Consider the following 57,316-nt stretch of genomic DNA (forward strand, 5'->3'; position numbering starts at 1 on the left):
TAAAAAAGTACTAATTAGTAGTTGATAGATGGTCACAAGGATGGGGAGCGCAGCATAGGGATTGTAGTTAGCATTAATATATTGGCAAGGTGGAGTGCCAGGGGAGGGAGGGAGCAATTTGGGGGATCATTTTATGAACTATATAGATGTCTAACCAATGTACTGTATACTTGAAACTAATTAAAATAAATAAATTAATTTAAAAAAATAAAAATAAACCGCTAAAATTTGGGGTGATTTGTTAAGCAGCAATAAACAATGCACAGATTAAGTAACCAGTTGAATTAAAATATAGAAGTATAATTTTTTCAGCACTTAGATAGCTAGACCTTTTCTTTGAATGAGTGTAATTTCCAATGTGAAAACCCACAATTTGACTTCAAGAGATACAGGACAAATTTTTAAACAGTATATTGTTATAATTAATTTATTTTATTATCAGTTATTGTCGTTAATCCCTTACTGTTCCTGACATAGGACAGTTTTTAAATCCATATTAATAATTATGCATTGCTACCAACTTGAGCGGCAGTAGAAATGTAAAGTCACTCTTTTCAGCATATAGCTAACAAAAATTAGATGTGAAATACGCTGCTTGCATTTTGAAGACTGGTTATCACATTCTAGAGGAGATGGAAAAGACATTAGTGGTGACTAACGTTAGGTATATAAATTTTCCCAGAAGGGTTTTATGTACATACATGACATAGAAAGAAAACTGGGTCACTAATGTTATTTACTTCATTCATTCAGCAAATATTTGAATTGGCCGTTGTGTGCCCAGTACTGTTCTGGGTTCTGAGAATTGAGGAAAGAGTCAAGACTTCTGTTCTCCAAGAGCTCACATTTTAGTTGGGTGATGGTGAAGCTGACAATAAACTTGAAAAAGTAAATACAAATTTCAAATACAGGCAGATCTCAGAGATATTGCAGGTTAAGTTCCAGACCACCTCAATAAAGCAAGTATTTAAAAAAAGTGAGTCGTAATCTTTTTGCTGGTGGAGACTCTTGCCTTCCATTTGTGAAAACACAACATCGGTGAAAAGCAATAAAGTGAACCCAGTAAAATGAGGTATGCCTATAGTGGTAAGTGCCAAGGAGAGAGAAAGAAGATGGACGTGTAAAGAGTAACATCGTCAGTGGGTGGCTACTTTAGATTGAACAGTGAGTGAATACTTTTCTGCAAAGCCGGTGATATCTGAGCTGAAATACAAGGGACGAGAAGGAACTTATCACAAGATCTAGGAAGAGAGTGTACTGAGTAGAGGAGCAGCAAGTGCAAAGTCTGTGAGGTAGGGCATGCGCTTGGGGTGTTTAAGCAAAAAAGGGAACACCGACGTGATGGAACATAGTGATAAGGTGAATAATAACGGGACATAAGGTCAGAGACTTTGGCAGTTTATATGGAGACCAGATCATCTAATGCTTTGTAGACAGTGGCAAGGAGTTTGAATTTTATTCTAGATGCAGTGAGAAACTATTGGCATATATTTAAGCAAAGAAAGGATAAAGTGTGATTTGTATCATAGAAGGAGCACTCTGGCTGCTATGTGAATTGACCTTAGAGGACGAAAATGAAAACAGGTCGACTGGTTAGGAAGCTATTGCAGCGTTATAGGCAAGAGCATATGATGGCCTTAACTAGAGTCAGATCTGTGGAAAAGATAAAAGAGTGAATTCAGAATATATTTTGTAAGCAAAAGGTTAACATGATACTAATGATATATATGGGCATGAGAGAAGAAATTTATGGATGTTTGGACTAAATAACTTGGTGGCTTTGATGCCCGTATTTGAAATGGAGAAATTAGGTGGAGTGGGGATATTGGTAATTGAGAGTTTTACTTTAATTAAATTTTTTTTATTGTGGTAAAATACACATAACAGAAGCTTTATCATCTTAATCATTTTTAAGTGCGCAGTTCAGTGGCATTAAGTATATTCTCATTGTTGTGTAACTGTTACCACATCCATCTCCAGAATTCTTTTCATCTTGCAAAACTGAAACCCTGTACTCACTGTACAATAACTCTGCACTTTCCACTCCCCACCCCAGCCCCTAGCAATCACCCTCCTACTTTCTGTCTCTATGAATTTAACCACTCTAGGTACCTTATATAAATGGGATCAGTGAGTATTTGTCCTTCTGTGACTGGCTTATTTCACTTAGCATAACGTCCTCAAGGTTCATCTGTGTTGTAGCATGTGTCAGAATTTTCCTCCTTTTTAAGGCTGAATAATATTTCACTGTATCTTTCATGTCACAGTTTGTTTTCCCATTTATCTGTCAATGGACAGTTAGGTTGCTTTCACCTTTTGGCTATTGTGAATAATGTTGCTATGAACATGGATGTATAATATCTTTTCAAGTCCCTGCTTTCAATTCTTTTGAGTTTTTCCCAGAAGTGGAATGATTAGATGATATGGTAATTCTATTTTTAATTTTTTGAGGGTTTGCCATATTGTTTTCCAGAAGGACTATACCATTTTACATTTCCAACGACAGTGCTCAAAGATTCCAATTTCTCCACATCCTCACCAACACTTGTTATTTTCTATTTCTTATAGTCGCCATTTTAATGAGTGTGAAGTGATATGCCATTGTAGTTTTGATTTGCATTTTCCTAATGATGCTGATGTTGAAGATCATTTCATGTGCTTATTGGCCATTAGTATATTTTCTTTGGAGAAATGTCTATTCAAGTCCTTTACCCATTTTAAAATCAGATTATTTTGTTGTTGTTGAGTTGTAGGAGTCTTTTATTCTGGATATTAACCTTTATCAGATATACGAATTGCAAATATTTCTCCCGTTCTACAGGTTGCCTTTACACTGTTGATCGTGTCTCTTTATGCACAGAAGTTTTAAATTTCGACATAGTTCGATTTATTTATTTTTTCCTTTATTGTCCGTGCAAGTTTTAAAGCATAAAAACAAACTTGTATTTAAATATATTAATATTTTAAATTTATTTTTCAATATAAGTTTGGAGACAGCTGGATGTATGAGACTGAAGGTCATAGGAAAGTTAAGTATGAAATTTCAGTTAAGGAGTTACCCACATATAGATAGCATTTAAAGCCATGGGTCTGGGCAAAATCACCCAAGAGAGAAGATACATGGGAACACATGGGTCTCCCTGTGGGATACAGTCATCTTAGAGTAAGATTCCATAGAAAGATACCAATAAGCTTTGACTGAGTTAAATTTGGGTAATATAAGTTGGATAATGTAAGTTTTTTTTCTATAAAAATGTTTCAAAGAGGTTATTATTTCTGATTAAAATAATATTTTAAAGAAATTATACAAAATAGTAACAAGAAAGTAAACATCTCTCTATCTAGCGTAAGAGCATACACTCTTTACCAGCATCTTATTTTAAATACAGCGAAGAGTCTTATGTGCTCAATACAGCATGATCTTAATGTGCTCTTCTGAGTTAGATGCCAAGTTGGGGTGGAAATTAGAAAATCCTGGGCAAGTATCAATCTTTTCTGCTATTGTATGATTACAATAATATACTAACAATAGCCCATGACATTGCCGAGTCCTCACAGCAGCTCTATGAGATAGATATTCTTATTGTTCTCACTTTACAGACAGAGAAACCAAAGAGATGTTAAATAATTTACTTAGTTGCTATAATTAGTATGTGGCAGGCCCAAATTAGAATTCTAGTCAGCCTGCCTCCAAGCCTATACTCTTAATTATTAATGCTACATCTCATTATCCTGAGAAATGAAGTCCAGCCCTCAGCCCTCGTTAACTGACTGCATGTGGTCTCCCGAGGTTTCACATCACCACAGTCCCATTTTTGTGTTGGTGAGTGGCCCAGGAGGGACGACGCTAATCCTGTCACCTTATTTAGGCTGACCTGCAGTCTCTTCTTTTGAACACTCTAGATTTTAACACTGTGCCAAGTTTTCATACACCCCCAAATAAAAAAAAGAAGGTAGATGACCACAGCATACTAGGACCAACAGAAGTCGTCATGTTTTTATTTCCTTTTCTCTTCAATCTAGACACTACAGTCTTTTGCTTCAATCTCAGTTCCTCCATTGTCTTGTCATTCTACTCGCCTGTACTGCAAAGCTCCAAATCCAACCATTTGTGCATACCAGTCCTACCCTGGGACACAGGAGAAAATCACACAACCATGTGAATTGGTGTCTCTCCAGATTTACATTTGCAATCAGAGCTGCTATTGACTCTCTCCCAACTCACATGTTCTGCCAACCCGTCAGTGATCCCCTTTCTCACCTTAATTCAGCAGCTTCCATTGAGAGTGAAAAGTAAAATGGTTTGGCTTATCTTAGATTTTGCAAGATGAGTAAACAAAAGGACCAGAGTAGTGGTGTGAGTGAATTGAGGGGATCACGAGGTATGAACTGGAAAGGAAGGGGAAGGACCTCAAGGTCAGAGCTGAAGGGTCGGCAGGAAAACAAAATGGCCAAGAATGAGGTTGTTATTGTGACTGAAGAGCCCTCCAGGGTGGCAGGGAAAGACTGAAGTAAAGGTAAAGGTCAAGTACCGTGAGGCTGAGGTGTATGATTACTCAGCTTCCTGAGCACAAAAGGCATCAATACCTCGGGCTGTGTTCCAGATAGCTCATAGAATGCGGACAAGCAACTGGGCACCTTTGGTAATAGCAACTGGAAGGCACAGCACAAACCTCGAAGGAGGCATTTTATAGGTGTGCAAGTGAAGGAGTCATGGTTTGGAAACATCAGCGGGAAACAAGGAAAATGCTGAGACTTTCCTGACTCCGACACTGTGCCAAGTTTTCATACACCCCCAAATAAAAAAAAGAAGGTAGATGACCACAGCATACTAGGACCAACAGAAGTCGTCATGTTTTTATTTCCTTTTCTCTTCAATCTAGGCACTACAGTCTTTTGCTTCAATCTCAGTTCCTCCATTGTCTTGTCATTCTACTCGCCTGTACTGCAAAGCTCCAAATCCAACCATTTGTGCATACCAGTCCTACCCTGGGACACAGGAGAAAATCACACAACCATGTGAACAGACCCCATCTGAGAGAAAGAAGTGGAGTGCTCAGGAAGCCAAGTCCCTGTCCAGGTGCGGGTGTGGGGACAGCAACCAGGGATAGGCTTGCAGGATGGAAAGTCATCGGTCCACAATAGAGTGGGGGTTTCAGAAGACACAGTAGCAGGGAAGGCAACAGTGGGAGGGTGCCTATGCAGGGACCAGGAGCCTAGAGGGGACTTAGATGGAGAGTATTTGACAAGAAGGAAGGTATTTGCCATGTTGGAGAAAGATCATCTCAAGGTTCTCAAAATCAGTTTTAAGACTTTTCTGTGGCAACACAGAGGCATTAGGTGACAGTTCAAATCCTTATAATATTTTACTATCCATTCAGTGGTCTGTTAAATATAACCTCAGCAGAGTTAGTTTGGCTTGGTCTAAATCAGGGTAGAGGTGACTGTGGCTCAAGTTGAGAGAAGGAGAGGTATAAAAATGCCCGGGTCTGGATGGGAGAAAATGACTTTGACCTGGGTTTCAGCGCCACAGAGCTCAGCCCCGCATGGGGCACTGGTTCAGTTGGCGCGGTCACAAAAGTAAACGTTTGTCACCTGTCTAGACAGAGCCCACTGAGAGCGAGAAGAAGTTTGCATTTTTCATGATCTTCGTATTTGCTTCCAAGACCTCGCACACTTAGGTGACACTAAATAAAAGTTTTTATTTTTAAACTTCTTATGGTTATAAAAGTAATTTATGTTATTTGTGAAACATTTGTAATGTACAAAAAACTACAGAAAAAATAAAACTAAAGTAGAAGTCATCTACAACCCCTATCCAAACATATATACTGTTAATACTTTGAGATACTTCCTTCTGGTTTTTCTTTTAAAGATAGTTTATCCATGTATGCATTCATTATTTGATTAATACTATCATATGCTGTTTGTTAATACTTGCATTATATCGCAAGCATTTTATCATGTTATTAAATATAATCCTTGAATACTGTTTTTAAAGGCTGAATAATATTCTTTCGTAAGGATACACCATTATTTATTTCACTATTTTCATACTTGTATTTTTATTGTGGTAAAAAAACACATAACTTTAAATTTTACCATCTTAACCATTTTTAAGTGTACAGTTCAGTAGTATTAAGTATATTTACATTGTTGTACACAGATCTCCAGAACTTTTTCATTTTGCAAAACTGAAATCCACTAAACACTAGTTCCCCCTCTAACTTCCCCCTGCTCCACCCTTGCTAATCATCTACTTCCTGTTTCCATAATTTCTGACTATGTTAGATACTTCAAATGAGTGAAATCATACAGTATTTGTCCTTTCATGACTGGCTTATTTTGCTTAGCATAATGTCCTTGAGGTTCATCCATGCTATGGCAAGGGACAGGATTTATTTCCTTTTTTAAGGCAGCATAATATTTCACTTCATGTATATACTACATTTTCTTTATCCATTTCTCTGTCAATAGATATCGTGGCTATCGTGACTAATGCTGTAATGAACATGGCGGGTGAAAATAGCTTTCTGAGATCCTGCTTTGAGTTATTTTTGATATATACCCAGAAGTGGGCTTGCTAGATCATATAGTAATTCTATTTTCACTTTTGTGAGGAACCTCCATACTGTTTTCCACAGTAGCTGCACACCATTTTACATTCCCACCAACAGTGCACAAAGATTCCAGTTTCTCCACATCCTTGCCAACATTTCATTTTCTGTTCTTTCGATAGCAGGCATTCTTATTAATGTGAGGTGATATCTCACTGTGGTTTTGATTTATATTTCCCTGATGATTAGTGATGTTGAGCATTGTTTCATATGTTTGCTAGCCATTTGTACATCTCCTTTGGAGAATTGTCTGTTCAAACCATTTGCCTGTTTTTAAATCAAGTTATTTGTTTTTGTTGTTGTGTTGTAGAAGTTCCTTTTACATTCTGGATATTAACCCTATGTCAGATACATAATTTGCAAATATTATCTCTCATTCCATAGGTTGGCTTTTTATTTCTTTGACACTCAAAATTTTTAAGTTTAATATCGTCTCATTCATCTATTTTTGCCTTCATTGCCAGTGCCTTTGACGTCACATCCAGGAATCATTGTTATACTCAATGTCCTTCTTCTCAAATGTTTTATAGTTTAGGCCTTACATTTAGGTCTTTAATTTTTTAGTTAATTTTTGTATATGGTGTAAGATATGGGTCTAAATTCATTCTTTTGCTTGTGAATGTCCGGTTTTTAAAAATTCATTTTGTTGAACAGACTGTATTTTCCCCATTGTGTAGTCTTGCTGAAAATCATGTAGGCCTTATATGCAAGGGTTTATTTCTGGGCTCTTTATTCTATTTCATTGGTTTCTATATCTATCTTTATGCCTGTACCACACTGTCTTGATTACTGTTACTTTGTAGCATGTTTTGAAATTGGGAAGAGTGAGGCTTCCAACTTGGTCCTTTTCTTTCGAGATTATTTTGGCTATTTGGGGTCTCCTGCAATTCCATATGAGTTTTAGGATGTTTTCTTCCTACTTCTGAAAAAATGCCATTGGGATTTTGATAGAGACTGCATTAAATCTGTAGATTAATTTGATTAGTATGAACATTTTAATGATATTCCAGTCTTCCAATCCATGAGCCTGGGAGGTCTTTCTATTTATTTGTATCTTCTTTGATTTCTTTTAGCAATGTTTTGTATTTTCAGCGTACAAGTCTTTTACCTCCTTTTTAAAGCCATACTTAGCCTTTTAAGATTGCAAATAGTTCTATAATAAACATCTATGTGCAAAAATATTTCCTATAGCTCTGATTATTTTCTAATTATAGAGTTAATAAATAAAATTTAAAAATCCAGACATTTTAAGGCTCTGGAAACACTTTGTCAGTTTGTTTTCCAGAAAAAGTAAAACAATTTACATTCCCACCAGATGAATATGAGAGTGCATTTCATCATAATCTCATCATTGAATACTGTCATTTTGCAATCTTTGCTAATGGGTTAGTTGAAAAATGACATCATGTTGTCACTTCAGTTAGTAGTCTTTTGATTACCTGTGAAGCAGAACACTCATTTTGTATGTTTATTGACTAATGTTTTCTTGTTTGAAAACTAATAATTACTTTTGCCCCTTTTACTATAATAATGATAATAATACATTTATTCATTTTTTACACAGATATTTATTTGGCATCTACTAGTGCCAGGCATTATTCTAACTGCTGTAGGGATACAGAAGTGCCTCTTACTGAATGTAAGCTCCATAAGAAAAGAGAAGGACAGTAAACAAAATGAAGAAGTAAAGTAGGATGGCAGAGGGTGATAGGAACTATGGAGAAAAATGAAGCAGGGATGGGTAATGTTAGGACAGAGAGAGAACAGGACATAATTTAAAACAGGGGTCAGGTAAGGATTTATCAAGCAGGTGATATTTGAGCAAAGACATAAAGGAAGTAAGGGAGGGAAGAGCATTCCCACGAAGAGGAAACGTGCAGAAGTATGGCTAGTGTGTTCAAAGAAGACTAAAGTTTGGGTAGCTCAAATGAGGAAAGCAATGGAGACGGTAATAAGAGGTGAAGTCAGAGAGCTACTGGTGGGGGCACTTAGAGCAGGGCTGTGGAAGTGAGGGGAGCATTCCACCCATTCAGGATCATTTCATGTCTCTATGCAAGCCTTGATAAAATGGAGTAATTTCTTCACTTAGGTTTTATACATTTCTTATGATGATTATTTCTAGGTATTTCACGTTTTTATGACTATTATGAATGGAAACTGATTTTTTTTTTCCAGTATATTTTCTAGCTGGTTACTTCTAGTACATAAAAAGTGGCTGATTTATGGACACTTCTTAAATGTCTCCACTTAAACTGAACTTCTCGAGTGTAAGAATCTTTGGTTAACTCTCTTGGATTTTAAAAATAGAGTACCATTATATGCTCCTCATAATATTGATAATTTTTTATATTTTCTAACAATTTAACTTATCTATATTTTATACTGTGATTTATAGTCACTAAAACCCACCCTAAATGCTGAAAAGGTACTGAAACATGTATCCATAAAATTCCTGTTAATGGAGGCCTCTAGTGTGTCACACTAACGTGCACTGTAATATTGGTTGTAAGTCTGAAGTTGTTATTCATCAGCAATTTCATGAACTTACTTTGTAGATTTAATTTTTAAAAGTATTTTTTAAAAATCAGGAATATATCTTAAATTTAACCAAATATTATTTTGGCACGTATCAATCGAGCTGGTCTTTGAACTACCAAAGAGATAATTGTTCGGGTACTTGTTGCCTTTTTCTAAACAGATTTTAAAAAGTCATCTCTTACTATCATAAACTATAAAGCACCCATACAAACGGTAATGAAAGGTAATTATTACATCCTTACTTTTTTTATATTTAGGAAAAGCTTTAAGAGCATTTTATATTTATGTGTTTAAAATTCAAACGTCTTTGTATCAAACATAACATTTTCACCAAGCTAAAGTTACAAAGTATCTGAAGTAAAATGAATATTTATTAAATGCCTGTTACATGCAAGAAAGCACTATGCTAAGCAGCACTACTGAGGATGAATGCTAAGCAAGCAGTACTACTGAGGGTTAGGTGCCTGGTAGGTACTAGACCTATGGGTTGGAGAGAGAATCACTTGGTAAGTTACATAAATGTCTAACTACTATGCTGTACACCTGAAACTAATATAATATTGAATGTCAACTGTAATTGGCGTTGGTTATTTTGAGGAGATGATGCCACCAAGCAATATATTAAAAACCAGCAGCTACCTGTTTCTGTGAGCACTCCATAGCACGCTCGCTGCCCCAAGTTTCCACGAGTATCTTCTTGCTATGTTATCACATCAGCCTGCCTAAAACATGGTGAGACGTAGAGCTGGCATTTATTTTCTGAGCTTATGGTAATACGTTATCTCGTTAGTGGTTTTTATCTTTTAAGCTCATTCATGGAACTGAGGTTCCGCTATTGCCGACCATATGCATCCTTGGTAGGAGAGGATACAGCTGCATACTGTGCTTGGGAAGGTGAGTATTAATGGAAAGAATTGTTTTAAAAGTCTCTCTAGATCGTTGGCTTAGACAGCCTTCTTCCTGGGTGCTGACACCTCTTGGATGTCGGGCACACAAACCATTTCTAGCAATCTAGCTGCTTTGTGGTTTTCCTGATTCTCTGTTTACCAGCAAAATATCTCTCAAGCTAGTCTCAGGAAACAGAAGACTTAGTCATGTGTTCCAGAAGAGCACAACAAAGGTGAACCATTCAATTGGCTAGCTGTGAGCTGTAGCTGTTGACATCATAGCTAGGAATGGCCCTTGGTTCCCTTCTTAAAGGCCAACAGGCCATTTGAACCAGGCTACTTGATAACTTGCAAAATGCTAGCATCTCCCATTGATTCCTTTCAAAGGAGTGTATAAGATTTTCTGGCTAGGAATGCTGCATATAATCATTTGGTTACAGCAGTATGTGAGTTCACTTCAAAAATGACTAGAATTTTGAATGTGCTGGTTCATTTATATACACATACACACACATGCACTGTTGTCACCTAATAGTTGTGTTAATACAATGCCTTTCTTTTTATTTGGATAGCAATTGTATGTTTGGAAAATGAGTGTTAATCTTGATGTGGATTTACCAGTCCTTAACCAACACATTTTCAAAAAATCTCACAAACCCATTCCAAAGACTTAATTAGTAAGAAGGACTCTCTAGAAATGCTTTATTTTCAAAAATAAGGAGATTATCTGGAAGAATGCTCCAGAATTTGCTATATGACAAACATTTCTCAACAGCAAGGTCCATTAATTGTTACAGTCGGTCCATTTCCTCAGGAAAGGCTTTGGTTTCTTCAGTCCTATGTATCTGTTTTTCAGTTCACCAAATGGGGTGGAAATTTGATCAGAATGAAGTTATTAGAACTTTGGGATTTTCTTCATTGTCCATTGAATCTCTTGTTTTTCTCCCAAATCTGAACCTGAAAGTAAGATAGGTGCTAAAGAGAATTAAATATTCAAGATTCTCTTCCTCAAAATGCCAAACTGACACTGAAAAACATTTTTCCAGTCAATGAATAAGTAATTATTTTACCTTTAACAAGAACTTCGGAAATCTAGAATTGGTGTTTAATGTTTTAGAATATTTGGAGCCACTTTCTTAATTAAACGTGAACAAAACCCAGAATTTACACTCTTTTATAGTTTCCCTGAGGAAAAGATAGAGTGGAAAGAATGAAGTTCTTAGCAAATTAAAGTTGATACTGGAGTAGTTATATGATTAGAAGAAAACAGTTTATCAAAAATGGGCACTTTGTATTTCTCTTAAGGATCAGAATCCATTCATGTGCAGACTTATTTTTATTATGGCCGGGCACTAAAATCACATTACCTTACATAACCTTACAATGGCCATAGGAACTATCCCCATATGACGGATAGGAATACTGAAGTTTAGTGAAAATTAAGTTTTGCCCGGAAAATTAAATTAGCCCAGGTTTATGCAGATTTGGGATTTGAAGCTAGGCAGTTTCCTTCTAGAATCTAAACTTCTCCTATCCTACCGCTTATCTTTTAAATGTTTGCCAATCTGTGAAATCATAGAAAGATATTCAGTTTTTGTACCCGTTCCCAAAAGAGAGCTCTTAAATTCTTTATAATTTCCTGAATGATATGGGTAAAGGAACATTTTGTCTTTTGTTCTGATGAAGCAAATTTCGGCTGTCCCCCACCCCCACCCCAAGATAACAGGATGGGGGCTGGTTGTCAAGCCTTGAATTGAAGCCTGGAACTTTCACCCCACCCCTCAACTTCCGTGGAGGGAGAGAAGGTGGAGATTAAATTAATGATCGACCACACCTATGTGACGAAACCTCCAAAAAACCCCCTAAACGGTGGGGTTTGGAGAGCTTCTGAATCAGCAAACACATCCATGTGCTGGGATGGTGGCACTTCCCATCTCCACAGGGATAGAAGCTCCTGCACTCTGGACCCTTCTGGACTTCACTCCATGTGACTCTTTATCTGTCTGTTCATTTACATCTTTTATGATAAACTAGTAAGCAAAGTGTTTTCTTGAGTTTCGTGAGTCGTTCTAAAATTACCAAACTTCATGCAGGAGGAGGGTTTTAGAAACACCTGACTTCATAGCCAAGTTGGACAGAAGAGTGGATCACCTAGGGACCTGATATTTGCGATTGGCACCTGAAGTGAGGGCGGTCTTGGGAGACTGAGCCTTAAACCTGTGGAATCTGATGCAGACAAACTCCAGGTAGTCAGTGTTAGAACTGATTATATTATAAGACACCCAGTTGGTGTCAGAAGTGATTGATTGATACCACAAGGAAAAACCCCCGCACAATCTCATAGGCCAAAAGAATATTACCGAATTGTTTATTTTATATATTTCTATTAATGTGAATGAGCATTTTTCTTTCATATATAATCTGCCACTGAATTTTTTTCTGTAAACTGCTTGTTTATGACCTTTGCCAGTTTTCCTACTAAGTCGTTCGTCTTTTTTCCGCTGATAACTAAGAGCTTTTTGTGTATTGGGTGTGACAGCCCTTTGTCAGTATGGTGTGTTGCAAATATTTTTCCCCTGCTTGTTGACCTTTGTCTTTGCTTACGGTGCTTTTTCTTGCTGTGCCAATAATTTCTAAGATTACATAATCAGATATACCAATCTTTTCCTTTATGGCCCTTTGTTTTTTATATCGTGCTTCTCTAAAGTTGTAAAAATATTTATATTTTTTTCTGATACGTTTTTGATTTTACATTTTAAGGCTTCAATTTTTAATCTTTCGGGAATTTATCTGGATGTATTTTGAAGCAGGATTCGAGTTTTTATTTATCCAAAATAGCTAGCTGAATGTTCTAACATCTTTTACTGAGTAATCTAACGTTTCCCTACTGATTTTGAATTGCTACTTTTTTATCATATACTGAATCCTCACCATTTTCTTGAGTTTAATTCTGAACTCTCTTCCAGTGATGTCTAGTCCTGTGACATCAGCACACTGTTAGTAACCATTGCTTACTTTATTACCTATATTAATGACTCTATGGAGAAACTTCCTGGCCATCCTTGCAAATTTATTCTTTCTGAGGAATTTTAGTATTATTTTTTAAAGTTCCACTTACCATTTCACTTTTTGCATCTGCTCTAAGGTCTCTGGTAGGGTCATTCCAAAACTTTCAGGGAAAAACAGGGTGACGATTCCGATCAGGACTGTCAGGCTGCCCATGAGGATGTAAGGCAGGACTCTGTTGTAAGCACCTGCAGGGCACAGGACATATGACATCATTTAGATACAGGGATTCCCCGGCTGCTCTCAAGAATCACTGTGTAAAGGTGGCAAACAGAATTTGAGAGCAGTTTTGAATCTGAACATTTTCAGAAGTTAAAAAGTATGCAAAACACAGTTTCTTTCTGGCAGACGCCACTGCCTCTGCATTCCCTTAATCATTTACCTACTTGATTTTGCATTATCAGGAGGTCCTTCATGTCAACTAGCATTCTCCAAGCTACTGCTTAATTACATGTGACAGATGTTCCTTTGATAGAAACCTTTGCCTAGCAAAGTTCTCCCCTGAAGGGGGAGGTAATTAGAGATGAGAGTAAGGGGACACCAAGAAGAGAGAGGCTGACCAGGATGTTGCAGTGACATTATGGCTGGTTTGACCTTTGTTTTTGCCCAAACCAACAGGCCGCAGTGAAAGGAGGCTAGTTCCACAGAGTCGCGAGACTCTAAAAAAGTCTAAATAATATGTTCGATCTAATTTAAATCAATAAATGTCAGGCACTGTGAAAACACAGTGCTTTGGTTTCTCTTTGCAGCATTTATAAATCTTGGTTTTATATGTAATTGGAAGAACCACCCCACCTCTCCTTTATATAGCATCACTCAGGAGAATAATGGATCCTCACTTTGCTTCTCTTCTGCATATGACAGGAACAACACATCCAAGAATTTTATTCGACAAAAAACACATTAATCCTGAAGCTTCTCTGAGGCCTCTGTGTCACTAACAGGAGTAGCAAGTGTGAAATATAAAGCTCTGTCTTGGACTCTTCCTTTTTTTTTTTTTTATGTACCAGTGGACCCCCACTAAACCATATGAGCATGGTTTGAAAGTATAGGGAAGAAAAGAGGGGAAACAACACCATTCTGTACAATAATGTGCTTTCTCAGGCTTTGTTCAGGGCAGCTGTGAAGAGCAGGTTTAAGATAGGATCATGTTTCTCTTCTCTGTAAGAGATGAATGTACCTTTTCTGAGAATTCATATGTGTGTGTGTGTGTGTGTGTGTGTGCATGTGTGTGTTTGGACCACTAGGTAACCAGTGGATGACCAGGAAGAATGAGGCGGTATGTCTACATCACTCATCAGTAGAGTCCGTAATGAAGATCAGGCTTGAAGCACCAGATCCTGCATCCAGTGAACATCCCACTAACGCCCCTCTGGAGTGTTAGTCCAGACTGGTAAATTTGATTTAAAAACTAAAATTTCCTGCATTACAAAAAAATCTCATAAAGTCAAAATGTAAATGATAAACTAGGAAAAATGTTTACAACACGTACAGAAAGCTAATTTCTTTAGATTATAAAGACCTCTCATGAAGTAAAAATAAAAAATTGAATAAACCATCAGAAAGATGGGAACAAGACATGAAAAGTCAGGTCACTGAAAAATAAAGAGTGTCAATAAATACATGAAAAATGCTCAACCTCATTCATAATTAAAGAAATGGAGATGAAAGCAACAATTATATCCATTTTTCACATAACAGATTATCAATGATTAAAAAATTGAAAAATCCTCATAGTTGGTATTGAATCGTAAATTGGTACAAGATTTAGAGGTCAGTTTAGCAATATCTATGAAATTTTTTGGTTGCCCCTTCAATCCATGAATTCAAATATATATAATCAAACAAATGAAGGGTGTAAGGGCATAGAGAAAATGTTCACTGTAGTATTATTTGTAATAACAAAAATCTGAACATGTCTAAATGTCCATCCATTGAGCCTAGTTAAATAAATTAAGTATATACATACATTGGAAGACTAGATATTGACTAAAAAGGAGGTAAAAGAGCTATGTATACACCAATAAAGATATTCTAATTCAATGTTAAGTTTAAAAAGTTGTGAAACAATATATATAATTTTGTTTGTGTATTTTTAAAATATATATACACATATATATGTTGTGCAAAACAAAATATCTGAAGGGCTACTCACCAAAATGTTAATATTAGTTACTATTAGGGCCATGATTTGAGGAGCTGAGGGGGAAGAGGTGAACTTGTACTTTTTCTAGTACTTTCTATGCTGTTTGAGTTTTTCACCATGAAAACCCATTACTTTTATATTTAAATTGATAAGATGCTTCTCACCGAGGTACACAAAGTAGGGAGCGATGATGCTGCCCACTCTGGAGGCCATGGATGTGATCCCCACGGCCATGTTCCTGACCAGGGTTGGGTAGAGCTCTGCAGTGAAGACATACAGCATGGAGAAAGCAGAAGTGACTCCAAATTTTCCTAACATCACCAGACCAATGGACAAGAAGTTGTAATCTGGAAAAGAGACACAGTGTAAACAGAAGTGTGATATATTTTAGGAGTGATATATTCTTAACTCAGTTGCTTTTATTGTCTTTGCTTATGTGAAAATGTTTTTATAATGTAAAGTTATTCCCCAAATAACACTCTCCCTTCGAATGTCTTAATAATCAACCTGGACAAGATAAGAGTTCATCTAGATCATCATGCATTCAGTGACCTTTGTTATTTGTTACAACAGTTTTATGGTAAGTTGTTGGCTTGTTACTATAGTTAAGCTTAATCTTCAAAGAGAAGGACCCATCCTTTCTATCCTGTTTCTTATTATTAAGAAATTTATATTTCTATATATAATACTAGGTATCTATAACCTATTACCTTAACATTTTAATAATATGAGAAAGTTAGACATAAGGGAAGAAGGGAGGCATGTGTTCCTTTGTGTGCCCATTAATTACTGAAACATTACAGACCATAAAAAGTCACCGAATTTGTACTGGAACTGGCATGTACTACCAATTCTAACACTTGAGTATACACCTCAGACTAAAGGTTTGGAAGTATCAAGAAAGTACCAAGAAATTTGGAAGCAGGGTTGTGACTTAAAGAAAGAGGTTCTAGGGTTTAGGTGAATGTTTCCATGAAGGAAACCACTGGACTCTTCCTCTTTGGGTGATGATTTCCGATTCTCCCAAGCTGACTCATCTGCTTGAGGGGTGTTGTTTTGAACACAGAAAATTACATAGTGAGCTATCATTTGTCTAATTGACTAATGAATAGATTATGATGTAATCTATTAAACTACATAAACATGGAGCAATGACCAATAATTAGATTAAATCAAGGTGTAGATCTTTTCCCTTAAGCTGTCAGTATTGGTTAACTTCTTACCTGCAGGTACCCATTGAATTAAGAGAAGCACACCTCCTCCGAAGAACAGTACTCCAGCTATGATATAACGCCTGGGCAGGGTTCGCAGGAGCAGCCAGGCTGTAATGTAAGCTGGAACTTCAATCAAGGCAGAAAGGAAACAGTTCAGATAGGCATCTCCATGTAAATTAGGAGCGTTGAGAGACAGAGCGAAGTAACCCACCGAGGTGAGCATCCTGAAAGACAAAATTAAAAACACAAAAATGACAAAAGGATAGCATGAATCACTCAAAAAGTTCATAATGGTCAAGAAATTGTCTAGATTTGTTTTCCTATCAGTAGCCACTAACCACACATGGTTATTTAAAAGTAAATAAACGTAAATATAATCAAAGAGTCAGTCCTATAGTTGCACTAGCCACATTTCAATTGTTTAATAGCCACGTGTGGCTAATGGCCACTATGACAACACAGATGTCCATCATAAAACATTTTCATCACTGCAGAAAGTTCTTTTGGACAGCACAAGTCTAAGAACACCAGTATGCAACAATACTAATCCTGGTCTAGTTAACTTTACATTTCAGTATTACCTGAACAGTTAGTACATCCTCATTCCCTTATTTAAAGAAAGAATGTCAGTCACATCAGTGGACATAAAATCCACTTAATTCTTACCAAAAAGAAAAAAAAAAGTAGAAAGAGAAAGAAAGAAGAAAGGAAAGAAGGAAGGAAGGAAAAAGATATATAGGTAATACAGTGGGATCCAACTGATTTTAGTAAAATCAATTAAATTTTACAGTAAATCTCAATTGATTTTACAGTAAATTCCAATTGAGTTTAGTAAAACTCACTTTAGGGAAAAGAATAAAAGTCACATAATGCTTCAAAGTATCACAAAGTACACACTGCATGTCCTGTCATCATAGTTAACTTCCACATAACCTTCTCTGTGGAAAATAAGTACGTCATTGCAGACTCCCTTGAGCAGAAATTAGTTTATCATTTATTAAAAATTTTCAGTTACAGATGACATTCAATATTATTTTATGTTAATGTCATTCTCATTATTAACATGAATGAAAAGTAGAGGATATCTGAAAAATCTTTTCGGGAACACTGTTGGGTATTTTTATACAAAACTCTATGTTGGGTAGCACAAGGGCTAATCCAAAACAAAACAAAAACATTAAACTTTCTTGCTCTAGGAATCTTAGTGATTTTGACCTGTGGTAATAAGAGCAGTTTAGGCAAAACAGGATGGCCCTAAAAAAAGACTAGCTGCAGTCCGAACCGAGTAGTTATGATAATCATCTTTTTTGTGTGTGCTGCCATCATGGAGTAGGTATGTTCTTTTTTCCTTCTTCCTCATTTCTTGGCAGATCCATTACTAAATCTAGTCTACAAAGTCAATTTATTATTCCTATGCCTTAAAATCACTTGGTAGTTTGCAATTAGCAAGTGTGAAAAGCTTGTCAAAACTCCAATCCTGGCCCTAGGGGTTCAGGTTCTTCTAACCTCACTGTTCAATTGCCAGTACAGCTTCAGGAAGCAGGACCTGAATGAATTAGGATCTCAGTTTCAGGCACCAGGGACATCATTACTGGGACATAATCCCAGTAACTTTAGGAGGATCAGAATACTGCAGACTTTAATATTGTTCCCTGTAACTTTTTTTTTTCTTTCAGTTCTCAGTTCCATGAAGTGAATTGAGGCATTTCCAAAGAACTTAGAATTTTATAATTTTTATTTTGTTTCAGGAAGACCCAGGCCTTGCCTGGATGTTCCCTTAAATTAAATAAAATTGGTTGTATGCTTATGTGCTATATGTCACACTTCCAGATCGCTTATTACTTACCATAGCAGCACAGACATAATGGTTATTGTGGAAATATTCCTAGTCCTGAACAGGTCCAGAATGAAAACTGTCTGCTGCTCCAGGGGTTTTAGCTCCTGTAGCTAAAATAATGCAAATAACCATGAGATTAAGGGATAACGAGGAAGTATCTTTGTCCATGACAACATGGAAAAAAATTTATGCATATAACTCTTATTTCACCTTGAATGTTCTTAGAAGTCTGGAATCTGTGGGGAATAAGGGTGTCTACATATACGATGCATAATTCTAACACTTTAAAATGTTCGTGGCGCATTCTAGACAGCAGCTTTTTAAATATATAACATTGCCTCCACTGTTCCTTTATAGAAAGCCTAACTGCTAGCATAGCCTTTCCTTGACTCATGCTCATCATTGTGGGTGACCTGAATGACATTGAGCTGTGACGCTTAGGGCTTGTTGCATGGATAGGGCCATATAGCCCCACGCTGCCTTGAGGTCCCTGCTTTTTGTACTTTTCTTGTTGTTGTCTCAGTGTCAGGACAGACTTGGGTTACTATTTATCCTCTCTGAGCCTCCATTTACTTCTCTGTAAAATGAGTATAATAATTGGGAGTTGAGAAGATTAAATGAGATCATGTATATAAAGCTTAGTATGGTACTTGAACTATGGTAAATCCCCAAAACATTTAACTATTATTATTTCTACTGCACCATTGAGGAAACAATGCTAGCTGTCAGTGGTGAGTGATCATTTCTTACTTCTGTGAATGGGCTTCCCTCCTTTCCTCTTAATTTACTGAAGTTAACTTGTCATATGTTAGGAATCGAGATAACCAAGCTTATTAGAATCGAAACTAAAAAGCTCCAAGGCTCTGAGGTGAGGAATCTCTTTGAGATAAAGTACAAGGACTTTGTGGCCCTCTGGTGTGTAGGCAGTAAGAGGGTGAGGAAGGAGATTCCATGATGAAAGAAGTGAGGTGCTGGCCCTGTTGTTGTCACAGGTGTTCCCCAGATAATAGCATCCTTCTTTCAGGAATAATCATACACCTCCTCACGAAGCACGCAGGCATATTACCTTGTTTCTTCTACACTATTTGGGGTGCAGCTCTACTGTTATGACAACAAAGCAAAGCCCCTGTATAGCTAGAGGGAGCTAGAAGTCCTCCTGGAGGGCTCTGGAGGTGGCACCATGCACAGATGGAACCTGCGGGTCAGGCCCATGCTAACACTTGGTGCTTCCACAGGGCCCTTGTGAAAATGCAGACTGCGAGGTCCCATCCCAGACCTGCTTAATCCAAATCTTTCCTGGAGCCCGGAGGCCTGGAAATCTATATTTTTAAAGCCCTTTGGGTGATTGTGATAAGCAGTCAGGTTTGGAAACCTCAGGACAAGAACATTCTTGTATCCACTGCTTGTCTCTGGCCTACGAAGGGCCACCAAAATACCTCGGAGCAGGTACCACGAGCTGGTTGGAGGTGTTCTGAAGGGAAGTCAGAGAAGTCCGAGATTGCTTTCCAAGATGAAACTTTTTTAGATTCTTTCCTGTGTAAGTTAACACCACTGCCCCCAACACCAGGTAAGGAGGCCCAGTTAAGCGCTTGCACCTTGGCACCGGAGAGACCCATGAGACATCTAGCTGTGTGATCCTGGGCAAATCACTTAACTTCTCTGTATCTCAGTTTCCTCTTCTGAGAAATGGGCCTATAGCCAGTATGAGCATCAAATGAGCTGAACCTGGTGCTTGGCAACTGGTGGGCTCTCCACCATCATCCTGAGTGGGCCGCATGTGCTGGCACAGGCCTCTGCAGATCCTCCCAAAGAAGACCCACCTGGGAGGTGAGCAGGGGAGATGACTAGGCCTTGGGAAGCACAAGCTCCCTTGCCCGTGGAGGGTCTGTCCAGTTAGGTTCGATGCGCCTCATGGCAGGAAGAAACAAGGCACTGTCAGAAGCACGTGTTTTGACACTAGACTTTATTCTTATTTAACCAAAACGATATACCCTTTATAGGTTTTGTGATTGCATTTATCCATGTAAGTCTGATCTCTACAATTAGACTTTAAGTTCCCCAAAGACAGAAATCAGACCACATATTCAATAAATATCAATAAACATCCAGCACAGCCTGAGATGCAGACGTGTTAGACAGACATGTTAACCAAGTTTAGTTAAACTAAGTTTAACGTAGTTTAATTAAGTCTAGTTAAACAGGCTTAGGCTGGGAATGGAATTCTTGATCCAAAGAGAGAAGGATTATGAGATATTTGTACTGGCAGTCCTCTGAGAGCTTGGGTTCATGGCCACTGTAATTAATCCTCCAGCCGTTGCCAAGGTATCTGCTTCTGTCAAAAGTCCCAAATGCCAGGAATGGAGGAAGCCTCGAGGTGGAGCGCCGGCGTGCCTGCCGCCCTCCTTTCTGGGGTAGCCAGAAAGCGCAGATTTGCGTACTGTTGCTGCAGACACCCTAATCTCCTCGGGGTGTCCTGAGCTGCCCCTGCCCTGTTGGGAATGCCCCGCCCAATCCTCTTCATTCATGTAAGTGTAATCCCTGGTTTGGACCTGCCCCTTCTGCCCCGAGTCACTCTGCTTTCTTTCTCTGCTGGCACACAATGTCCACTCCTTGGGTCCTTAGCATTTCCTCCCTCACGTCATCATTTATTTTTCATCTAATGCTCCTGACACCCTTAGTTACATTCCATGCTCCTTCAGCATAGGACCTGAGTCTGATTTTTTTCATTTTCTCTGAGAGCTGGTACAGGGCATGGCCAAGTCCTCGCTGAAAGGGCAGCTGCTTCCATAGCATATCAGCTTCTCCTCGTGGCCTCCTGCTTTTGAGGGTGAATTCTTAAGGTTGAGGGTGTGCTCTCAACCTTAAGTTTGTAGATACCACGTAGCAAAACTAAAGACATTTATAGCTTCCTCAGCAGGCTTTGGTAAGATTCAGGGTACAGTGGGGGGAGCTCATGGGTTGAATAGCCCTCAAACACATTTTTTCTACTAAATCTGGACTTTCAAAAATCGCCAGTAAGTAGCTATATCAGTGGTATGTAGCAATCCCAATAAAAAGTTGGAGATGAACTTACGAAAGGGAAAGGAACAATATTGAGCCAACACTTGCGCTACACTAAGCAGTTTATATATATCATTGCACTTAATGTGCATGCAGCCCTTTGAGGTGGGCTTTATCTCAGAACTTAATCATCATTGTGTCTCTAAGGCTTCATATGGAGCTTGGTACATAGTGGGCACTCAAAAAATATTGAATTAAATTCAATTCTATAAAATCGAGACTACATAGCTGATCTAAAGAGGACATTTCTACACATGCTTACCTCCATAGGATCGAAAATCACAGCTGGAGCAGCTACGTTGTTCATTTTTGCAGCTTTTTGGATGATAGCTTCAGCCTCTCTAAATCTTCTCTGGGATATCAGCCACCGGGGAGATTCAGGAATAAACCTAGAATTCATTTTTAATGGTCTATGATTTTTCACAATAGCAAGGTTTGATACTATTAACTGAAAGTTGCCTCCCAAAGAATTTTTATTTTATAAAATTCCAGTTTGTCTTTTTTTAAAAAATCAAGGGGAAGGCCTCATAAGATTTCCATCGATTATAAAAATAAATACAATCACTTTCAAGTTTCAAAGTTCTGATCAAATCACAAGACTGATCATCAGTTGTATTTGAAGCCGGGAGCAGAGTGTAAGGGGTAACATTAGCTGTAGGTGTGTTTAAGGCAGAACAGCTAAAGAAGGCCATTCAAAACTTAACAGCCAGTGTGGTTCATAATAGAAACACAGTCTAGTGTCTTTTCAGTGTGTCCATCCCAGGAGAATTCCTGGTGGCCCAGTGGGTGATGCTCACAAGTTTATTGTGCAAAGGATGGCTGGGGCATGCGTGTTCCCTGGGCTTTCTCTGCAGTCAGAGGAGAAGGTGAGTACACCGACTGTCCCGTGGGCTGTCCCCTTGGCTTTCAACAGATTTCCAGGTCAGTGGGTAACCAAACCAGTTTTTGGGAGACAGCCAATGTTGTCTATTTTTCTTTTTAATGTCTGGGAACTTAATTTGTTTTATTATGCAATCTATCTACGTTTTTAACTGATGTTCAAAGACAGTTGACTTCTTTCCTAATTTTCCTATTTTTCTTACTTTCATTTATTTTTATCATACTTATATTTATTTCTATTCTTCTATTCTTTCCTAATTTTGACTTCTTGGAATCTCTTAGTCATTTCTGCCAGCTCTTGTTTTCCTTACTTATTTGTCATACTTAGTTATCGTGGAAAATAAATTCCAAGTAGCGCATACTGAGCGTCTTATAATTAACAGCCCCTCCAAAGCCTCTATAGGAAGGACGTCAGAGTAAAACACAGTGTATCAAATGGCCAACCCCCAGCTACCTGCCCAGTCTACTAGCTAGCACATGGGTTGAAAAATGAACCCAGTTTGCGTTTTTCGGAATATGTCTTTAGTTGACCCCTTTAGCAACTGTGATGATGTCAGGTCACAATTTTCAGTAATTAGAGCTACGCTGTCCAAGAGAACTTCCTGCGGTGCTACATCCGTGCTGTCCAATACAGTAGCCGCTAACCGTTACATGTGGCTATTGAGCTAGTGTGACTGAGGAAATTAATTTTAAATTTTATTTACTTTCAATTCATTTTACTTTAAATAGGAGCATGTGGCTAGTGGCTACTGTCTTAGTGAAGAATTCGAGGCCTTATCACACAGCCACTGTATACATCATGGGCACTTCCGCTGGGCAGCTCATCTTTCCCCAACCAGGTTGTTCTTAGAAATAGCCTACCTTTCTTACTACAGGCTCTGAGGGCCATCAGTGGCCTCGGGTTCCTAATGTTTAGGCAGCTAGATATTGCAGAGCTGTCCCCATGTTGCATCTATGGGCTCCTTCTCCACCTCCTGCATACATATTCCATTCACACCTGTGGCTACTTAGTGCCAAAGACTTCAGGACCTAAAAAAATCTCCAAACCACCTACAGTGGCTCTGTGTAGGATCCCCTCCCATCTCCAGCCCAGGCTTGCTGTAATCTCTACTCTTGAATTGCCATGGGTTTTTGGTAGATGAAGAATCAAGTCTAGCTGATCATTTCAAAAGTTATTGGAGCACCAAATGATAGCCTCTCTGTAGGTTTAATTCAGATTAAATAGGGTGGCATGTTGCTGGAGAGTCTAGGTCACACATTGAGTAGGCAGCAGGAGCAAGGAGCCCAGCAGCCCGAAGCGTCCCCCACATCATCCCAGCCCACCTGGACTACTGAGCATCTATCCCTTCAGGATGGCCCACCCACAAGGACAGCCCATTCAGAAGAGAGTGGTTTTGTTTTTATAGAAAAATTATAAGCCTGTTGCTAACTTTTCAGGATGAGCATGCAGCTTGTTAGTGCTGGCCCCGGGCCACCTAGTGTTTGGGGCAGTGCCATCCCTGGAACAGTGTGCCCGCAGCCAGGAGCACTCATAGACCAGCCTGTGGGCAGCAGAAGGAAGAACTCTCCTTAGGGCAAAACTGAGGCCACTCCTCATGCGATGGGCCTTCCATGCTGGAAACTCAAGGGGCTGATGTAGCAGAGTTGTTCCTTGCTATGCCATTTGGTCCTGAGGCAAAGATCCAAGCCCCACAAATTAAAATCCCTACTAATCTCTTATGGTCATCAGAACCCTTCTATTTTTATTCTCTCTCTCTCTCTCTCTCTCTCTCTCAATCTGACCGAATTATACATTAATAAGTTTGATTACAACATATTTTAAAGGTTATGGTCTCTTATGCCAAAAGGACAACTAGAGCCAGAGAATATCAATTATTAAAATCATTCACCTGAAGAGACAGAAAATAACCTTTGAATAATCTTGTCTTGTGTCTTAAGAGAGCCTTGGGTCTCCAACATCATTTACCCTAGATATGGTTAGCAAGGGGGTTATGAAGACAGGGACAGAATATGTGATGACGATGATGATGATGATAATGTTGGTGACTCTCATTCCAGAAAGTTGCCCCACTCCTGTAAATCAGGGCTGCTTGCTTCTCTTGGAGGCAGAATATAGATAATAGCCTGCCCTCGTTCACTGTCAGCTTTCCTGACCTTTAGATGGTTCCAGAGGAAACCTCTAAGTCAGAATAGTAGCTAATCTTTAACTCGCTGACTGTCAAATTCCATGGAAGTAAGGGAAAAAAATGTGCTCTTCATCCTGCACACCCCCGCCCCCCCGCCTGCACACCAATGCCAAGAATTTATACTGGTAAACCATAGCAGTCTTAGGGGTCATAAAAAAGACAGTGGCTTGGAGTGGTCCAACCTGAGCCATCTGGTCCAACAAGGCCACGACGTGCTTGCTACCTGTCAGCCTGTATGGCCGCTGGACACTTGCAGCAAGATAAGGGACCTTCTAGGCAACTTTCCAGGAAGTGTGGCCAAAGGCGGGGAAACCATGAGGACTAGTCTAAACTGTGAGTTGCAAAAAATGATCAAAGAAACATTCATTGTGTGTAAACAGGTAAAGATCAAGCAGTTCGGTAAAACCAGTCACTGTTGGGAGATCTGATTCACATATCATGAAACCAAACCAAAAAGAATTAATGAGAGAGAGCGAGAGAGAGAGAGAGAGAGAAAGAGAGAGAGCGAGCGAGAGCGAGAGCGAGCGCGCGCGAGCGAGCACACCAGACCCATCAGTGGAAGAAATTCCCTTTCTTCTTGCTTAAATATGAAAAAACCAAGAAATGGGAAATCCTCAAAAAAGAGGGTATCACTGGGACCTTATTCCCTTATTCTTAATCTGGTCTCTCACCTGAAATCTCCCCCATAATCATACTGGGTTAGTATCTCCAGACTTTGTTATTCCCATACTGATGTGTCGAAATTGGGTTGGAGGGTTGAGGGAGGAGAGAAGAGAACGTTCCTCTAACAACTTGTTAAATAAAAGTAATTCTTTTGCCCTTCTGAACAAAGCAGATAAACAGGCACACCTTAGATGCTTGAGGAAACTACATTAGTTGAGTCCATAAGGAGAAAGAGATTTCCTAGAGAGGAGTGTCAAAAGAGTAGGGGAGTAGAGTTAAAAACAACAAAGCTCGAGACTACCGTCTCCACGAATAACCACCGACAGCAGATAAGAGTGGGGAGAGCCTAGGAGAAGACTGGATTTCCTGAGAAAGGTGCTTTGTGGGACAGTGAAGAATTAAACCCCAGCACACAGGCCCACCCACAGCTAGGCAAACACTCTGTAGGCTTCGAGGCCAGTCTCAGCCAGCTCCAGTGAGATCATGCTAGAATTAGTACCAGGCTCTAGGCTCCAGGCTGGCTGGCCTGCAGCAGGGGGCTGTCTGGGGCCGAGCCACACTCACCACCACAGCGGGACGCACAGCACCCCCGGCACCGTCAGCGCCAGCAGCAGCATCCGCCAGTCTCTGATGAAGTAAGCAAACAGTGGCAGCAGCATGTAGCCGACTGCAAAAAATATGCACACTCCTAACGTAGAGAATATAATACGAACTGACTTGCCAAGAATTTCTGTTCCTGTTCAAAACAAGGGAGGAGTATTAGCATTTTAGCTCACTTTAATATTTGCTTTTTACATCATTACCTGGCGGTTAGAATTTAAACTATAGCCACTTAGAAAAGGGAAGAGGCATTTGCCCTGTGGCCCAGGGCAGGAGTGGTCAGGGTGGAGGAAGGTGGGAAGGGACCCAAGACTTATCACCTTATAGAAGGTAAATTTCATGAGATTTTAAAGGAGCCGAAGATTTTTTTTAAGGTCATTTCATGTCATAGAAATAGCATGCCCAGCCCCAAGAGGTAATCTCTTCTGTGAATGTCACATTTCCAAAATCAAGAGCCCCAGGGTGAGGAGCAGAGAGGGTGTTCCAGGAGATGGGGTGGGGGTGTCTTTTGGGGGACTCTGTGGGGTCATGGTGCATTTAACCTTCCCCACAATTCTCCACTGTATATAAACAGACTCTGGCCTCTGGGGAAACACTGCACAGTTCACAGTTATTCGGTCATGTTAGCCACCCTTAAGCCCTGAGACATGATTAATTAGGGCTCTGGAGAGGCACAGAGCAGCCCCCCCGCCCCAGTGCCTGAGGTTGAATACCCCCACAGCCACATTGTGCCCAGGGATCAGCCGCAGGCTGTCACAGTACATTCAGACCAAGGAAAGAAAAGAAGGGGCCGTCCTGTTGGCCTGGCAGGCGGCAGCCCTGGAACTGGCCACATGCCCAACGAACCCCACAGAGTTTTCCCAGAAACAAGTGCTTGGTATTGGGCCCTGTTTGGGGAAAGGACAGGCAGGTGGCTGTCGGGTCCTGCTCTGCTCAGCACCACAACGGGTGGCTCAGGCCCAGTTCCTCTAGAGGCACTGCCTGCCCCGCAGAGTCTAAGAACAAGTTCATTCTCTTGTCACAGAGCTCCGGGCCCCTTTCACAGAGTCAGCTCTCGGTCCTCCGGCCCAGGGGTGGAGATCTGGCCAATGGCAACCACTCAGCCTTTTGTCTGAGATCTTCCCACAACCACAGAGAAGTAGTCCAGAAAATACAAAACAGACCATTCGAAGGCCATTCAGGCTTGTCTTTCAAGAGAGATTTTCTCACTTGTGTTTGCGTGCCTTGGGCACGGGCTAAGGAATTAAGGGCTAATTCCAGAGACGCAGAAAAATTACTACCTCACCAGGTTCTCATTCTCACAGCCTACCTGTTCCTATCCCACCTCCCTTCTTCCTCACTCAGCGTAACTGAGAGACGGACGGGCTCCAGTGGTTCCCTCTGGAACAGCCATTTCTAACAGCCAGTACTGTGTGCCTCTCGCCTCCCAGGCTGCCCCAAACATGCCTGCCATTGCCCAGCCTCTAAACCCGTTTCCAAGGATCCGGCCTGATTTCCTCGAGGATTGTGAACGTAGTTTCCAGATCTTTTCTTATCCCATTAATGACCGTCCTCCTACCCCATAGGGAAGACTCCCCATGCCACAGTTTCTCAACATGCGGGCTGAGATCATCACGGTGTGGGAATGAATGGGGGAGGGGGAGGCTTTACTCTCATGCAGAGATTCAGAAGTGAAGTAGCAGAGGATTTGATTGTGGACAAGGGAAAGTGCACAGGATCATGTGAGAACCTTATAGTTGTGAGGCCAAGGAAGCTCCCTCAGAGTTCCATGACCCCGGTAAGACAGACAGGCTACACTAGATACCTAGATAATCTTCCTCGCTAAGCTTGGGTCCTAGGCCAAAACAGAGTTGTTCTTACCTTGCAGAGCAGCCATGATGGACAGGGCTTTATGAACCTACCTCTCTGCCTTTCTGTGGAGCAACATGAATGACATGAAACTGAATAGTTCCTTGTTAGCTCAACTTTCTGCTCTCTCTGGCTTTTAGATAATCACCTTTCCTTAACTATCATCATCTACATCATCATCATCATCATCATCATCATCATATTCAGAGCTAGCCTTTTTTTGAGTAGGCACTTTGTGTCAGGTTCCAGACGAAGTGTTTATCTATATTACCTCTTTGAATCTTCACACAATGATAGAAGAACTAATATTCTATTTTATACACAATCAGATGAGACTTAAAGAGTTGAACAAATTGCCTAAATTTACACATATGCAATAAATGGAGCAGCCAGGATTTAAGTCTGAACTGTTGGACCTATGGATAACGTCTAGAAAAAAATCATTTTGGAGGCAAAGCCTTGGCCCTATCAAGCAGTCCTTCAACTGAGGTTCTAGTGGAGACGTGTATGGGAGATGGATATAGGCATACGCCCGTCAGAGGTGAGGATTTTTGATTTCCCTGCCTTGGGTGGTCTTTGAGCCAACTGGAGAACAACAAACCCCCTCTGAGGAACACCGAGAAAAGTCCTGATTCCTGTAGACCTTTTATAGCCTGTAGCTGCCACAAACATTCCATGTCTTCAGCTGGCAGTGAGACAGGTGACAGTGGTGATTTATGGTTCTGCTGACTGGGGATCCCTGTCCTAGCCTCCTTTACTCCCTTGGTTTCTGCTCCTAGGGCAAAGCCCAGTCGGTCTTAGTCTGGGGGGGCCTCCAAATGCCTCTTGAGAGTGAAACTCTGACATCTAAGCCAAAGGGGCAGGTCCTGGCCAGAGTGTTTGCCCACTGCCTGTCACCAGCAACTGAATTGGAGAGCTTTCTCCAAGAGGGAGTGACCCAGAGAGGGCCAGGCTCACTTCCACATTGACCGGGGGCCCTTCTGTAGTAGTCATTAAAGGATCCAGTGAGGAACCACTGGATCTATTGCATGTGGAGGTAGGACCTGCTCCTCTGTGAATGACCAACAAGGCTGCAGCAGACCCCAGCCCAAGGAATAAGACCATGTGCAGTTCCCAGGATATGGGGTAGAACTCAGGGGCCCCTGGGCTAGAAGTAGCCCCATATGGCATGTGCAGAGACCCTAAGCTCCTTGATGCTCATTTGCTGCTAGAGTGACTTTGATAGTCCTACTTCATAAAGTTATTATTATGGGAACTGAGATAATGTATGTAAAGTGCCTAGTAGAGTGTCTGGCATTTGGTCAATGCTCAGGAATAGATAATTCCTTTATCCTGGTCAAACAGCTGAAATGTGCTAGATGTCAGGGGAATGATGGGAAGTGCCTTTGACCAAGAGACCCGCTGGAAGGTAGCAAAATCTCTCTTTGCACCCTGTAAAATACTCAGAATTCTCTTCAAATTAACAGACATTCCCCCGCTCAGGGCTCCCTCTCTCCCCTCTATAAACCTTTACAGATCATTCTAGTTAAGAATACCTTACCTATCTCTGCATAGACCCAGAAAGGTTATCTGCGCTCACCATACCCCTGCCCCGACCCATGTAACCACCTTGGCTGCATCTGCTAACCAGATGTGAGCTCCTAGAACACAGACAGATGTGAATCTTTCCTCCTCCCTGAGTCTCCCTGCTCAGTGCTTCTCTCACAAGGTGCAGTGCAAACAAGGGATATAGACAAATTTCTGCATCCTTTAAAATGTATTTATACCCCATTTCATCCCTTGAAGATTTTGAGGTAGCTTATCACTTGGATACAATAAAATAATAGTAGCATTAAAGTAAAACATAAAGAAAAGTTGAAAGGTTTGTCTTGGAGAAAGAACAAAAATATGCAACTGATCACTTTGGAAAACAGTCTGGCGGTTCCTTACATGGTTAAACATACATTGCCACATGACCCAGCAATTCCACTCCTAGATATCTACCCAAGAGAATTGAAAATATATCCAGAAAAAACTTGTGCTCAAATGTTGATAGCAACATTAGTCCTAATAGCCCCAACGTGTAAACAACCCAGACGTCCATTCACTGATGAATGGAGGAACAGGAGGTGGTATGTCCATACAATGGAATATTGATTCGTATTCCAACATGGACCAACCTTGAAAACATTAAGTGAAGGACGCCAGTCACAAAGACCACGTATCGTATGATTCCATTTATCGGAAATGTCCAGAATCGACACATTCATACAGATGGAAAGTAGATTAGTGGTTGCCAGGGGCTGGGGAAAGTGACTGCTCATGGTACAGGGTTTCTTTGGGGGTGAGGAAAATGTTCTGGAGTTAGATAGAGTTGATGGTTGCGCAACTTTGTGGATATACTAATAACCACTGAGTGATATACTTTAAAAGAGTGAGTATTATGGTATGCAAATTACATCTCAATTTAAAAACATTTAAAAAATATGTGGCTGATAAAGTCTGCATAATTGATGGAGTTAAATTTCAATTTTGCCTGAGCTTCCTGGTAGCCAGTGATAAGGGAAGATGCAATCAGTTGCATACTTATCGAAAGGTAAAACACATCTAGACACTAGAGGAAGCAGAGCTTTAAACAGTTCAACATGCCGGAACAAATGCTGCATAGGAGGTCAGCATTAGGAGTACTGGGAAAATACCGAATTAATGGATGAGTCAAGAGAGGAGGTAGGTAGGTGTGCGAAATAAATTTAAGCAGCTAGTTATGAGGGATAAAGGAGGACGCTGCTGGTACTTTCCCCAGAAGGCCGTGCATGGGCTGAAGGTATTATTTCTGGAAAATAGTAGGAGGTAGTGAGGGGAGCGGGAATGTGGGGAGGGTCCGTGTCCTTGGTCCTGAATGGTCCCGTCCTCCTAAACCAGCGTCCTAAGAAAGGCAGCTCCCTTACTTTCAGGTGTAGCCATTTTATGTTCTTTTGGGTAGGACTGTTCCTTCCTTCCCTTTTCTCTCGTCTCCTAAACTCAGAGGAAGCAGAGCAAGGAAAGGATCCATTTCTGCACCCCTTCGAGAATGGGAGTAATTCATAGAAGTAATTTCATTTCCTGAATTAATGTGAAGACTCTTAAACTGGAAATTATCATCGCAGAGTCTTGCCAACCCTTCCCTAGAGCCACAGGGCAAAGTGAAGGCCCAGGAAGAACAGTCCAGACCTCAAGCTTCTGTTTATTTTAGTCAAAACCAGGAGTTGATTGTTATAGCCCTGAAACACCAGAGAGCGCTGCGGGGCTGCAGGGAAGCCAGCCGCAGCCCTGCCTGTACTGGCTCCACCCCACCCCACCCCACCCCATTCCAGGCACCAATGGCAGAGTCGCTGTTTCCAGGGAGCAGTTTGGTTTCCAGTGACTCTCTTAAAAAGGTTCAGACCTGAGAACCCAACACAAAGAATCTCCTACCAGGACACAAAGTCAGCAGCTTCCCACAGAGCACGAATGAGGAAAGCTGGAGCCAGGGTGGCTCCCTGAGCACCTTGCAACACTCCCGGGCCCAGGCTGATGGGAGCCACTGCACTCAGAGTCCCGCCCACTGATCGCTGGTTTGCAAGTCCAGACTCTGACTGATGTGACATGCCCTTACTCTCCCCTTGGCTCTCTCCCTTTCCTCAGCATGGGCAGCAGGGAGGGAGCAGCGTGTGGTGTCAGGGCCAGCAGGCAGGACTTTCTCACAGGAGGCCTGGGGTGGGCTCTCTCAGTCTCATTCACACAGGGGAGGCTTCAGGGGCCCAGAAGCACCCTGTGCCACTGAAAAGGCAGAACCCGAGGGATGCCACGCATGGCACAAACCCCACCTGGCTCCCAGTCCCAAAGACAAGCCTTCCCTGGCTTCACTATAACTTTCTGCCCTTCCACTTCAGATGGTCCTTTAGGTCCTCCTGAAGGAGTCTGCTGACCTTGGGCAGAGCCCTGTGTTTAGGGGAGGCCTGTTTAGTCTTTAGTGTGTCTCTGGCCCAAGCAGAGCCACACATTGGACCTTTCAGGTATCGGAGGTGTCACCACAAGAAAGGCAGATTCTGGTGGATTTAGACCATGAGAACCATGAGATAGGCTTTGCTGTGCCCAAGAACTCTGTGTCCTTGGGGACCATCAGACATCAGGAAGTTGCAATTTCTGTCCTAAATCTCTGCAATCTCCAGTTTCCAGCACCACTGGCCTGAAGCTTTCCGTGTCTCTGACACCAATGACCTTCTTTAAGAAAATTTCCCTCCCTTTCTTTTCCCTACAGGGGAGAGAGAGGCCCTGGTCCTGCTGGAAGCTGTGAAGAGGGTACTGTCCGCCAGGTCCATGTGGCTGCAGCATGCTCTACCCTCCTCCCCTCTTCAGACACTGAGGCTGGGCCCACAGCAAGGGTTTCTTTGCAAATGATTAAAGAAGTGGAATTTGAACAATTCCATCTTGGCAACCTGACATAGGGTGTACGCATCCTCAACTAAGAGAACATAGCATCTCCAGAGCTGATGAGTCATCCAGACTCCTAAGAGTGATCAGAATCATTTTACCACATTCAGCCTTGTGAGACAAGAATCATTAGACTTATATTAAAGGGACACTGCTAAGAATGACACTATGACAAAAGAGATAAAGTGAGAAGCACCAAGCCCACAAGAATACATCATCACACTGGATATTATGAGATTTGGTGTCTATTGTCCCGGAAGTGCCTTTCATCTCCTCTACTCTCACCTGTTCAGAGAGAGCAGGTGGGCTCAGAGCATGTTGGGGACTCTTACTCACATGGACTCCCTAATCAACCTGCCTGGGGCTCACCTCACTTCCTCCCAGGAAAAGTTGATGAGGGTTGTGGCCTTTAGCTTGTAAGGTCCCCTCATGTAGCGTGATATTCCAAAAGCAAGCTGTAGCTAGGAGACAGGACTACTATCAGCAGTTAGGCTGGTCCTGCAGGCAGCTGATATGCTCTGGGGGTGGGCTCTGACTCAGGGTGAGAGCAGATCTGCCCAATGATTGCAGGCTAGCACTGAACTCCCATCTGACATGTGCCTCTTCCACCTATATACCAGCCACACCAACTACCCCATGCATGGCTGCCAGGAACACCCTTTTGCCCTGTCCTAGGCAGAAGTCTTGAGTTTTCAGGGCTCAGATCACAGACATCCCTAGGCCATCTCGCCCCCAAGACCCCTCCTCTGTGCCTCTCCCAAGCCTTGTGCTCCTGAAATGTGTTTCAGTTATTATGTAGCTGGTTCCCACCAGCTCCAGCTCCTATTCACCACCACATTTCAGCACCCAGCACAGAGCTGGCTTCCTGTGAGTGCCTGCCTTGCCCATGGCCAGATCAAAAAAACCTGTGGCTACAGCCTCCTCACCTGCACATATGTCTGAGGCTGACCTGTTTGGGGAGCCCAGCCCATGGGTTGAGGTGCTCCCTTCCGTGCTGATTGAGAGCACTCCCTGTGCCCCTTTCAGTGTCCTTCTCTTCCTGGGCCTCCCAGGGAGTTGGACAGAGAAGTCCTGCAGGTCAAAAGCCATTCCTACCTAATATGAAGGCCACCACGTAGTTGGAGATCTGGCCCATGCCAACGATGACAAATAACACAGTGAACATCTCCCAGTTGATGGAGAAAATCTGAAAGAAGCTGAAGCCAGTCTGCACAGCCATGGTTGAGAAGAGGATGCTCTTCCTGCCAAACCTGTAGAGTACAGCACAGGATGAAACATGACACGTGCAGGTGACAGCAGCGCTGCAGCTCAGGGCGTGCGGCAAACGCCGAGTCAGGTATTGCTGCAGATTGTTTTTTTTTCAGGGCTATTACAGACTTTTTTCCCTGTCACATCCTCCCAGGTTCCTCCTTGGCGAGGCTTCAGGCATTCATCTGCCTAGGAAGGCTCTTTTGAGATCCTAAGCCTCCTGTGGAAGCACCATATCTTGACAGCCCAGAGCAGCTTAGGCAAGGACCATGCGGAAATCTCTTTAGAATGAGCCACGGGTAGAAGCTGCTGCCACATTTCTAGAAGGTGGGTACAGTACAGATTGCAGGTACATCTGATATCAGCAATGTGGGAATTCCCTGTACGTGTGGTCTTCAACCTGAGCTATGCTTAGAATCACCTGAAGAGCTTCAAAAAATACTGGTACCTGCACCATACTCTTGAGATTTTTATTGTCCAGAAATTGGTTTGGACCTTGAGATTTAAAAAATTTTCCTAGGTGAGTCTGATGTGCAACCAAAATTGCCAACCACCACTTTATGGGAAGTGTAGCTTACAGCGATGTCTATCAGTGACACTGTAGTTGGCTTAAGTCTTAATTTCACATTCTGATAGTGACCGATAGGAGGGATGGAGTGCAGGTACGAGCAGCACAGTCTTCCGCCCCAATTTCCAAACTCAGGTCTCAGGCTGTTGAGCTTGGGGTCCCATTGGGCTTCGTAACTAGGGGAGGTTCATTGCCATCACTGCCATTTAGCAGTCCCTCCTTTCTGCTCTGGCCCCCACAGAACGTTCAGGGGCCAGCGGAGCTGTGATGCTGTCTCCTGCAGACTGAGAGCTCCAGGTCGGCACTGTGGCCCCGATGCCTGGCCGGGGGACTCGAAGCAGAGGTGGGCTCACAGTTAGTAGGCACTTGCTCGCAGTCTGGCCCTGACTCTGGCTGATGGTTGTTTGTGGATAGATCACATGTCTTCTGAGAGTCAGAGGTGGGGTGGGAGACTGTGGTGATGGCAGCAGGGTCTTTTTTGAGGTGTTTGATGATATGATGACTTGACTTTCCAGTGAGTCTGGCAAGGGGTTGAGGTCAGGGAGAATGGGAGACATCGCAGCTCCTCTGATCACTGATTTGTTGGCCTGAGGGGCCTCCCTTTCTCTGGGTTAAAATAGCTTAAATTCAGTCCATCTCCAAGGCAGTAAATGAACTGGCAAGGGGCCCCATCCCATCTTTCCTCCCTCCCAGCCTCCTTACCTGTCTGACAGCTGCCCAGACACAAAGGAGCCACAGAGCACGCCGACGAAGAACAGGGAGGAGGTGAGGGGTGTCTTCCAGTCTTCCTCACACACCAGATTCCACTGCCAGGGACGACAACAGGAAGCGTGAGCCCAGCTCCCCAGCAGGCCCAGCCCCAGCCAGGTTCCGAGAGACTATCAGTACGGCAGGCGGGCAGGTTCACTTTTGTGCAAAGTGCATAGGCCTCATGGCCCGGGGATTGGCTCCTGACTACCATTCACTGGGCAGGTCGCTGTCCTCTCTGAGACTCCCCCTCCTCTTCTGAAAGGGAGGGTGACATCTCCGGTTCTGCTTACATCACGCAGCAAGAAGCGAGCTAAGGCCGCGGCTATGACTGGTGACCCTCAGCTGCAAAGCACTATGAAGTAGAGGTGGCACGTCTACTTCAGAAGGCATCAGAGCACAGAGGGAAGATGTTAGAAACTCCTGAGGGACAGTACAGAAGGCACGGTCAGTTGGTACACGTGTAAAAGTTTCCTCTGCCTTGTCCCAGAGGGTCTCTGACCACATGCTCTGGGCAAACTCCTTAGGAGACCCCTGTGCTCCCTGGTCCCATTACACCACAGGCCAGTCTGGGGTCCTGATCCAGGGCGCCACTATGTGAGGGGGAGGGGACCTTATCTCCCATATACACTTCTCCATCCTCCTTCCTACACAGCCTTCCCAGAAGTGTGGGCTCTCACATGCTCCAGGGCCCATGGGCTGCTGTAGCCCTGACAAGTCCCTGCTGGTTGATCCATACAATGAGGGTTTTGGTCAAAGTTTTAGTTCTCAGCTCATAACTTAAGCCAATTCAGCAAAATCTCAAGGGAGGTGACAAAAATTTCAAAGTGTGTTCAATGAACTTTCATTTATTTAATAAATAAGCAGGTGCCAATAAATATTTGGGGGCTGTGGGTCAGGGGCTTGCTGTGTGTGGCCGGACGATCTGGTCTAGAGGAAGGACCCTTGCCTCTGCCCTATCCCAGCTTCCGTGCTGGTGGCGCTGTTTCCATGACATTTGCAAAGCAATTCAGTTCTTAATCCTCACAACATCCCTCAAGTAGATTTAAAAACGAATTCACATATTTATATCACACCTCATTCTGCAGCAGAGAGAGGAGTGTATAATGACACAGACAAGAGAAAAGTATGAAGCGAAAAGGAAAGAGATTCGGGGCAAACAGAAAGCACAAGGGAGGAGGGATCGCAAAAGAACCAAGCCAAGGGTAACACTGACTGCCGCCCGCCCGCCCAGAGGCCTGCCTGCCTGCCTGCCAGGGAGACCCTGAAATCCAGCTCGGAGTGTCTCAGAAGCTCAGCTCACAGGACCACAGCCCGCAAAGTGGTAAACTCATTCTGCAGCAGCTGAGTTGTTTTGAATACTGAGACTTGAGAGAGTCTCTCTTAGATCCTTCCTTCCACAAAGGGGGTCACTCTGTGATGTTGAGGATAATGTCCTTGAGAACACCTCTGTCCTGGAAACAGTAGCAAGATTTATGAGGTTGCCTCTCCCGGAGCCCACGATGCTGGCCACAGGTGGGGCGCCCAAGCACAGCTCTGCAGAAGGAAGACAGCATGGTCCAGAAACTCAGCTCTCTACCCTTTAGGCACAATCCAAGGATAAATCCGAGACCACATCCAGAATAGGGTTGCTTCATCTGGGGTTGCTGAATGGACTTTAGGGGCAAGGGCACAAACTCCCCAAAATTGTATGGCCCGGCCAGCCCAGAGGTCAGAAAAGTCAGGTAAGGCATGAGCCTCAATTACTGGCCACCACTTACAAAAATCGCTAGCTAAAGTGTCAGAAAAAAGTTTGATATCTGCCCCAACACATAGTGAGGTGAATAATCGAGGTCCCCAAACCTCATGATGTAGAGTGTGACCCATTTTGTAGAAGAGTAAATGGAGGCTCTAAGACTGGGATTTGTCTGAAGTCATAGCAAATAAATGGGCATGAGAATTACCGACTGCTTTGGACATGAACTCCAAAAGCTGGACAAAATGAACTTATTAAATTCCATCCGCAGAGGACTAGGGGTAGAAGGCCTCCACCGTGGCCTCAGCCTTGGGCTTGGTAGGGGTCCTGACGTGTCCATTATCGACTAATACCATTCCATCTGCAAGTGGAGCAGAAAAGCCCTTCCCGAGATAATGTGCTCTCCCTACTTCGTGGCTTTTTTGAACTTTTTCTGTCAGGACTCTGCCTTAGAGGAGGATAGACAGGACTTAGCGACAGAAAGGAGAGAAGAAGGCTGTCAGATGTGGAGCCAGGTGTCGCATGAGTGAAAGTAGTGGGCAGGACTGGCTACCTAATTTGCAGGCCCTGTGCAAACTGAAAATGCAGGAAACCCTTCTTCGAAAATTATTAAGAATTTCAGGATGTCAATACCAGAGCAGTAAAACCAAGTGTGGGCCCTGTGTGACACCACAGGTTGCCTGCCCATGAAGCTGGCCTGGTAGTGGGTCGAGCCTGGTCTCTTTGGGGAATGGAGCAGAGGAAGTTCTGAACTAGGGTGCTGGGAAGGGTGAGGTGAGGGCCAGCTCCCTATCACTTTCTTACTGGAGACCATGCAGCCATGGCTCATGGTCCCCTTTCCTCCCTGAAGAAAGGCCCAAGAAGCCCTGTCAGCATCATCAGCACAGGAGAGGGCCATACAGGAAGAGCAGCCACCTGCCCCAGACCTGTGCAGGCTGCAATCTGTCTTTGGAGACCCTGCCCACGCCCAGCAGGGAAGGCTGGACCTTACGGTTGCCCATGGTTGGCTCCAGGGCTGGGGCCCCTTTTGAGGAGTTACTGTGCTTGAGGAGTCCTTTTGGAAAGCTGCAAGGGGCCTGGTAGGACACAGGATTGGCAGGCAAAGCTCCAGCTGAGGCTCATGGGCTGCAGTCTAGTAAATCAGCCGTCAGCCTGAAGAGGAGCCCTTTTCTCCACAGAGCTATTGTCAGGGAGGCCAGGCCCTGCCTGTCCCCAGTCCCTTGGGGTTCGAGGGGTGTGACTTGGGGCCTCACTGGCCAGGACCCAAGGAACTCCCTGTGGTAAACAATGACATAATAGTCTCAGTGGGAGACAGTCTTTTCCTCGATGGGACAAAACTGTCCCTTAGGTGTCTGCACATGAGTTTACACACATGCACACACAGATACACATCTACACAGCCAGCTCAGAGGCTGATGGGGATGGTCTGGTGAGAAGCTAACTCACCTTCCTCTGGATCTGTGCTTTCAGGTCTCAGACACTGACGTTTCAGAAACATAACTTCTCCCCCACCCCACCCCCACACACCCTTGGACAGACAGTGGGACTTGGGAACCAACTGGCCCAAGCTGCGCAAGGTGAAGGCACTGGACATGCCTCCCTCCTTTCCCCCGGATTACTATGTCCTTCTCATCCTCAGAGTCTCAGACCAAGGTTTCCTGACACAGCAGAGTGAGCGCTATTTAGCTGGACCATCTAGCCTTCAGCTCTACTCTAAGAAATAAAAACCCAGGTCACGAGGTAAAAGGGGACAGGAGGCTACTCTCGGCATAGAAGGATGTGCCTCTCATCCCTCCCGATAGTAATAATGGGAATGACAGCTATAGTGTACCATACACTACAGTACTCTGTGTGCACTGTATTATCTCGTGGGATCTCAACGTTGCCATGAGAAATGGGTACTCTCTTTGTTTTAAAAATGAGGAAATGAAGGCACAGAGCACAGAAATGACCAGATGACATTCTAGTGGATTGGTACAGGAATTGCTTAATCATGTATCCAACTGTCATTGAGCACCTGCTCTGGGCCAGACTCTGTGAGGCACAAAACAGACATGGTTGCTGCCTCCACAAATTTCAAGGTTGAACATATTTTACTGGACAGATCAGGTATGCACATGTGTATGCATGAGCCCAGCAGTCCTGGGCAGGGCAGGCTCTGTTCTGGGCCGTTGTGCCCTTGCTCTCTGGCTAGAGAGGGGAAAAGGCACACCTTCCTCATCCTTTTCGAGATGGATAAATTTCTAAAGCCTGAACCCATTCGTATAGCCATTTGAGATAACTAATGCTTGCACAAGGCCAGGCACATGGTGGAGGCTTAACAAACTGTTGAGGAACAAACGTTGAACATTTATGAGTGATGGAAAATAAGTTTGGAAAACATGTGGTATCACACACTGTCCTTTGAAAATCATCCTTAACCTTGAACTCTCCAAGTAGCCAAAGTTTTAGCCTTTATGAAAGCCATAAAGGACCATAAAGGTAAGTGTACCCCTGAGCTACATAGAATTGAGAACTTGGGAGCAGCCTGATATTCAGCGAAGAGCACAGGTTCTCTTGGGTTCTCCCACTTCTGGCTGTATGACTTTGGGCCACTAGTTCACTTCTATCAGTCTGCTTTCTCATCTTCAAAGAAGTGACAATACTCCCACATGGGGATGCTGTGAGCATTGGACAGGAATTGTAAGTAGAGTGTCTGACACAGTGTCTGACACATTACAGGCCTCATTAAATGGCAGTTCCCTTTCTACTAACCTCAGACCTTTGTCCGAAGCAAAACCATGACAGGACAAACAGTGCAAATGAATAAGCAAAGCAGGTAACACTTAAACCTGACTGGGCAAAAGAGATTCTTAGAAACAACTTTGTATTCAATGACTAAAAACTAGAAAAGCTTTTACCACAAGGTATGACATCTCTTTATAAATGGACTTCAATCTCAGAGATGAGTATAAATGAAAAATTAGCATTAATCCATTTAAGAATGAAAAATGGATTTTGATCCTGTCCTCTTATGGTTATTTTTCATTCCAGGGGGGAAACTAAGAAGCAGCAGTTAGTTAATAATAGAATATACATCGCCCCGATGTCTTCTTTATAACTTAGTTGCGACTTAAAGCTAAAAATTTCTTGACCGTTGGGGGAATAAAAGCTTACTATTTAATTCTTTTTGTTTATCATAGCTATATTGTGATATAATTTACATGCCATAAAATTCACTCTTTCAATGTGTACATTTCAGTGGTTTTTGGTATATTCACAGAGTTGTGCAACCATAATTTTAGAACGTTTTCACGTTCTACCCATAGTAATCCTACCCATAGTAATCACTTCCCTATTCTCTTCCCTCAGGTCTTGGCAAACACTAATATACTTTCTGTCTCTATAGATTTGCCTATTCTGAACACTTAATATAAGTGGAATCATACAAAATGTGGTCTTTTGTGCCTGGCATTTTTCACTTAACATAAGGTTTTCCAGGTTTATCCATGTTGTTGTAGCATATGTCAGTACTTCATCTTTTTATGGCTGAATAATATACCATTGTGTGGCAATACCACATTTTATTTAGTTATTCATCAGTTGATAGACATGTAGTTGTTTCCACTTTGGGGCTACTATGAATAATGCTACTCTGAACTTTTGTGTACAAGATTTTGCATGGACATGTGTTTTTATTTCTCTTGGGTATGTATACAGTAGTAAGATTGCTGAGTCATATGGTAAATCTATGTTTAACCTTTTGAGGAACTCCCACACTGTTTTTCTAAAGTGGCTGCATCATTTTACAATCTCAATAGCAATAAATGAAGGTTTCAATTTCTCTATATTCCTACCAACATTTGTTATTGTATGCCTTTTTAATTTTAACCATCTCAGTTGGTGATAAGAAGTATTTCATTGTGGTTTTGATTTGACATTTCTCTAATGATTAATGATACTGAGCATCTTTTGTGTTGAATCTGTAGATCAGTTTGGGGAGTGTTGTCATCTTAACAATACGATGTCTTCTGCTTCTTAAATAGAACATGAGATGTCTTTCCATTTATTTCAGTCTTTAATTCTTTTCAAACATGCTTTGTAGTTTTCAGAACATAAGTTCTGCATTTAAAAAATTATTACAAGAAGTTCTAACTTCCATTAGAACTTCTTGTAAGGAAGTACTGCTAGCAAAAAATTCTCTGTTTTTGTGTATCTGGGAGTATCTTTATTTCATTTTCAAAAGATAGTGTTGTTAGAAATAAAATTCTTGACATCTTTTTTCTTTCAGCACTGTGAATATGTTATCCCACTGCTTTTTTGCCTCCATTGTTTCTAATGATGAATCAAACATAAATTTTATTGGGGTTCCCTAATATATGACAAGTCATATTTTTCTTGCTGCTTTAAATTTTTCCCCTCTGTGTTTGTCTTTTGGCAGTTTTACCATTACATGTCTGTGTGTGAAACTCTTTTTGTTTCTTCTACTTGGAGTTCATTGAGCTCTGACCTGTGTAGATTAATGTTTTTCATCAAATTTGGAAGATTTCCAGCCATTCTTTCTTTGACTAGTATTTTTTTTTCTACTTTTCTCTCTTCTCCTGATATTCCCATTACGCATGTGTTGGTGGGCTTAAAGGTGTTCCACATTTCTCTAAGGCTCTGTTCATTTTTCCTTCATTCCTTCATTTTTTTTCCTCTCTTTTTTTTCCTTCATTTTTTTCCCTCTCTTTTCTGGATTGCATATTTTCTATTGCCCTATGTATAAGCTTGCTGATTCTCTCTTCTGTGTGTTCAAATCTACTATTAAGGCTTTCCCATGAATTTTTAAAAATCTCAGTTACTGTACATTTCAGCTCCAGAACTTCTATTTAATTTTTTATATAACTTTAATTTTTTATCTCTTAATTGATATTCTATATTTGATGAGACATTGTCATCATACCTTCTTTTACTTTTTAGAGTATGACTTCCTTTAGTCTTTTGAATGAATTTACAATGATGTTTTGAAGTCTTCATTAGATGTGCCATCTGGCCCCTTTTGGTCAGTTTCTGTTGCCTGCTTTTTCCACTGTGTATGGATCATATTTTCCTGTTTCTTTGCATGTCTTATAACTTTTTTGTTTAAAACTGGACATATTAGGAACTATATTGTGGAAACTCTGAGTATCGAACCCCACCCATGCCCTAGGGAGGCTTGTTTTTCATTTTTTTGCTTATTTATTTGTTTAGTGACTTGGCTGGGCTCTGAGTGAAGTCTGGTTCCCCTGCAATGTGAAGCCTCTGATATTGCTTCTCAGACAGCACAGCCTGAGGCATGTGCACAGTCACCCTGGGATGACAATGGCTTTAGCAGGCCTCTCTTTGACTGTCTCTTTCTCTTATTTTTCTATTAAGCTGTCTGCCTCTGCCAATATCACACCCAGCTGACAACTTTATTGTTTTCAAAAATGCCCTGGTGCCATAAATCATTCCACAATCTAGTTCCATTCAATTCAAGCCCCTTTGCAGGAGTAGTTTTTGAGGCAAGTCGTTGAGGTTTCGTTCCTTTTCTAGTTCTCTCTGGTGAACTAGCTGACCTGTGGGCTAGCTCATTGTTCTAATGGAGCTCCCATTCTCCTCTTCTTTCATCACCACATTCCCCATTGTTTTCCAGAGCACGCTTGGGCTTCAACTTCTGCACACTCTGTTTCAGATGAAATTATTTTCTGTAGGGACAACTTCAGAGCTCTCTGTTCTAACAGGGCTACCTCTTTCCTTGGGGAAAATCTCCGAGCTCCTGCTCCAGAGCTAGGTGCAGGGAAAGTAGCCCTCAGAGTGATGCCCCTACTTTATGAGTTGGATGCTGGGTTGGGGGGGTAGCCTCTGTCTTTTCCACTTGCCTCTCATGGCATGGGAACTCCACCCTACAAACAAGCTGGGACAAGGGTGATCAATCCCACCCTACAAACAAGTGGGTCAAGCGTCCCAGTATTCTTGGCCTGTGGAACCTGAGGCCTGGCTGCCACTATATGATTAGGGGCTGAGTAAAGAATGGAATCTCCCAATCTCCTGACTGCATTCACCAGGAATTAAGCCTCGGAAAGTCAGAGCTTGAGAATTAAGGTAGGCTAAACCTTAAAGTGTTCTCAGTATCTTTCTTCATTTTAGAGGTAAAGAAAAAGCAAGCTTAGGTGGAGAGGCCTCAGTGAAGAGTTCTGTAGTCATCGGGGGCTAAACCCAAGCAAAAGACCCGAGGAGTTTGAGTGGGATGGCAGGGATAGGAGTGGAGGGTTTGAGGGAAGGAGAAGAGGCACTGAGGGACCTGGCTCTCCCCTTGCATCCCAGCATGGAATCCATCACAGTTCTACCAGGTTTTACTCTGGGAACATGTGCAAATGGAATGGGGAATGTGCCAGCCACCTGGTACCAAGGGGATGATCTGGAAGGCTCCACTGTGAACCTGCCTCGCAGTCCTGCAAACAGAGCAGGAACCCACAGTCGTGGACTGTCTGTGACAATTACTTGAGCATGTGAGTCAACCTAGCCTTTCCCCAGAGACCCTATTCTTTCTGCACTGTCTCTTCTCCAAATGGTGATCGTAGCCTTTCTTTGGGGTTCCAGAAACAAGCTTAAAACTACACCAAGGTTTCAGATAACAAGGCAGGCTTGCATTAGTCTTGAATATAAATCGAATTTGGTCTGTCACAAGGGAGAAATTACAGTCCTTTCAGAGGTCCGAGGCATCTGCAGTTTGTCTGATCAGCCCTGCCAAAGCCTTGTTTTTGACAACATGCCACCCTACCTCTTGACTTCTGTGTGAGGGTTCTGCTGCCCACCAGGAGCAACAGACAAAGTCTGTTTATCCAGAAACTTGGCAGGAGGTGTAGGTGAAGCAGCCTCTAGACAAAGGCACACTCTGAGTTCCTGGTGGCTATTGTTGAAGGAATGCAGCTGAGAGGACACAGGCAAATTGTTTGGGGCGAGGCAGCTGATAAATAAACAGGCAAGCACCTTCAGGCCAGAGCTAGGGAATGCCCCTGTGTCTCCTTTATTTCTTCTCTGGCAAAATCTTTCTGAAGCGCTGACTGGAAATAAAAGTCTTGCTGGTATTGGCTGGTTACAGAAGTCCCCACACCTTACGCGCTTTGGAATTTGCCAGAGTGCAGGTCTAAATGCGAACTTGGTTAATATTCAGTCTGTTCTAACAGCCAAGTTGCCAGTCCCCAGACCAACCAGCAATATCCCGGGGCAGCCTGCAGGCCTGATGGGAAGAAAATAGCTTAAACCTGCCTGCTGCTCAAAGTTTCACCTTTACCAGAGTCCAGCCATGCCCTAAGGGGAGGCACATCCCTGTAAGCTGCCATTTGGAGGCCTATATAGTAGCCAGCCAAACGCCAGGCTCAGTCTGTCTCATCATTCTCTTCTATGCTGTTCCCAAAGCCTCCCGTAAGTGCTCTGTTAGCAGAGATGAGGCCCCCTTGTTCCTACTTTATATCCTTGGATTGTGGGTGGAAATCAGTGTGTCCTGCTCTGTCCAGGCCCTGACCCCAGGTCCCAGGAAAGACAGCACAAAGCACATGCCTTCAGGCCCTTTGCTGGAGGCTCTATAATGCTTAAGGGCATAGCCACCAGCAGCTCCACCTCTGGGTTCCTAGAGGATGCACCCAGCTGCAGGAGAGGCTAGAAGTCTATCTGGTGGAGAAGCAGTGCCTCAGGCTGCTCTTAGCCTGCCACAGAAGGCTGGTCCTTACCAAAACCAGGTGCCCTCAGGGCCTCTGGAGCATGGGGCCTAGGAGAAGGGGTGCCTGGCTCAGAGGTGACTGCCTAGTTTTCCCAGCCCGTAGACTAAAGCGGGTCAAGGCTATCTGATGCTCCATGGGAAAAGAGGATGTGTTTAAAGTGGAGGCCAGCCCATGCTTAGACCCTGGCCTGAAGCTAAGCTCACCCCTATTGTTCAGCCTGTGGCCCTGTTGATGGATCTAGGCCCCTGGAGAACTCCTTCGGCCTCAAGGCAAGAGGCCTCTGAGCTTCCTCACACATTGAGCTTTATGGGGTCCATGACACTGAGGGCTATATGGAGGGCTGTGCCCGGAGAGACTGGTCTCACAACTGCAGTAGGTTTTAGTGATAAGGACTCCATCATCACACCTTTTGAGGACGCTTGGGGTCCCTGTTGGGCCAAATCTATCTGTTTCTGTTTCTGTTCCTGCATTGCTACTCCAGAGCCAAACACGGGCTCCTCTGACTCTGACTCCAGAGACAGATAAAGAACCTTATCCTGACTTTCACATTCTTTACTCTTAAAGAGAAAAATAACTTGGTTCAAGCTGGCACAACAGAAGCAACAAAATAAATAGGATAGTATTAGATTATAACTCATGGAACAAAATAAATATGCATGAGTCTGTACTGACATAAAGTAATAATTGCATGAATAAATAAGTGGGAGTGAAGAGGAAGCTCTTCTTTGTAAAATTCCAGTTGATAGATTGGAAGGAATGTGGCAGATGCAAATCACCACTAGGCAAATGCCACAGAAATAGTTGTTTCAGTTAAGGTCCTACGATGGATACTATAATATCAAGTGGGTAAAAGTTTGGATATTTGTAGAGTCTCAAAGTATCTCTTCCAAGATACTTTTTAATTATAAAGGGAAAAAATGGTAACTTTACAGTGTAGGAACCCAGCAGATACCAACTTAACCAAGTGAGCAAAGTAAACACTGCCAGTAATAAGGCATAATGACATCATGTACCTGCTGGTGCAATGCCCCGAGGACACATCACTTCCATGGTATTCTTACCAAAAAGCTCACAAACTCAATCTTATCATTAGAGAAATCACACAAACCCAATTTGTAGAAGACTCATCAGAATAAACTGATAGACTTATGAAAAGTGTCGAGGTCATGAACGATAAGGAAAGACTGGGGAACTATCACAGATGAGAGACTAAGGAGACATGACAACCAAATATAATATGAAGTTCTGGATAGGATCCTACAACGGAAAGAAACATTAGTGGAAAAACTGGTGAAATCTGAACGAGGTCTGAAGTTTTAGTTAAGAATATTGTAACCAATATTAATTTCCTGGTTTTAATAAATAAATTATGGTTATATAAAGTATGGACATTAAGGAAAGCTGGGTATATGTGAATTCTCTGTGCTATTTTCATGACTTTTCTCTAAATCAAAAGTTATTTCAAAATAAAGTTAAAAAAGCAATTCTTCAAAGAACTCATACAACTCAATAACAACAAAAAAACAAATGATCCAATGAAAAAATGGGAAGTGGACCCAAACAGACACTTCTCTCTGGAGGACATACAAATGGCCAACTAATATGTGAGAAGATGATCAACATCGCTAGCTATTAGGGAAATGCAAATCAAAACCACAATGTGATACCATCTCACACCTGTTAGAATAGCTATAATCAACAGGACAAGTAATAACAAATGTTGGAGAGGATGTGGAGAAATAGGAACCCTCATACACTGCTGGTGGGACTGCAAATTGGTACAGACACTATGGAAAACAGTATGGAGGTTCCTCAAAAAACTGAGAATTGATGTACCATATGATCCAGCAATCCCTCTACTAGGTATTTACCCCAAAGACTTGAAAACCCATATCCAAAAAGATATTTGCACATCGATGTTCAGAGCAACATTATTCACAGTGGCCAGGACATAGAAGCAACTGAAGTATCCTACAATAGATAATTGGCTAAAGAAGCTGTGGTACATATATACAATGGAATATTACTCAGCCATAAGAAGAGATGAAATACTGACATTTGTGACAACATAGATGGACCTCGAGATAATCATGCTAAGTGAAATAAGCCAGACAGAAAAAGTTGAAAATCACATGATATCACTTATATGTGGAATATAAACCTAAAAGCAACAAATGAACAGGACAGTAAAACAGAGACTCATGGACATGGACTATAGACTAGTGATTGATTACTAGTGGGACGGGAGAGGAGGGGGAAGGTAGACGGGGTAAAGGGGGTCAAATATAGGGGGACAGGGAGAGGGTGAAGTGGGTAAAGGGGATCAAATATATGGTAGCTGAAGGAAACTGGACTTTGGGTGGTAAACGCACAATAGAATATACAGATGTCAAATTATAATGTACACCTGAAAATTATATAATTGTATTAACCAATGTCACCCCAATAAACTTAATAAAAAAAAAAAAGCAATTCTTAGTAACTGCACAGGATGAATAAATCAGCCCCCGAGGAAGGAAACTACGGTATATCCATGTACATGCATTCATTGTACATATATGCCACATTTCATTTAACCAGTCATCTGGTGATGGACACTTGGGTTGCTTCCACCTTTTGGCTACTGTGAATGATGCTGCTATGGGTGTACAAATATCTCCTCTAGACCTTGCTTTCAATTCTTTCGTATATATACCAAGAAGTTGAATTGCTGGATAATGTGATAATTCTATTTTTAATATTTTGGAGAACTGCTATACTGTTTCTCATAGTGGCTGCACCATTTTACATTCCTACTAATGATGCACAAAGATTCCAATTTCTCCACATCTTTGCCAACACTTGTTATTTTCTGTTTTTTGTTTGTTTCTTTCTTTTTAAATAATAGCCATCCTAATGTGTGTGATGTGATATCTCATTACGGTTTTGATTTGTGTTTGTGTTTCCCTAATGATTAGTGATGTTGAGCATCTTTTCATACACTTGTATCCCCTTTTAAAGATAAGGAAACTGAGACTTTGAGCAGTGATGTAACCTGCTGAAGTCAGACAGGTGGTCAGTGATGGAAGCAAACTGACCCTTCAGTCAGATTCCAGAACTCTGCCTTGTGCCACCTCTCTGGGGAGAGCCACCCCTATCCTAGTCACCCTAGGGCTACTTTCTCCTTCCTTCCAACTACCAGTACCCTTTTGCTTTTTACTTTACTTCCACCATTCGAAAATGAAGCAAAGAAGGGAAAGGCTGCTGAAAAAAGCAAATTCTGGCGTGTACATGTGAGTGCGTGATGATGGGCATCCCAGAGGTGCCCACAGACCCCTCCCTGTGAGCAGGGCACAAAGGGGGTAGGTACAGACTTGGAGGCTAGCAGCTACCCACCCTTCACACTATGAGGTGAACAAAACCAGCAAGGAAGGGGAAAGAGACAGGTCAATGCAGCTGTCAGAGAGGGCTGCAGCCAGCAGGGCCAGCTCTGGCTTAGCTGCTGATGACACTTCCAGGAACTGAGGAGGAATGAGCTGGCCCCCAGTCTTAAATGCCCTTGGGCCAGGCTGTGTGGGGGGTGGGAGTGAGCAAGCACTATGAGGCCCTGCTAGGTGATCAAATTCAAAGAAGCATGGCTACCTCAGGGCCCAAGGCAGGCATGGCACCAATGCCAGCTGGATCTAGAGGTGGTCCAGAGGCTGAGCCCACTTTCCATAGGTCCTGTAGATTCTGCAGTCATCACTCCTGGCTAGTCACCAGCACTTCCCGAAGCAAATCCCACAGCTTCCTCATTTATCTGCTTGCTTTTCATAGCAGCTAGAGTGAGCTCTTTCTGAAAACACAGATCTGGCCATGTTACCCCTTGTTTAGAACTCTTACTATTTCCTCATTGTCCTCAGAATAAAGTCGACTCCTCCACATTCCTACAAGGCCCTCTGGCCTTTGTAGGCATTTCTAGCCTCACCTGCCTTCCCTGAGCTCCAGCCATCCTGATCTATGGAATTCCATTCCCAGAATCTGCCATGTCCTTTGCCTGCTCATATTTCCAGACATAGCTCAAATTTATCACCCCATCTTGGAATTTTCCTCACCCTGTTATACCCACCCTGTAATATATTTGCCTCAGGTCACACAGCAAACCAATCAGGATTTGAATTCAAGCTCCAGGACCCTGTTATCAACCAGGGTTGATGTTGGCCTTCTCTGTAACATGGTCAGTATGCCCCATAGGCATCTGTGCTTTGAGAGGTCTACAGCTTAGTGACCAGCATGATGCCAGCCATGCTGTCTGATGATTGTTACACTGTGCTGAGGGAAGCGGATAAAGGACTAGCAGATGACAGACACCCTCGGGTTTTCCTTGGGAGGAACATAGAGCAGAGGAGGAGCCAGAAGCTGGGGAATCCTACCTGCCTGGCCAACAGCAGGACACTAGTCTGTGAGGATACCCTCTTTAGAAGAAAGCGTGTGCCCTGACCCAGCATCTCCTGGACCTGACCACAAGCGAAGCAGGAAATGCAGAGGGTGGCAAAGTATGTGCATATCCTGATTCTTGAAACTTGGAAAACCTGCCATCAAATCACTTAGGATGCTAAGGGGCTCCTGGTATAAGCTGGAGCCCCTGTCTGCCACTGGGCCCTGTGCTTAGAGGGATCTCAGTGAGTCTGTCTCTTCATAAGTGCCTTGGGGCCAGGGTCTGCCTTCCCTGGTTTTCTGCACCCAGCCAGCATCAGGAGGCCTTCTGCTTCTTTCCAGAGAATTGGAGCCTCAGGACAGGAGCCCAAGCCTTACCATAAGCTTATGGCAGAACAGTAGGCCCCTGACATTACCAGAAGTCTGTGGCCAGGAACAGGCAGACCTGCCCATTAGTGTCTGCGCTTGGGCTCAGCAGCAGCCCCCACATTGGTCCTTCTGACTGATAGGAACTTGACTCAGCCTGTATGTATATCTGGGAAGCTTGGGGCTGGGCCTCCCCAGGGGCACCATCTAGGCTCTTGAGAAACAACTTCATCTGTTGTGAAACTTTGAAAGGAAAAGACAGTTGGTGACAACACTCCCTTCTCCATCCTCTCCGTACTGTACAGAAAGATCAGGAATGAGCCTATTGTGAGTCCTGCTCTCTTGGGCTGCACCCTTGCATTAGAAACACAACCCAGTGGCGGGCCAGCTAGGTTTGATGGGGAGTGGGGAATCTTGAGGGGGACCCACCTCGGTCACGATGGTGGACAGGTAGACGTCCTGGCTGAACTCCCAGCCATCCAGACAGCTCTCCTGCTCCAGCTGCTCCAGGTCCACGTCGCGCCCCGGCTCCAGCCCGAGCGCCGAGAAGTTGGCGATCGCCTCGAGCCGGTAGCGCCGGCAGCTGTGCGGCACCTCGCGGCCGTCCTGCAGCCGCAGCGGGATACTGTGGTTGCGCCACGCGCTGCTCAGGTTCGCGGTGTCCGGCACGCGGCAGCGGTGCTCTGGGGTCCCAGCAAGGAACACGACTGACATACCATTGAAGCCATTGGGGATGATACTGGCGCTGAGCAGGAAGAAGATGAGGCGCTGGAAGGGCCCCCACTCGCCCAGGAAGGCGGTCACCTCGTCGTAGTCCCGCATGCTTCCCGCCGCTGTTCGCCAGCTAGCAACAGGGGGCGATGATAAGAGCGATCCCGAGAGAGTGCCGAGAGCTCGAGGGCGTTACCTGAGGGTGTCAGAACTGTCTCAGGGAAGGCAGGCTGCGGGGAAATGGGGTAGCGCGCGGGGCCGGGTCCCGGGAGACCTGCTGCGGGCTTCGGAACGTTCGCGGGATCTGGACGCAAAGCGGGAAGTCACCGTGGACGCTCGGGACCACACCCACATCCCGGCTGGGGCGGGGGAGGGGCGGGAGGCCGGGCCGGTGGGGTGGGGCTATCTGGCCGGCTCCGCCTGGTGCCGCGGCCGCGGCCGCGGGCGACCCCGGTTTGGTCTCCGCAGCGGCGCCACCTGCTTGCGGAGGAGGACGCTCGGCTCCTGCGCACTCGGCGTCCCCCGCGACCCCGAAGTGCTGAGCAACCTGACCGATGCCCCGAAGTTGGGGCCAACCCCCAAGAGCCGACAAAAGGGCGAAGCCGAGGCCGAAGAGCAAGGTCTCGGAGAGGTCGGCCCTGGGCCCTCCCTGTTGGCGTCGCCTCAGGCCTCGCTCGGGGCCGGAGTCTCTCCGCTGTCTCTTCCAATACGAAGTCTGAGCTTTGGTGGCTTTGGGCGATAGGGCACGGACAGGAGAGTCAGTGGAGTCAGTGTTCCGAGGAAACCTCTTTGGGCCTCCGGTGACAGGAGCGCGTCCCCTCTCCTGGCACGCACGCCGCGCGAGTGGAGGGCAGCAGCCAACAGGGCGCTCACTCCCCACCAGTCCTGGAAGGGCTGATTCAGTCACCAGCGGCGGCTCCCGAAGATGCACCTTCGGGACATCCAGGAGCCTCACTTTGAAAAAGGGAGACATAGGCCCAGTCCTCGGAAGGCATGTGCAAGGTCACACTGGTCAGAGATAAGCTGGGAGGAAGGGAAGGGAGGGGCAGAATTCGTCCCAGGGTCCTGCTGGGGCTTCTAGAGAAGATTCCAACATCGCGCCTGGCCCAAGTGAGAGCACCTAATGGAGACTCTGTCGCTACGCCTGTGTTCTGATTTCGATCCTTTCACTCTCGTCATGTCCTCAGGGCTCTTTATGGGTTGGCTGCCAGAGCCTTCTTGGACTGCAAGGCCTCCTGTTGGCAGAAGAGACAGCCCTCAGTCCAGGAAAGGCAGGACGGAGGAAGGAGGAGAAGGTCCCGTTTGTCGCCTAGATCTGGCAAGGTAACCAGAGTAGGGACCACGGTCAGCTCAGTGTCCCAGCCTAGGTCCCCTCTGCTGCCCTGTGAGCTAGCCTGGGTTCTGAGTCCTGGGGTTCATGAGGCAGATGAGATTGACAAGCCCAGCTCTCCAGAGATTTTGTAAAAGTGTGTTTGCTTCTCCCCGCCTGGTTAAGAGGCTCAGGGACATTTCTGCCTCACTTTCTGTAGCCTCCAGTCTGACCCCTCCTCTTAGCCTAGCTTCCCACCCCTTTGGAACCTCAGTTTCCTTGTCTATGATAGGACCATATGTCCCAATGTGCCAGACAGCTCTGTTTTACGCCTAGTAACATAGTGAAATTATGAATAGCACTTCCCTTTACTTTTAAAAGTATCCTTCTATGAACAATATATACATACAGCAGGTCTCCTAATAACGTGGTCTTGTTTGATGTCATTTTGTTATAACATTGATGAGAACAAGAAAATCAATTCCTAGCCAGAGCCACTGTCTGTGTGGAGCTTGCACATCTCCCCATTTCTGCATGGGTGAACTGGCATGTCTAAATTATCCCAGTCTGAGCATGTGTAGAGAGTGCACCCCGCAACGGAAGGGCATCCTGCCCAGGTGGGTTCCTGCCTTGCGCCCTGAGCTGCTGGGATAGGTTCTGCCCACCCATAACCTGGAACCGGGAGAAGTGGATTGGAAAATAATGTTCTTGCTTATTTTTGTTAATTTTTCTTAAGTGTATGTATAGCTCACATTTACTTTAATGTTTACTCTTAAAAGTGTTTGGGGTCTATTTAGAAGCTCAGTCATATTTTTGTGACTAGAAATATGCCCTGGGAACGTAATTCTTGTTTCTATCAATTAACCTATGGTAGATTGTTTTGTTGTTGTTGTTGTTGTTGTTTCACTTAAAGTTACAGTTTGTGGTCACGGGTTTTACTTAGCTTGATTTCATCCCTCCCCTCTCCCCCAGTAAAAAAGCAAAGCTGAGACAAGAACTTATGTGAGGGTAGTTTATTATGAGTAGGAAAGGAGTGAGGGGCTGGAGAGAATGAATAGGGAAGGCGGTGAGGCCAACACAAGACTATGTCACTTAGCTGCTCATTGACCATGACCAGGATCAGCGACAGTGCTGTGCTGAGACACATTGGAGCCAGAGGCCAAAGGAAAAAATTAGTAATCCTGATCCTATCTTTACTTAAAAGTTTTGTATTTTATTCATCATGGACTTTTATACTTTTATTTAGATTTAAAAATTATATATTTAAATATTATTAATTCTGATTATTGAATTTCTTGGTGCCACCATTAAATTTTGCCCCTGAGGCAAGTGCCTCTGTCACTTCACTTACCTTAGCCTTGTCTCAACCTTCATTGCCATGGTGACTGGAATTTGATCCCATTGAGACCTTCTAAAGAGCTATGTAGAATGAGGAGGCATTTGTTTCCTGGTTATGGCTCCACTGGTCAACTCCCCTGCACTCACAGATTGTTTTGAGTTAAGAGAGAAATGTTGGTATAGCTGAAGTAGGTGTCACAGGAAGGCCTCCTGTTGTAGAAGGCATGACCTTGCTCTGGAACCGTAGAGATCTGTACTGAAACTCTTTTATTAGAGCTTATCAGAAACTCTAGCCAGCATCCTTATCACCACAAACACCACTAGCACCACTATTCTGCTGGGTCACATGGGCCAAATGGCAGGGAACCTTGTACTATATATAGATGGACACACTGTAGAGTTCTCTTGCTCTGGACTTCACTCGAAACTGAAGCCTTCCCAATATATCGGTCAGAGTAATAGTCCCACCAAGAATTATGTCTTTTTATTAGTGGTGGAGGGTACAGGGTACAATAATTTGCCTTTACCTTAGAAGGGATGACCTGGCATGCTCCAGACTACTGGATTCCTAATAACTTCACCAGTTGGCATCCAAATAATATAAGACGGAAGAAGTGAGTGAGGATATAGATGAAATAAGATTGGCCATGATGGTGGTCCTTGGTGTTCATTTTACTAGTTTGTCGACTTGTATATACATTTAACTCATTCCAGAACAAAAAGGTAAGAAAAAAACTTCACCGGTGTGGCAGGCCCTGAATTTTCATGGTTTTTATTGCCCATCTTCTGGCATGCTCATATCTTAGTAGGACATCTAGAGGACTTGGTCACATTAGCATTATGTCATCAGTACAGTGAACCATCATGATGTTCTATGGAATATCAAGACAATCAAAGTCACTAAATACTGTATTGTCAAAGGGAACAGGAGAACTGGCATAGCCCAGGGACAAGAAAGTCAGTATGTGCCGCTGTTCACCCCACATGAAAGCAAATGGCTTTTCATCCCCCTCAATGAAAGATATTGAGAAGAAAATCTTTATTGTTGGTGGTAATCTCTACAATTCCTCCCGGAATGTAGTTTTACTTCTGAGTCAATAAATTGGCCAAAAATGTGGGTGTGTCAGAGGCTTCCATTTGGCTCTTGCTACCACAATGGCTCTTATTTAATAGGATAGGGAGTAAATGTTAGGGTCTTGCCAGCCGCTAAGTTTATCTATCCCAGTTATGCATTTAGGAATCAGGGAACTACAGCGCGGATCTTTAGACCCATTAAACCTGCTTGCACGAGAACTCCATTTACCACCCAGCTTTCACGAACCTCCAGTTTAATGGGGGAAGGGGAGCATGATGCTGTTTCCCATCCTCTGGCACTAATGCCAGCTCATACTCTGAATCCAGCAGCCCTTGAAAGGTCTGGATCTTTCTCTTTCTTCAGCACAGAATTATTCTGGTAAAAGGCCACTGCCCTGGACTGAATTGTGTCTCCTCAGATTCATATTTTGAAGCCCTAACCTTCAATGCAATGGTATTTGGAAATGGGCTTTTGGATTTAGGTGAGATCGCAAGGGTGGTGTCCTCGTGATGGGATTAGTGCCCTTATAAGAAGAGACACCAAGAGACACCAGAGAGCTTGCGTGACCGTGGCCATCTATAAGCCAGAATGACTCTCACCAGGAACTGAATTGGCCAGCACCTTGATCTTAGACTTTCCAGCCTCCGGAATTGAGAGAAATAAATTTCTATTGTTTAAGCCACCCAGTGTGTGGTATTTGGTTATGGCGGCCCAAGCAGACTAAAATAGACATGGATCCCTTGTAGGGAAATAATTATCACATATACTTCGGCCACATAGGAGGGATCTTTCTTAAGGAGACTTGGCCTCCTTTTCAATCAATAAGCCCTGAGCTTGTAAATTGGCCTAGATCTGGGAAGTTTATGAGGAAATATGATTTCCTGCTGGGGTAGCTGACATCAAGCTGCTTCTGCTCACCAGCTCTTAATTTGTGGGGTCAGGTTGTTATACAAGTAACACTTGGTCATTTGCTTATTTATTTAACTCCTGGGAACAACATGGTCTATTAACCCTCACTACGGATCCCATGAATTGAAGCACTTTGGTTGCCGCCTTGGTCTTGTAATTATATCCACTCTGCCTCTGTTGATAAAGTGTTATCATCTGGCCTCTGCTATACTAGAATGCTACCATCCCCACTAGGCATGCTTCACTTGTGCATTTTGCATTGCCTTAGTGAAGGATATGTCCTCTGGACTTGGGAATGTAAGCTGGTGATAGGGTTTCTGGTCTTAGATGATAAATACAATCTAACATTCTTACTCCCCTGAGCCTCCTTTGATATTCTGTAAAGAGAGTTCTGGCATCACCCCCTCATTTCTGTAGGCCATAATTGTATCCAAGTTTCAAAAAGTCATCTCAGAAGCATATGAAGATGGTTTTATGTATCCTTGCTTGGATGTTAAACCCAGAATAATGAGAGAGCGCTCCCAGGGTTAATAAATTCCCACTCATTACCCCTGTTCCTATCAGATCATAGCAATATGTCTGCTATTTCCTTGTGGGTCAGGAACTGCATTTCTCCACTTAGGCTGTGCTGAGACCCAACCCTACGGATCAGTGTGGCGACAATGAGGGGAGATAGGGAGGGAACTTGAAGACAATAAGCAGCATCTTTGGAACCACTCGCCTCAGGAGTCTTGACAGGGATTCTGGGCAAGGAGAGACTGCTCTCCTACAGCAAAAGGGGCAAAGCTGGCAGCTGCTAGCCTTGAAGGTTTAGGGAAAATCTCACAGTCTACCCAAATATCCCTGTTCTATGCTCGAGGGTCCTATGCATTTCCTATCAGGGCCATGAGTTTGTCATAGGAGACTCTTTCTTATATATGGCTCTCCTGCCCTTACGATTAAATCATTTAAATCCTGGGCTTGATTTTTAGCACAATTTTCCCTGTGGCTACAGGAGATGACAAGATGGAAGCCTTCTGTCTCAGTGTGCCTCGAGTTTATAGTCGGCCTACCTGATCTTGTAATTTTCTTTTTTTAAGGCTTCTGAAACACTTAACAAAAGCCAGTCAGCTCTATGATCTTTATAATCACCATTGTCCCCATGCATTCTAAGAGCCATAACTGGGGTTTCTCATCCTTGGCATTATCGAAGTTTTATGCCAGATGGTTCTCTGCTGTGGCGGTTGTCCTTTGTATTTTAGTAGCATCTCTGGCCTCTGTCTACTAGATGCCAGTAGCACTCTCCCCTAATTGTAATGGAAAGGTCTCCAAACATTGCTGAATGTCCCCTGGCAGGCTAAGGGTGGGGAGTGGGGGAAAAACACTGACACAAGCCAATGTTTTACTTTCTACTTGCATCATATTCTAATCGACCACGGGTAAGAGTTTTATTAAATGATGCTTCTGCAAGCTAGAGATCATTATCATCCTATTTACCAGAGCAATGAAGGTCTTTATCTTTGTTTGAAAGGTGAATGTTCTCATGCTAGAATTCCTTCCTTGTAAGTCTGCCTTCCAGACTACTTCTTTTTGGCAATAGATCTGAGGGAACAAGAGTAAAGGACTGTGGGAGTGAAACAGAGAAGAAAAGCAACCACAAGGGTATAGCTTAGGGTTGTTTACAGCTGTGGGAAATTGGGGGGAATGGGTCTCAGAAATGTCTGAGGTTCAGCAGTAGGGAACATATGTCCACAGGTTTCTATGCCTCACTGGTTCAGGTGTGCCCCAATGGGCATTAAGTCTCCCACACTGCACATGTGTGAATGCTGAGCCAGTTTCTGTAGGTGTCCCATGCCTCAGCGTCTGAGGGGCCTGGGAGCAAAACATGAGAAGCAAGCAGTGCAGCTGAGATCAGGACACCTCAAAGGAACTGGTTGCCACATTAGTGGCTGAAGTAAACAGTAGATCCAGAGACTCTGAAGCCATGAGTCATATGCCTGTCATCCTGCTCGTATAGGATGGGGGAGGACACAGTCTGTGCTGCCCCTCACTGGGTGCTGCCTAGCGGCTGAGGAAGGCAGGACCCTGGTAGCCTCATTCATAAGTTCAATTCCTGATGCTGCTTGTTCTAGCCAAGAGAGCCTGGAGTCAACAATGTGGAGCAGTCCACAGGCCACTCCTGGCACCCGAACAACCCCATCCAGCCCAGACGCTTGCCCACGCAAGCCCTAAATCAGTGGTGGGGAAGGGCAGAGGGATGAGGTTGGGAAGGTTGGCAGAGGCGAGACCATCCCTGACCTTAAAAATTCTTAACTGTTAAATGGCTTTAGATTTCATTCTGAGGCAATGTTGGTGGGGGCGGGGGCGGTGGTCAGAGGAAAACCTGATGAAATTTCTGTTTTTAGAAAGATCCCTCTGGTGGCCAAGTTGAGAATGCAAGGGAGGGAGGTAGGGTGGAAGCAGAGACACCACCGAAGAGACTGACATAATGTTCAAGAGGAGGATGGTGGTGGTGGCCCAGAAAGACGAATTCCAGACCTGGCAAGGACAGGTCTTGATGACCAACTGGATGTACGAAGGGGAAAAGGGGAGGAGGCAGGGAAGGTGCCAAATTTGGGGAACTGGATGAATGCTTGGTTGGTGATGCGGTTGGTGAGATGGAAGCATAGGAGTAAGAGTAGGTTGGAGAGAAGATGAAGTGGGTTTGGGATGTTTGAGTCTGAGATGTCTTTGGGATATCCAGGTAGAGATGTCTAGTCAGTCAGAGGTCTGGGTTGGAGATATATATTTGGAAGCAAAAATGACTGCGGAGTTCCTGAGACCTTGGGCATAAATGAGGACACCAAGGAGCAGAGCCAGTCAGGGTTTCTGGTTGTAAGCAGGCTCCGAGAATTGATGAGGAAGCTGGACATCCAGCAGGGATAAGCAGGAATCTGTTGTGGATGTGGCTCTGGGAGCTGGGGATTTGACCGACCAAAGTGGAGTCCTGGCAGAACAGTACCTGAAATCGAACCTGTACGGGAAGAGCCTCCCCATGGCAGGGCCAGGGTGGTCTCTGAGCTCTTTCCTTTCAGATCAAATCCAGTGGGACTGGGCGAAACTACAAAAGATGGGCAGGGGCAGTTTAGAAGGCAGTCCAAACAGCCCAAGCCACCCTAGAGAATAAGCATTTGGAGAGGAAAGGAGGAGCTAGGCCAGAGCTTTGAGGAGGCTTCTGCTTTGGGGACCGTCAGAAGAGTGGACAGGAACAGGCTGAGAAGG

The 57,316-nt window shown here is 43.5% G+C and overlaps 1 protein-coding gene across 3 annotated transcripts; it reads right to left on the reverse strand.

The window, feature by feature from the left end:
- Nucleotides 1–10,712: 10,712 nt before the first annotated feature.
- SLC22A4 (solute carrier family 22 member 4) lies at nt 10,713–49,801 on the reverse strand. Of its 3 annotated transcripts, none has more exons than XM_039879958.1 (10): nt 49,164–49,801; nt 34,491–34,594; nt 33,068–33,222; nt 25,658–25,829; nt 21,628–21,754; nt 18,315–18,415; nt 16,478–16,692; nt 15,419–15,601; nt 13,161–13,296; nt 10,713–11,017 (listed from the first exon to the last, which is right to left on the reverse strand). In XM_039879958.1, exons 1-10 carry the CDS (start codon nt 49,554–49,556, stop codon nt 10,924–10,926), a joined length of 1,680 nt encoding a protein of 559 aa, XP_039735892.1. In that variant the 5' UTR covers nt 49,557–49,801; the 3' UTR covers nt 10,713–10,923. The 3 variants fall into 3 exon arrangements, with proteins under 3 accessions (XP_039735892.1, XP_039735893.1, XP_039735894.1); XM_039879959.1 differs by having other exon boundaries at nt 10,713–10,999; nt 49,164–49,556; XM_039879960.1 differs by lacking the exons at nt 25,658–25,829; nt 33,068–33,222 and having other exon boundaries at nt 49,164–49,800.
- Between the last annotated feature and the right edge of the window lie 7,515 nt (nt 49,802–57,316).

The sequence above is a fragment of the Pteropus medius genome, unplaced genomic scaffold (assembly GCF_902729225.1).
Source record: "Pteropus medius unplaced genomic scaffold, Ma_sr-lr_union100, whole genome shotgun sequence".
Lineage (NCBI taxonomy): Eukaryota > Metazoa > Chordata > Mammalia > Chiroptera > Pteropodidae > Pteropus > Pteropus medius.

Excerpts from the sequence above, each read along its gene's own strand:
- SLC22A4 (XM_039879958.1), bottom strand. The coding sequence starts at position 49,556 with ATGCGGGACTACGACGAGGTGACCGCCTTCCTGGGCGAGTGGGGGCCC. Across the intron at positions 34,595-49,163 it reads TGTCCACCATCGTGACCGAG|TGGAATCTGGTGTGTGAGGA; the intron begins GTGGGTCCCCCT and ends CGTCCCTGGCAG. Across the intron at positions 21,755-25,657 it reads CTGTGCGTCCCGCTGTGGTG|GTTTATTCCTGAATCTCCCC; the intron begins GTGAGTGTGGCT and ends AATGAATTCTAG.